Source organism: Tripterygium wilfordii, chromosome 11 (genome assembly GCF_013401445.1).
Source record: "Tripterygium wilfordii isolate XIE 37 chromosome 11, ASM1340144v1, whole genome shotgun sequence".
Classification (NCBI taxonomy): Eukaryota; Viridiplantae; Streptophyta; class Magnoliopsida; order Celastrales; family Celastraceae; genus Tripterygium; species Tripterygium wilfordii.
Window position 1 is genome coordinate 5,212,717 of NC_052242.1, and position 72,089 is coordinate 5,284,805.

The following is a 72,089-nucleotide window of genomic DNA, read 5'->3' on the forward strand; positions in this document are numbered from 1 at the left end:
TTATCCTCCAACAGCCGGGTCATTCACTAAGGTCCGTCCCAAGCCCACCAACCACTGCACCCGACTACCAAGTCCAAGGACAAGACCAAAGGCACCCAGAAGGTGAAGTCCAGTGATATGGTCTCCAATTATCGGTTAATGTCTTGGCGGGTAGTAAGCGGAGGACCCGGCTTGAATTTTTCTGGGTTTTCTGCCACTTGGATGCTGGATCATTTGGCTAGTAGTGATTACATGGATGATGAAGGTTTTGAGGATGGTTTCATAGAGTTGATGAATCAGTAAGTAAGGACCGGTGAGATTCAAGAAAATCTTGATTTTGATTATGATGATGATTTGTGTTCTTGTGATGATGTGGGATTTCTGTTGGAGCAAGTTGAAGGAGACGATGATGGTTGGTGCATTGTGGGAGAACCGTGGTTGTATATTGTATGTCAATGCCAATGATTCCTTCATTCCTTTGCTTGCTTATTTCTTTTCTAAAATAAATAAAAAAAACAATTGGTATTAAAGAAATCTTTGCATTTGGATCTTTTCTTGTTTTCCTGCTATCATTTGCGGAGACCTCTTCGGTCAATATTCGGCTTCTTTTTGAGGACTGGACATATTTTCCTTGCACAGAATCATTTCGTAAACCATAAGTAACTCCTCATAATAGAATTCAGTGGAAAAAATGTTAGTTCAAATGATATGAAGACTCGTAACAAACCAAGTGATTGTATATAATGCTGTCAAGTAGCAAGACCTGAACAACTGTTGGTTACAGATCATAGCTTCCTTTCATGCTCATACAATGATGGCCGCTATGAAGTCTTAAAAGTACATTTTTTTTATTTATCTCATGCCCAATATATACAGTAATGAAATTCCGCTAGTCATTAGCCTGATTCTGCATGATGCAGTTCTGAATTTCGTGGTAGGCATCCATGACTCAGCTACATAGGGCACTTTTGCTGAATATTTGGATGTGTATTCTTATGACAGAACACTATGGGTCATGAAGTCACAGAACGAGTTCTGGTTTGATTATTCTCAAACTTGGGGCATTTGCTTTTGATTGAGGGCTTCTGAAGAAGTTCACAGGTGTTGCCATGTACTCTGCTGAGAGTGAATTGTTTTCCTAGTTTTGGTGACTCAGGACGTGCCAGCAGAACCTACTATGAATAAGGGAAGTAAGAGATATAAATAGTATTCCATGAATCAGGCTAACTAAACAGATCCCTATCTTTATCAGCTATTCCAGCTTCTTCATGATTTTGTGCCGCAATGAACAAACAAAAGAAAAAAACAGATGGCCATCTCAGCGGAAGGAGAAAGACCAGCCACAGCAAGACACTAATTTGATGTTTCTGTACTACCAATTCAATGTGGCTTCACAATGGTACTTGCAGCAGGGCTCCATAGCAATACTAGGAAGATACCTTTTTCATCTGATTCTTTGATGTTCCTCTGTCCTTATAGAAGTCCAGTAGTGGCCCATCCTTAAAGCAAAGGCTTTGACGCAGTCTCCTAAGTTCTGTTTCTGCTTTCTCCTGAACAAATGAAACCAGATTTTCCATCACTTGTTGGTTCGAGTTTTGCATAATGGTTTAGAATTTGAAGCAACTAAAAAGAAAACAGAAGGACGATATTAACCCCCATCATAACAGTTCTAGTAGCAGGAGCTTCACAAAAATTTATGACATAACAAGTTGTCTTTACTGGCTCAGACACTAACCTTCAGTGTTGTTTGCTGCTGCACTCTTTGTGCCTGACTTGCATTGAATTTTGCTTCAAGCTTCTGCAATTGTAGAGGGAAAAATGACCTTAGATAATCATTAGACCAACAAAGTATGATTGAAACACCGTGAATTGTTCTAGAAAAAAAAAAAATTCAACAGAGCTGAGCCGTGCCTTCTTTCTTGTTGCAGCTCTTTCTTCAGTCCTCAAATTGAAAGGTGTGGAGAAACTTGGCGACAGCGATTTGTTTTTGGACGAACTCAGAAACTTTGAACAGCTGATAAGGAAAGAGCAACAATCAGCACAGTTCCAAGTAAGTTGCATATTCAATTTTTTAAGAACATCAAGACAGCCACTATTTTTGGAATAGATGAGAAGGGTAATCTGATTCGACTCGCAAAATCTTTGTAACTTAGACTGCAATGCAACTCAGTCACTTAGTTCTACTAATATTTTGTGTTACTATTGGATAATCGAAACCAATTAACTTTTGACTGATACAGACAGAAGCCCTCGTGTATCACCCTGTATGCATTCCATCTCAATAAGTTATGCAACCTATTTCTTTCTGTTACATTATTTTTATATAAAACCATGAAAAGTTGATAAATAAGAAACATTTGCTATGATATTGGAAAATTTCTTACTCTGTAGGGAGGAAGTTCCACTTTGAGCGAACTGCTTTTCTTCCCGAGGCCAAGGAATCAAGATTTTCTCTTGCCCTGCAGTATTCACTTTGTGATAACAAGTATATATGCATGAGAGATCAACTTAGAAAAGATAGTATTGGTTACCAAATTTGAAACTAGTTTTTTTCGACCAATCGAAAAGTATGTTAAGAGCAAATACCTCCTGTTTTCTGAATGAGATGTGGCTAAAGGATGCTTTGATTCCCTTCTTATAGGTGCCTGCAGTTCAAATACATTTCGTTTTAACATGCCTTAAAAATGCCAAGTTCAGCAATGACGAGTGATGAAAAGAAAATGGTATGTGTAACTATGAGGCTTAAGAGAATGCTATAGATACCTTCGTTGGAGTCTTCAGAGGAGTTGAGCAATCTTTAGATGGTTTAGAGTAAGAGCTAATTTTAGAACCATCTATCTTTTGGATAATCGTTGATGTGAACTTATTAACTTCTTGGACAGTCGTGAAACTGATGGACTTGTGAGTTGATTTAGGAGTGAATCTCTTTTTATCTGTATTGTCTATTGCTGACTTCTTGCTAATTGGAGTAGCAATGTTAGACTTGGCAGGAGAGGATGAGGCCCTGGATGCCTTACTATAATTTGATGACTTTGAGGAAGAAACTGTTGGTTTTCTATCAGAAGCTGACAACAGATCATTCTGGCTATTTTTGAAGTTCTGCACCAAGCCAGCAATTGCATCATAAATCGCTGGTGCAAAGACATCTAAATCAAAAAACAAACATTTTGACGTAAATCAATACAACTATTACCTTTAATAGAGGCTTCTCCATTTGTTTCATTTCACAATGGTTCATTTCTTTAATGTCTTCATTGTTATCAGCAACACCAAGCTGGTCTAGTGATTCATTCTTGGCATCATTCTCCACAGGATCAGTTCCCTCCGATGTCCTGCTCTCCATTTTATCAACCTCAGCATTCAAATTGCAACCATCAACATCCACAGTAGCCTGTTTGTCAAGCAATTTCACTTCTTGTTTTTCATCAACAGCTACTTGAGAATTTAGACTTGTCGTCATGGGAGAATCGTTGGTGGTAATGTCATTGCCTTCTACTTCAGGTTCTTGTTGGGGAACATTGTTTGATGCAGCATTTTCTTGCTCCATCAGGGCTGCCGCTGCCTTTCTTGCTGCAAGGTTCTTGTAATGAGCTTCAAAAAAAGCTTTCTTCTGGGCAACCGATCCCGGGCGTGAGTATCTCTCAGCCTCTTCAACATACCGGTTGTGAGAAAAGGTTGACCATTTCTCCCAAGCCAATGACTCTGACATGTATCTCCCAAAAGAGATTGACTGCCCCAGAGAGTGAATTGGGTTCCCCTGTAACATGAAATCCCTAATAGTTCACATCATACTGTTAACCTTCAAACCCCAATTCTACTGAATCAAGTTGTCTGGTACAGAAAGGCCATGTTTAGAGAAACCCATGAAGTATTTCATTGAAATTACGACCACATTGTTCATACAAGCATAGCATTTCATGTTCTACTGAATCAAACTGTTTTGAAACAGAAAAAAGTATCAAGTTTTGGCCTTTAAAAGACCCATCAACAAGAAAGCATGAAATTTTTTTCAATTTTCCTTTCATTCCCCCAAATCTGGCGGGAAACAAAAGAGGGTTAGATTGGCAGAGAGGACAGTATTTCATTGAATTATTAGTTTTTGGTTCTGACAAACAAACATGGTAAGACAAATATGAGAACCCAAAATCCAAAACGAACTGACTAACCTCATTGGCTTCATGTGGAATGCCAGCAGCATAAGAGAATGGTTGCATAAGACAAGTCGGTTCTCCCATAATTGAGGGCTCGAAAAACCTCAAATAGATCCAAACCCTTTTGAGCACTAGCTATTTGTGTAAAAGTGAAACGTTGGAATTTGAATTTTAAATGAAAAGCAAAGGGTGATCCACCACGCTAGGTAACACAAAAAAAAGCAGGACTAAAACCAGGTAGAGAGAGAGAGAGAGAAAAGGAGCAAACGTGTGAATATTTTTATTAGCCCAAAGTCAAGTGGGGTATGTTGTTGGTATACCCTAAACACGTGTGACATCAATGAAATCCTTTCAACGGTTACATTTTTTGTTTAAAAGTTGAATATGGAGAGATTTTGGTCAGAGATGGTGATAATAGAAATGAAGACAAGAATTAACATGAGATTTGAACTGGTTCTGGAGACACAAATAGCCTTGAAGGGAAGTGGGTGGTGGTTGGATTGTATAGATAATAGATGTATGAGGCAGAACAACCAGTAGCTGATACATCAATGTAATGCAAGTATGTAACAATGGAAGGTATATGTAATGAAATTTAAGTAATATTTAATTGACAAGTAGGTATAAACAATAAGCTTCTCACCACTTGTTTGTATTGTCTACTTTATGCTAGTATTGGCACTATAGTTGATAGCTAGTTAGCTACTACTACCGATTGCAAAATACTATCATACTCTGCATTTTGCAGCTGGGAAAACCAATTATGGGGGTGTGGGAATCAAATGTCATTTCACATGCAAATCGAAAAAATAAAATCACATTTAAGTTGAGAAAATCTAATATTAATATAATTGAATTCAATCATTGGGAGTGTGAGAATACTAATTTTAGGGGTTCAAATACCGTCACCCTTGCAAAATACCATCATACTCTGCATTTTGTAAATCTTCATGTAATATCAGCTCAGTTTCCTGAATAACTACGTGAGTTCTGAGACGAAATGTTATTTGTAAACTGGGTCTCTGACTCTCATTCCAGGAAAACAATTATTAGATGAGTCTATTGCAGTCAGCTTCTGCAATAGCCAAAAGAATGTCATGCAGAGAGGCATAGTCACAAATTACAAAAATCCGGAGAGCAGAAAAATTGACAGCTCTTCTTCTGTACTCTATTTGAAGAGTAACTTACAGAAACTCAAGACTACAGACACAAGGCAAGATGGAGAACTGTCCTGGTGTACTGTCGTCGTCTCGTTGTTTCTGCTATATTTTACAGTCTTCATCTGTTTCTCTCTGTAAGTGGGGTATTAACTTAACCGCATCACCATCAATTCAGACTCAAGGCTCTCTATCGAAATTATCAATGTCAAACCCTATATAAAACGTGTTTTCACCCTTCACGCTTTTTACAAGTTGAGTTATGAAAAGATGTTTCAGCACTGCAGATGTGCCGGTCATGTCCATTCACATCGACAAATTATGAATAAGATGATCTTCTCTTGTTTCGGTAATTTTTACCTTTAGCTCCCTTACCTCTACGGCTTGTAAATATCACCATCATGACTGTCAAGAAACCCATACCAGAGAATGCCCACAAAGCAACAATCCAGATCCTAAAAGAACTGAATAGGCCATCTGTCTCAGCAGGTACAGATGATTTCTGTGAATTTCTAACCGGAACAGGGCTGCTTTTCACAGCAGAAATCTCATCAAACTTGCCGAATTTCCTCGAACTTGTCCTCAGATTCGAAGCAGATAAGGAATTAGGATCAGGGCAGTTCCTCTTTTTATGATGCAAAAGTAATGCTTCATTCAGTGTCTTCGCACATTCTATGCTAAGAAGATCTCTCTGTAGGATGTTCTCATCAGCACGATCTAGTGTTGAAGGATCAGGAGGATCTGGAAACTTAACCCAGCATTTGTTCACCAGATCAACATCTCTCCAATTAGCTTTATCAAAGCTCCAATTCCCAACTTTAAATTCCAACCCATAGTGGAAAACTCTATACTTTACACCACGCTCAGGAATATATCCTGGATAAATTAATATGTCTGGCTTTATGATGTGATCCAATTTCAACTGCATATCGAAACAGAGAAGACATCAGTCCGGTATTCCTGAATGGCAAAGAGACACTATTATGCAATATCAATGAAAGGACCACTAAGATTGAAGCAGTTACATTCTCTCAAGACCAACTGAAAAGAAGGTATAGTTAAGGGATGGATTAATTATTTTCTTGCGTCTTATATCCATCTCCCTTTTTTAAACAAATAAATAGTGATCATGGATCTTTAACAGGAAATTCTAAAAAAAAAAACTTAAAAAGAAGAAGTCTTCCTAGCAAACAATATGCATTTCTCGACGATGCTTTGATACAACATGAGAAAATTCCCAGAATAATTGAAGTAAGTCATCGAAAGTACCTCTGCCGCACCAAATGAGTAACCATACATCTCGCTAATCCACCCAGATTCATATATATCTCCAGTGATATTTGTTGCATAATGAGCTTTGTCGGCTCTGACCTCCTCCGTTTTATGCAACCATAGTAGAGCAAATTTCCGGAGATCATCTATGTGCATGATGATTACGCCCCCAACCTTGTCACAAGCATCAGGGTGGCGAGTATGGAGTTTTGCCAGTTCATTGTCACAGCCAATAAGGTAGCTGATTAGCATCAAAATGAATAGATCAGAAAACAAGTATTGTCCTTTTAAATTCAAACATACAGAAGAAGATCAAAAGCCACACACAATCTTCATTGCTCATGTATGAATTGCACAACTGTAAAAGGCAAGTAAAATCTTTTACTCATAGGGAGTTGAAACCGGCCGGCCACATGCAGCTTTGAACTCCCATGGTGTGATTGGACCTCTTAGAATCATGTCAGCATCAAGAATGACTATGAACTCTGCATCTGTATTTGCATGATTAAGCCAATGAAGGACAGCGGCTGGTTTATTAATTGCAGGATACCTAACATGGAAAAAGCGAAGTTATTACTCTATAGTGTGCTTTCTCCTACATTAAAAAACTCCTTTGAACATGTAGTCATGTAATCTGTTGCTGTTGCAATTACTTAAAATCTTAGTTGAGAGTATATTACTGCAATGTGACAATAAACATTTTGCAACGTAATACGTACAAGTTAAAAAGTCCGTTTACCCACACCTAGTCATGATAAAGAAAATTCTTGGACGGGAAGCCTTTCAAATGATACTTTATAATGTTTTTCCATGGGCTAACACTTTCCAGTTGAAAATACCAAACAATGACCCCCAAAAGTATATATAAGCTTGGCTTTATATTATGATTAACATGAAGAGCATTAGGGAAACATAATAGGGCCACCACAAAAGACACGATTAAGCATGTTTCTAACAAAAAAGTTACGAATCCTAGAGGGAAAAAAATATGGAAGGATGATATGTAGCAGTCGAGAGACCTTGAAAATTGAAATTGAACTGTCCATGTTCACACTTCTAGGTTTCCCCGAGATGCGATGATATGGAGTAATTGACAGTTAAAGAACATAAATCTCTATAAGACATTTACAAAAATTTAGCAGTTCTCACAGCTTAACATATGGATAATAAGGATAAATGAGCTCTCAATGCTTAAGTAGGGAATAAGGTCCAAGATAAAACAAAAGCTAGACAGTGAGGTTGACTTCATTGCAAAAGAACTAAGGTATGTGACAGTTTGTTTAAGACAAAGTTAAAATATATCTTCAATTTAGACTTGGTTATTCACCACAAAAGAGGATCCCGCTAAGCATTCATGGCTAGATGGTTAAAGCACCCAATTCAGAATTAGTGAATTCATATGTTCAATTCCTACTGGATGTATGACGATGGGACCCTCCAATGAGTCACAAGTATAAGATTTTGTAAAAATATTGGTTATGGAAACCAGAGATCAGGTTCACTTGGCAAGAAGCAAATGGACAGATTTTAGTGCTGAAATTGACCTCAAAATAAGTTGTTGCACGGACCATAAGTAGGTATGAAAAACTAGAATTACCAATCGCCGGTTAGTGGATGTCGGCTCATGGAAGGGACATAATGGGTCGGAGCCAGATCATGGCCTGCATATTTCTTCAAGTCTTCATCTGTACAGCTAAGTAGCCTCGTGATATTCCCAGGCTGGCCACTCAAATGGAAACTGTGAACAAGTCCTACCGTCTGCCAATCAAAATAAGGGGTACACTCCGTGGAAAATATGGTGTGAATTTTGGGATTTGATCTTTCAGATTCATCAGTGACATGCTGCACTATTTCATCGGCTTCTGAACTATTTGAAGTTAGTAACTTAGGCCGAGTAAGTTCGGCGAAGGTTTTACTTCTTAAAAAGCTCATGTATTTTGACCACTTTGGTTTTGTACATCCATTTGCCGCATGTTGTAGTAGCAGACCCTCATTTAAAGTGTTTACGCACTCTATATCTAGAAACAGGGCCCGCCTTTTATATGGATCAGATTCCATCAAGTTTACCTGCACAAGGAAAATATCTTCAGTTCCCAGCATACATAGTACAATAATCTTATGCAACATGTCATGCATATGATTTCAGAATGTTCTGAATAAAGCCTTCACATCTGTGAGTTGTATACTTGTATTAGTTCAAATGTGCATTGTTCTATTTGTGTGTAGTTCAATACAAGCATATATTTAACTGTGACCATCAATTGACGGCCTAACACAGGTGGTGGCCTCAACAGGGTCAGGTACTTGATCATATGATACAATCAAGACCCGCTTATGACAAAAAAAGAATAGCATGCCTGTAAGTGATAAATAGTTCATTCTAATGGAACTGCTAATTAAGTTAGTTCTATTCTCGATTCAATTACCTCTTTAGGATAGGGAGGTTCAGGAAAGAGCCGGCCACAGTCATACACAATATCATCTTCGTGGTGACCTAATTTGCTGAAAGACCAATTCCCCACCATAAATGGCAAACCATAATGAAGAAGGATAGGCTCAACACCCTCCCGTGGAATATAGCCTGGATAGATCATCAAATCATCATTAATCTTGTGGTGAAGCCCAACCTGAAAATTCAAAGGACGGAATCAAAAAATAAATAAAGCTAAGATAGTTAAGCAATTTAGAAAGAAATTCCTTCTTGTGAAAGTAAACAGACTTACTTCTGCTGCACCAAATGAGTAACCATACATCTCACTAATCCATCCTTTCCCATAAATGTCTCCAGTTATATTGGTTGCCCAGTGAGCTCTATCGTCACGAACTTCTTCGGTCTTTGAAAGCCACATTGGTGCCAATTTTCGAAGATCATCTATGTGCATGGCTAACAGTCCACCTACCTTGTCACAGAGCTCTGGGTGCTTTGTGTGTAATTTAGCCAGAATATTATCACATCCAACCAAGTAACTGAAGAAACAATTGATCACATAAGTACATAAAGATAGCCACATCCACAACAAAGAGGAAAACATGGGAAAAACACACACACACACACACATATATATAGAGAGAGAGTATATGGAGATTAAAAGGAAGACTAAAAGCCATAGGAAGGGGAAAATATAGAATATTCAGATCTGTCAAATGCGCGTAATTCCTCCAAACCAATGGCCTATTCACCACTTCTGACTTCACTTACCTACCACTAATACCACCTTGAACAAGAAAAGTAGCTCCAGAAATGAAAATAAAGAAAACACAGGCGTAGAGTTTCGGATTTGATGATATTCAGTTTAGATCAGTGAAGTGATTCTGTTTGAACTTATAGTCTTCTAACGCATTCTCTCAAATGAACTTCTAAGATCACTGAAATGACCTGTTTTACTCTGATTTGGAATTATTGACAATTGCATCAACTTAGAATTCCAGAACATGCCCGAGGCATTAAATAAAAATAATTTTTTGTAAGAGTTTATGAACACTCAACACTGGACACTACATGCAAAATATCTTGCATAAAAGATGTGGAGCTTATTTAGCAAGCCTCAATCATCATATGATCAAACTACAAAAGTGTGTTCTTCAATAATATGGACAATCCCTCGTTTCGAAATCAGTTTTGCTATGAATGTCAAGTTGTCAATTGAAAAGTAGAGAGTAAAAGAAAAGGCAAAAGAGCATCTAATCCTCTCATGTTAAACTGACACCTGCTTGTAACAATATTTGGTTATGTGCAACGAGAAATATTTCCAGAAATATTTTCTAGGAAGTGATTGTCTAAACAATTCACAATTCATCAATGGATTGTACAAAGTTCTAACACAGAATAACCCACAAAGTTCACTATAGATACCCATAATATGCTGCAACTGGTCTGCTTTTCTCTGCCCCAAGTTCCCAGGGTATAATTGGACCTCGAATGATCATGTCTGCATCCAAAATCACAACCCAATCAACATTTTCGGCATCCTTACTATTCTTAAGCCAGTGAACAATTCCTGCAGGTTTGTTGATTGCAGGATACCTGCACAACCAAATAAAAATATTTATTTTTTTTTTGATATCTCTGCAAAAAGGAAATAGTGAAAACACTTTAAAGACCAAGAATATCATTTTAAAGCTTCTACATTGCAGAAGCAAATAGGAAAACATATCCAGCATCCTGAATACAAACAATAAGAGAATCCATAACATGCCCTGATGCACTTCTGAAGGGTCCACAAAAGAAAAGGCAAAGATGAGGACAAATTAGGAAAGAGGGAATAAACGTACACTTCATTTATGGGAAGTAAAGGAAATAACTCTGAATTTTCAACACAAGTAAACCAAATCCAATTAGTTATTAATAGATATATTTAGCACTATAATTTCTTTCACCATATTCTATTGGCAACATAATTGAGCAAAACTAGAAAAGTAGTTGACATGCCAATATATATGGAAACCATGGTAGGATCAAATTTAGAACAAGACACAGCAAACCTACTCAGCAATAAGATGAAGTAAACTGTTATGGTCCTCTTGTCACAATAATGTGCTTCAAGACATTGTTAATGTAGGAAAAACTGCAACGATGCTGTGATTTAGGCTTATTTCACATTTTTCCCATTATATAAAACAACTTGTCTTCAATACACCAATGCTATGAGAATTTGAGCAAACAAAAGTGCCCTTTAAAATTATTTTCACAAACCCAGCAAAGTATTGCATCGTGTATATACTTGTCATAACATAACCAAAAATAATAATTTCTACGCCTTGTGTACTGCATGTTAACCCAGTTAAGATCATTCTCTTTCCCATGAAAACATGTTCTAAATCGGCATTGTTGCTCATATTCAAACAAGAATCAGCATAGAAATTACAAATGAAAGGAAATAGAAAACAACCCAGAAACCAAAACCCAATTATGATACAAGCAAAAATAAAATGAAATCAAGGATAAAGGAGCTCAAATATCAGAGAAAAAAATACCAGTCACCAGTTCTTGGGTGTCTGCTCATGGAGGGAACCTCCAGAGTAGGAGCCAAATGCATGCCTTTATAATTCAATTTCTCCTCCTCCGTACAGCTGAGGAGTCGGGTAATGGGACCGGGTTGCCGGGCTTTCTTGAAGCTGTGCATTAGCCCCACCGTCTGCCAATCGAAGTAGTTCTGGCACTCCACAGAGAACAAAGTGTGGATCCTGAACGGGGCTTCCCGGCCCTTTTCCTCACCCGACCCGACACCAATCAACAAGAACAATAACGGAACCACCGCCAAGAAGTTGGCCATTGTAAGCTCGAATTGAAGGCCTGATTCGTAATGGGTTCTCTCTAAAAGATCTAAACACCATGGATCATATGAAGAAAGTTTCAACAAGTCAACGTTGAAATTGTTTTTGCTGGTTCAGTAGATCGGCCGCGTGTGGGTTGGTAGTGGTGACGACCACATGGATTTAATTAAAAGAATCTTTTGATCGCTGGTTGTAATTAATATTTTGTATTACTCATTAAAAGTCAATGATAATATTTTGTAATGCAAGAACTAAAAAATATGTTTGCGGTTGAAATAGAAGCTTCGATACATATACGTTTAACTCAGTCAATCACCATCCAAGCCACCTCTCGTTGATAATAATCCAATAACTCACACAGTCCGTGTCTGAAAATTTACATATACTATGCCTGTACAAAACTCGATCCATACCTGATCCAAATTGAGAACCCAATCAAAATATACCCTTACTCGCAACACAAAAAAATAAATATAGTTATGAAATTATAAATCTGTTCCACAAACAGATTGAATATGGTATATTGTATAAACCAACCCGTTTAATACCCGACCCGACCTCTACTTAACTAAACACATCGTTTTATACATACATTCATCTACACATTCACAATCTCGTGCATAACTGCGTACCCTAGGTCTTCTGATCTTCTCTTAAACTCTCACATCTCATGAGTCAGTCTTACACCACCCACGCTACCCTCAATCATCCCTAACCGTAACCAATACTCATCTTTGCTTACCAATTACCACATAATAGTACTAGGACTGGCACGACATCACCCCATCATCTCATCTTCGGTTGGCATAACTGGATCAACAAATCTATGCCTCAGACTCAGGGTGACGTCATGATCGAAGACACCAGCGCAAGTGCAATCGCTCCTACTTCTTCACAAGGTGGACTGACCGACACCAAAGTGTGTGTGTACTTACCCCAAGTGTAAGGTATCGTCAAGTAATAAACCGGTGAGTCCGGTATCGATCCACGAGGAAGCAATGCAAATTTGAAGTGAATGATATGCAAATGACTAGCTAACACTAATAAACACAATGAATATCAAATAAAAGCAAGTAAAAGAAATGGGCCGAATGACTCGGTAGCATGAGCGATTTTGTAATCAAAGTAAGCACAAATTGGATTTAAAACAATTAATTAAAAACCTAGTCTCTAATCCGTCCCGGTGGTTACTCGGTTCTCATACTCAAGGTATCATTGCAAACACACACAACCATACACAATGCATTGTGCGATACTATCAATCATGCATATGCAAAGAGAATTGGGATATAAGACTTCAATTCATACATGTAGGCCATCGGGTCTCTTAATCTACGATGAACGCAAAGGGATAAGCACCTAATATTATGGATTAATGTTCCCCCTTGGGGCTCGGCTTGGCTAACACCCTAGTTTCACACTCAAAGATCAATTAACCATAACTCTCCCATGCACATTCCTAAATTAACCCAAAACCCCATTATCAATACACATAATTAATAGCTATGCAATGGAAAACTCAATTAATTAAAGAAATCATGCAATGGATTTAACAATTCTCAATCAAACACATTAGATGCAATCCCTAGACTAGACAATCCAAGAATACAATCAAATATGTCATTCTCATATATCCACTCACACAACTATCACGAAATTAAAAGAGAAGAATCGAAGCTACGATTCTTTGAACATACCTTGAGTAATCGAAACCTTGCATCCACCTTTCGGGATTAGAAACTAGAGAAGAGAACTACCCACTCATGATTATTGCAATAAACATCCAATCTATTGTCATCTAAATCAGAGTTTATACAAAATCAAGAGAAAGCACCAAAAACAACAAAGAAAACTTAGAGAGAGAAACTAGATCTCCACTACTCCTATGGTGGCTTCCTCTTGGAGAAGTCAATGAAAAAAAAAATGTGGAAGCCAACCAAATCTTAGGGTTTTCTTCTCTTTTTACAATAGAAAATACCTAACTACCCTTATAAAATCGTTTCCCATTGGTTACATACATGATTTACCCCAAATGCCCTTGAAATTTCGGTGCAGAAAATTGCAGATTCGTCGTAGGTGTCCGGACGGGTGTCCGGACGCTTCATGCCTCCAACTTTGTCCGAACAAGGTCTGATTCCAAGCTCTTGTGATTTCCACCATTGGATCTTTTTCCATCTTCAAATCTCGACCTTCAATTACATATGCAAATCTTGGCCATTGAATGAATAGATCATTAAATCTCAACCTTGCAATATGTAGCCGTTGCACTTGCATTATTTTCCAAGTCTAGCTTTGCAAGATTTGAGTTGTCATGTGCACTTGCAGCCATCTTTGACCATTTGATTAAACTTGCACCAAATCTTGACCTTGGTATCTCCAACAATTTTGTCATCTTTGACCATTTGATCAAACTTGCACCAAATCTTGGCATTGGTATCTCCAACAATTTCCTTTTAAATGTGTAGCAACTTGCAGCCATCTTTGACTCCAAAAATCAAGTAAGATCTTCTTTTAAGTCAAAAATTGCAAGCAAGAATGTTGTCTTATGCACAACCATTGGATTCACCTTTACATGATCATCTTAACCCTTCAAGTCTTGTTGTAATCTAATCCATTCATAATTCAAAACAATTCAATCTCGGCCATAGATTAGTGTACCGTTGGAGCTTGTAGTCTTCAAGAATATCTTCATAATCTAAGTCCCGACACCTCACAGCAAAAAGTGCCCAAAAAGTGCTCCAACTTGCCCAATTCAGTCATTTAAGCCCGATTTCCTGCAGAACCAACGGGAAACATGTATAAGGGTAAAATTACTTTATTTAAACACAAATGAATTACTATAAGCACTAGAACCTCCTAATTAGATAGTATTAGGACCTCAAAATAGAGGTCCGGTCATGGACTCTCTTTTTTAGTTTATGTTCATGGTTTGTTTATGATTTCAAAACCAATAACTAGTAGTAACCATTAACCAATTATTTCAAAACTCTAACCTTGTATTCTTTGTATTATATATTTCAAATTGATTACTCATTTGTTCTATATGACAGTTGTACCAATGGAAGGTGTTGAAAACAACCAAGTTGTTGTTGCTGTGAACATCACAACTAATGTGGCAGATTCTCAAGGACCACCAGAGAAAGTTAATGATGAAATGCAAACAACCCTCCTAAACGAAGTGGCCGCAAGGGTAAGCGTACGTCTTGGGTATGAAATCATTTTGCATACATAGCAGGACCACCTAAAAAAGCCAAATGTGATTATTGTGGTAGTAAATATTTGTGTTCATCAAAGATACATGGCTCTTCAAATCTAAAATTCACTTGTCCAAATGTACAAAATCTCCTCTCAGAAAATTGGACAAAGGTCAAAAAACCCTCATTCTTAAGTTTGTAAAGAAGGATGTGGGTATTTCTTGAGGTATTAAGCTTAAGTCTGTTAGTTTTAATATTGATAAAGCTAGGGATGCGCCAGCGAAGATGGTGATTATTGATGAGTTGTTGTTTAGGTCTGTAGAGGCTAAAGGGCTTAAAAACTTCGTGAAGTCACTCCAACCATTTTTCAAGGTCCTATCTAGGATAATAGTAGCTAGGGATTGTATGAAGATTTATATGAAAGAGAGGGAGAGATTGAAAAAAGTTTTAAAAAATGAAATAGTGTGTATAACTACTAATGCTTTGTCATCAATCCAAAACATCAAGTATATGTGTATTAACATACATTAGATTGATAGTGAATGGAATTTGAATAAAAGACTCATAAGATTTGTTCAAATTCCAAGTCACAAGGGAGAGGTAATTGGGTTGGCCATGGAGTTGTTATTATTAGATCAGGGTATTGAAAAATTATTCACTGTCACCATAGATAATGCAAGTTCCAATGATACAACTATTAGGCAATTGAAGCTTGTTTGTAAGGATTAGAGGGCAGTATGCTAAATATGAGTTTATGCAAATGTGTTGTTATGCGCACATTCTAAATCTCATTGTCAAGGAAGGATTAGATGAGCATGATGAATCCATTCTAAGGATTCACAATGCCATAAGATATGTGAGGTCTTCACCTGCTAGGTTAAGTGTTTTTAGAAAGTGTGTGGAGAAGATGAAGGTAGATTGTAAGCAATCTTTGTGTTTGGATGTTGACACCCAATGGAATTTCACATACTTAATGTTAGAGGTTGCTTTGAAGTATGAAAAATCTTTTAGAGGCTTGGGATGGATGATAGACATTACTGTTAGTATTTTGATCATAGTGAGCTTCGTAAGTGGAGGTAGTGGGAGGAAAGGGAAAGGGCACAAGAACATTGGGTCACCTAGTGAACAATGTTGGAAGGAGGCCAGGGCACTTGTGAAGTTTTTAAAACTTTTCTACCAAATGACTTTGAAGTTCTCTATTTTCCTTAATGTTTCTTCAAATAACACAATTTTTTTGTTGTACGTGGTTGCTGTCTTGGATCCACATTATAAGATGAAATATCTTAAATATTATTTTGGAAAGATATAAGATTCCCTTATGAGAGATGTTATTTTGTAGAAGGTGAAAGAGATTTTGACAAGATTTTATAATCACTACAACAGTGGGGTTAATGAGTAAGAGATAGTTTTACAAAATTTTAGTCACTTTCAACAAACAAGATGGTGGATAATAATGATGATAATTGTGAGACTGTTTGCCTCAAGAATGGCCATGCATATGAAAGCCGATGAGAGTGTGGAGAACATGACAGAACTGGGAAGGTATTTGGATGAATCTTGTGAGACTCTGAAATTTGATGTATTAGCTTGGTAGAAGATCAATGACAACAAATATCCTATTCTTTTCCGTGTGCCTAGAGATATGTTAGTTATTTCGGTGTCTACAATTGCTTCGAAGTCAACCTTCAACACTAGTAGCAGGATTCTAAGACCATATAGGAGCTCATTGTCTCTAAAGACAGTGCAAGCTCTCACATGTGCTCAAAATTGGTTAAGAGCAAAATCAATATCAATTGATATTTAAGGAGAGTTGAAAGATATTGAAGCTATTGAGGAAATTAAGAAATGTATCTACTTCTCTATATTATGTTTTATTTGTGTGTTTTCATTTGAATAACTAGTAAAGAGTTACAAATTTTAATTTTTACAGAAATTGATTTGTCGGAGTTCATTATGATGAGTTTGTCACTCCATAACTTGATCCTACACCTATTAATGCTTGACATCTTTGATATGGATTTAATTGTAAGCGCACAAATCGCACAAGTAATAAAGAGATGAGTAAATTATCGTTTCCACTAGGGATGTGTTGGCAATCAAGATCAATGTCAAACTAGTAACAACTATGCAAATTGGGGAAACATATTCAAGATTGATTTTGTTTTTAAACTAAACTAAAGCAAAAGAACAAAGACAAATCAAACACAAGTATGAAATCAAGGATGGAAAGCACTAGGGTACTTAACGTCACCTCACCTATCCAATTCAATTTCCTTGGTCCCTTAATCCCTAATTCCTCTCTCTATATTGACAATCGATTTTCCAACATATTCAATGTTCTATTCCTAGATACATCAAACATATTTTCAATATAAATCCCTGTTATTCCTAACAATCGGATTAATATATCAAAAATCCATTAAGAACTATGAAAATCATTTAACGATTGCATAAGTCACAAACCTATATTCCTATGGTTCATGCACCCTATGTCATCTATGGCTTGAGGCAAACCCTAGATATCTCCTCCCAGTCTCAATCTAGGCAACAAATCAATTGAATGATGGCCAAATATTCAAAAGCATTAATCACACCCATAGACAATCAATAGAGAGAGAGAAATCAAGAAATAAGGAAACCAAGTTTATTGAATCTTCAAGGTTTGGTTACTTTAAGACCCTAGTAAGAAATCTAGCCACTCATGGAAGCAAAATACATCATTAAACAAAGGAAATCAACCATAGAAACTAGGATAGAAAAGGAGAGAGAAAACCCCCTTGTAGACCCTCTTCTTCTTCAAGCTCCAATGATAGCCTCCAAGCTCTCCAATGGTGATAGAATGAAATCCAGCTCCAAGAACTCCCCCAAAACCCTATTTTATCCCCTTTTATACTTCCCCAAACTCTTATGTCGTTTCCAAAACAAGTTGGGGTCGTTTTGGCTTAAAAACACGTGAATTCGGAACTTTTTTGTGAATAGTACCTCCGATCGATCGGGAATATTTCCGATCGATCGGGAATATTTCCGATCGATCGGAAATGCAATCTGCCTCCATGATTTTTTGGGTATTTTGTCAGGTCCGATCGATCGGGAATGGCTCCGATCGATCGGAAATCAGTTCTGGACTCCAAATCTTCATTTTGCACTTTTTTCCTCCCTTTCTTGCTTTGGCACCTACAATATGCAAATATACTTTTCTTAGGCAATATCAACTCTTAATCAACTCAAAATGGGATGAACTCATGTGAAAAGGATGTGCAAATGTATGTATATATTTGGCACATCAATCTTCTATGTAAGTGATAACTTCTTCTGTTATAATTATCCTTCTGCTATGTAATTGCAATGTGTGATGACTTGATGTTCTAATTCTACTATGTGTATTTTTAAATCTTTTGTAATGATGTTGTAGAGTGATTTTGGTTCCTCCTAGCTGTTGGTATAACTCTTACTACTAGACAATGGATATTGATTGGGAAATGGGAATATGTTAATCTGATCTTGCTATTGGACTGGCTGCTGCAATGCTGCCTAATGAATGGTTGCTTTCAATGCTTTGTTTTGAATACTCATTTGGTATTGTTTGAGACTTGATTTGGATTTTGGTATGTTTGAGTTAATACTCATTTGGTATGTATTAGACTTGATTTGAATTTTAGGATGTCTAAGACTTGTTCATTCTCATTTTGGCTTGTTTGTAATTTGATTTAAGTCTCAATTTGTAATGTTTGGGACTTGATTTGCAATGTCAATTTGTATTTTGTAATGTTTATACAGGTAACCCGTTTTAACTCAACCCTACCCATCTAACTCGAGCAACCTGACCTGACCCTAATCCAAATATGTTCAGAATAAGTGAAGGATTACATAAAGATAACCTATACTAATTTGGGTTGGATGATATCTTTAGACAAATTCGACCCAATCCAACTTGTGTACAGGCCCACGGATGAGTAAAACCAACCATCAACAATTCCTAGATAAATTACGAGCTGGAGCTGATTTCACAAATTTACTTTTTTAATATATTATAATTTGTTCTCATTATTATTTTATATAACCATTTTAACTAAATCTAATAAAGCTTGTATAACAACTAAGTTAGGTGATCATCATAATTACTTATTATAATTATTCTAAGGGTAGCGAATTGGTTATGAATGAATCATTCCAATTAGAGATTCAAATTCACCTCTCAATTTTAACATCCTACCTCATAAAATACACTAGGCGCTAGGGTTATTCCAGTGTAAATATTTAGAGACAGAGAGATAATAGATATTAAAAACACTAAGCAAAATACATCGTGGTGGACTTGCACCGGGTGTAAATTCGTAGTTTTTGTATTTTTAAAAGCATAGATGGAATGCATTTAGTCCAATTATTATTGCAGTCCATTTCACAATATTATAGAGAAACTCATTTGTAGATTAGTGAATTTCTTAACCTCCTATTTTCAAATCCAAAATATTATAATCACAATATTTTCTTGACAAGAACGGGACTTACATTTCCTTCTCAATCACCTTCACCGGAATGAGTGGGTTGAAGAACGTTATGTGACTCCCTTGGTGAAGTAGGTGGAGATGGATTTGCAGTTGGTTCACCTATCGCTATTTTTTTTGTTCTCTTTGTCATGACTATAAGTGGTTGACACGAAAGGTCCCACCAAATGTGTCAAAAATATGCTTGTAATCTTTGTGTTGGACAGGAGATGTCAAGATTTCAACACTTGGGGATAGAAGTGCTTGGATTATGGATAATATATTCATTCTGGTGTGTCAGGACTTATTGTCATCCCAAAGATTTTTTATAAGGGGTTGTACCAAATACAACCTGTTCACCAAACGAGCTAGTGCAGTCTAAGAACACAAGGCTGCTGGTTCGAGGTTGCCTTCGGAGAAAAGGACTTGGAATTTATTTCGTGCCAAACAAGAAAAAACAGGAGACAAAAGACTTACACATTGCTGTAATGAAAGAAATTCTATTGAAATGAAATGAAAAACAACACATTGCAGAAATACATCAGAAATTTAATTAGCTGAGAATACATCCTTGAATATATTGAGGCATGTTTTACGAGCTAAATTAGAAATATAGCCACGAAGGCTTGAAAAGTAAAAGGCTAAGTTAGAAACTAGTTGGCTAGAGCTATGCTAATTGAAAAGATAAGTGACTAGAGTCATTGCCTAAGAAAGTAGTAAAGATTTGCAGACACGGAGTCTGTGTTTGAAGCAAGGTCTTTGTTTGACTTGGGGTGAGTGTAAACTTCTCTTCTTTCTCCTTTTATACTCTTCATGGTGATCATGGTAATTTTCATCTCCTGTTCCCTTGGCACAATCTTGACATGTGCCGACGTGATGTATCATGGAGAATTGTCTTCTTGTTTGTTGCTTGAATTGCTAGGTCAATACTCTTCATAACCTCAACTCCTCCCTAATAAAGGGCATTATGATGAGAGTTCCCTGGTTGTGCTCCTTCTTCAAGGTGCATGTGGAAATACTGGGGGCGTGTTTATTATTCCACCATCATGAATTGTACACCTTATGCTTATGATTAAGGAAAAATGGCTAAACATCGTCATAATGATAATGCTCATGTATGTTTGAATGTGGGAGGACTTCTTCTTCTTCTTCAATGTGCAGGACGAACGTGCTTTCAGGTCTTTGGTTGTCGTACAGCTTCTAGAAATGCGTTCGAGACTTTTTAGGAACGTATATGCCTCAAACTCCGATTTCTTGTGAACCTCTCTTGCGCTTATTTAGCTGAAATCTCGATTTCTATTTAACAAACTATTTTAAATCAGAATTAAAACAATTATGACAACGAATCCATTGTTTGTAACTTCTCATACAAGGTTCTTTAGACATCCATTATTTCCAGCAACTACTTCTCGGATTTTAGCTTAACTAACACAGGATTTCACCACAAAATGAATAAACATTAATCTAAAATCTCCTTTCCCTTGCCACGTGTCCACTGGAGATTGATTCACCATTACTAATTGACAATTGTAGGTCATTCACTACCATGTGTCAACAGGTGATTGAAGATCATTTTGGGTACAAACGATTCTAAGGTAAAAAATATATATGAAAGTATTATCGTAGTTCTTTATTTCTTTATATGCAATGGAAGGAAAAAAAAAAAAGTGTTCATAACTGAAATCTCGGGCATTTGATAAGGAGCTAAGCGCCAAAAACGTTGCGAAATCAACGAAGATGGGACGGGAGGTGGTTCTGCTACTTCTCTACTTTTCGATTTCTCTGCAAGTGAGAAGGCTCTCTTCTTCTTCGATTTCTGCTCCTCTACACTTTCAGGTTTCGATCGCATCCAAAACTGAAACATATTCGACCATATCTATACATACATACACGAATGTGCTTACTGTTTGGGTTTGTTCCATTGATTGCATCCGGCATGGCGTTATTTGTTGTTAATTGTGGATACAGCGTATATCTTATATAAATTGATCAGGTTTGTTTACAACTGCACAAAGAGTTGTGATTAAGTTTTTGCAATGGAATTTGTCTGTTCATGTCAAGCCCTAATGTTGCACTCAACCTTACCGTCTGCGTTGATCTTTTTCACTCTGTTATTTTCTACAGGGCAATAGAGAATCTGCAGCTGCAAGGTAATGTGGCTTTCAGTATTTTCTAGGAAATTTTGACTAGATTCAGTGAATCTCGCTTCATGTATCCTGCCATTGTTGAGTGGGCTCTCTAATTCAGTACTTGATGTTGTGTTTCATGATCATATTGTGTTTCATGACCAATGGCTGCAATTTGATGATCCTATTGCTGAAAAACACTATCGATAACTGATGTTTGCACATTTGAATTAGAAATGTAAACCTGGAGCCGGAGGATGCTCACCAAACACATTGCTCTAGAGAAAGGAGTAGGGCAGCATGGGAATTAATTGAGGAGGTATTGAAAAAGCACAATTGTATAGTTTTCTGCTTTGTGTCCATTTGACAGACTTCATGGGCTTCCTTACTGAAATCACCATCACTTGATATTTGGTGCAGTATTTGATGCCCTTTGTGGAGAAGGAACGATATCAGATATCTACTAGATGTAGGCTTCACCCTGATAACGATCTGTACAGAGATCAGGAAAGGCACAAGTTCCATGTACAACTTAATGAGTGGCAATGTGGGTACTGTAAGAAGACCTTTTATGAAGAGAAGTATCTTGATAAGCATTTTGAAAGCAGACATTATGATTTACTGAATGCGGTATGTGCCTTCGAGTTTTCCTAGCACTATTAATTGACAAAATCTGAGTAGTTGATTCCATGTCAAATAAAAAAAGAAGTTTGGAAAAACATCATGATGGAAGTTTCACTGCAAAGGATTTACTACTATTTTAATTTTGAGATTCAGATTCCTGTTGTAACTAGGTGTTTCATATTGTGTTTTCAACTTTTCATGGAATTTTGGCTTTTGATTACTACTCTGGCCCACCTTCTCCTTTTGGAGCTGTCCTGTGAAATTTGGTTTCAAAAAAGAAGTTAGGAATTAACAAGTTTGTACTAGTTCTTACAACATTTAGCACCGCTATTACAAATTGTAACAACCATGAGGAAACTTTAGAAACCTCATTGCATGTCCTTTACCTTCTCCTAATCTGTAGAAAAGTCTTGAATATATAGAAAGCCAACTTTATGGCTCACTACACTTTCTATGTCACCTAGAGCAAACCCAATCCTTGCTATTTTATTTCTCTAGCTGGTTTCCAATATCACTTTCTCATGAAAATTGCTACCTGCCTCCGTACTTCTATTATTTTTCCTCCTTAAAAATAACACTGAGCGATTGGCTGAAATTCATTTTCTTATGCAATGGCCAATTGTGATTGACTGTAGATCAACTCTTTTTATTAATTTTCTCTTTTCTTATGCTGCTTCACAACATCCAGAGCTCTATCTGCATATGTGTTAGAATTTACTAATTTAGATGTAGAGTCAAACTCTTAGATTCTTTAGTTGCCAAATATTACTTTTTTGATCTGTTCAATATTTCTTATTAAATTCTCCTAGTAGAGTTTAGTTTTCAATGTAAAGAGGCACTCTTAATATATATAGTTTACTTGTTTTAGAATTCTCCGTCACGGTAGCAAGATATAGAGTCTTAAAAGTCTATTACATTTTTGAACCAGACTCGCAGCAGGTGCTTGGCAGACCTATGTGGTGCATTGCACTGTGACCTTGTTATGGGTTCCCAGCCACGGAAGACTAAATGTAATCCTGCTGCTGTGGCAAGGAATAAGCATCTTTGCGAGGTGGGCTATGAACAATGTTTACCCATTTTTTTTACCACATTGTTGCTTGTATTTTAACATGATATTTTTATGCAGAGTCTAGCTGATGGCTGTTTCGCAGTTAACGAGGGTCCCTCAGCTAGCCGTCTTCACGGTATTTATATAGTTTTATGTTTCTAATAGGAAAGTTTGGCCTTTTTGATATTTCTTTTTGCTCATTAGTTTGATTCCTTTTGTATTCAATGGCAGAATTCTTTTTACGCCAGTTCTGTGATTCCCATACTTGTGCTGGAGGTCAGAAACCCTTCTCTAAAGGACGCAAGGTGAAACATTCAATAATTTTCTTTGTTTCATGAATTATTATCTTCTTCTATGGTACTTTTAACGGGTCTGATTGCTGAATCAGGCGGGAAATTCTACTTTTCATTTGTGCATCTAAATGCTCTGACTTTTGGTCAGGGTGACTGAATTCTTAAAATCAGAAAACCAATAATATGGGTTCATGCACACGTACCGACTTGTTGCATTAGGAAGGCAACGTAGAGGGTCCTTCTAATGTGGTGGTCATTATTCATTTATTATGATCCTTTTTTGAGGTGTGCAGAAGAAGAGAAGTACACTCTATATTGCTTTTGCAATATTGCTTTTGATGCTGCTGCCACTGTTCTACACTTTCATTTACTTGTACCAGAGGTAGCAGTCCTATAATTCTTTTGTTCCCCATTTATTTATGCTATTTAAGCAACTTCACAATGCGTCCTTGTTTATTTTGCAGGGGAATTAAAAGGGGCACCCAAGGGCTGAAACGCATCTCGGAAATCATACAGAAGAGAAAGCATCCATGATGGGTTTAGTTTGATACTCGTTTATAACATTGGGTTTCTCTTTGGCTTGGATTTTACAGTAGAAGAGATGCAGAGATGAGGGAAAAACATCCTTCCACACCTGGAAGTTATATACTGTTAGAATTTTTACTTCTGACGATCATCAATGTAAGAAGCTACAAGAAATTCTCTGAGCATCTGAACTCGACTTGACTATTATATCCTGCAAGTTTTTGGATGTCCACATTCTTTGAAGTATGTCTCTACTGTACATCAATTTCTATGATATTGCTAATGGTGCTAGCTTTTGGAATAGTTATATACAAGACGCCATCTTTAACCTCTGCTTTGATCTTCTCAAATTCTATGTTCTCTGACAAGGCAATCCGGCTACTGTACTTTCCAAAGCTTGTGGCTGGCCATTCTTCGTCATCAGTGGTGAGTCGACCCACTTGTCTCTTCTTGATCTTTTTTGCCTTAACCACAATCATGTTCTCTTCAACCCATACCCTTCACATCACCTTTGGTCATCCCAGGCATATCGAATCTCATCTTATAGTCTTTCTCTCTTTCGTTTATTGCCCAAGGCATCCTTCCCCTACCATATCCCTACCTCTCTCTTCCAGCAAGAGAAGGCCAGCTGCCACTGTAAGCAAAAGGATCTTCCATCGTCCTCTCCATTGTGTCCATCATCTGTTGCACAGTCCTTGTAGTTGGAAACCTGTCCCATAACCCTGAAGGTAAGTCATGGTTAGAACAGTTTAGTTGTAGAAGTGAGCGAAAGCGTAGGAATGATCTCAAAGTGTGTTTGGAGAAGAAAATTTTGCTTCTGAAAATGTGGGTTGGAGATGCCTTTTCTTACCTATCACTTCTGTTTCTTACCTGTTGGTGGTGCAACTGAGGCTACTCTATTTGATTGTTTTTGTTTTTGGTCTGGGATGTTGTGGATTGTGAACTCTTTTTTAAATTCAATGTTCTAGACAACTCTACACAGTGTTACAGAAGCCATGCCCAGTTGCCTTCTTCCACATTAGATGGTCTGAGAACTCAATTAGATATAAATCAAGCAATTCAGGCAATGAAGAACGCTTATACTTCTACATGTCTAAGGATTTAATGTTACTTTTGACATGGATAATAATTTGCCAACAGAAGAAATGAACCTCAAAATGCAAATTGTAAATCCAGAGAATGGCATAGGGCAAAATTAACAAGGATAGAAAAATAGGTGTTCAATAAGTGAGAGATAGAAATGGAGTATTTTTAATTCAACAATGCAAGAAAACATTTTCTACATATAACCCACGAATAATTGGCCTCTCAAAACCAGCTCACACAAACAATGTGAGTGCACCATCTCTGTTTACCAATAAGCTCTTAAAAGACAAAAACCAGTTTCTTGAGCAAGGAAGTTGTACTGATGTCAACAACACTACTATTCCCGTGCACTCGCATTCTTTTGCATTATGACGATGGAATCATTCACATCGGACTCCCATCCTTTTAGTCACCATGCTTCTCCAGCACTTGAAGAATGAATCTGATTTGAAATGAACAACCCAGACAAATGTATTTAACTCCCAATCAATTTCTTCTGCTTGGATCCCGGCTGAGTCCATGCTTCTTTAGTGTCTTGATATAATTCCTCATGAGGGAAAACTTGTTGCTTCCAAGATGATAGAAATAATCCCAGGTATAAATACCAGTTTTATGCAAATCGTCAAATATTATCCTGAATTGTCATCCTCAAATTAGTCATTACCATAAAGCAGAAGCATATGTCCTAGAGGCGGTGACAAGGCAGTGACGAGGAGGAAACTAAAATTAAGCAAGAAGTACCTTACCCCATAGTTTCCTACAGGTTCTGCGGACATGATCCCCACATGGCGTCTCCCAAATATCACCTAGTTCAGAAATGTCGAGAATTTAAGTAGGTCTGCTGGTGAATAAAAGGTAAATAACAATGATGATTAACTTGTTTTCACAATCATTCAAAATCATCAAAGGGGATGAAAAACCATAAGGGTCAGTATCATATAAAAGAAAGATAGCCATATGTTGGTGTCTTTTCAGAAGAAGTGAATGAGTTGTGCTTTACCAATTTAAGATCAATAGGAAATGTAATTCTGTTTACACACTCAACTAGAAGAGTAAGAACTAAATCAAGCAAAAAACATTGACAAAAGAAGTAAAGAACTTATAAAGTAGGATTAGTGTGACATTACGAAAACTGGATGGATGCAATTCGCTTATGTAATGAAGAATAAAACCTAATTAATAATGTGAAAAAAAAAAATCATCAGAATAAGTGAATAACCATCGAGATGATTATAGAAAAGAAAATCAACAAAAGCAGGACTGTGAAGCAAAATTTCTGCCGATTACCTTTTCACCCCCAAATGATCTAATCTTGGCATCAGCAGCTGGGCTGTATACTCTCAAAAATTCAGCTGACAAACTATATTTACTACCATTAGCAAATTCTACCTCTACCTGAAACGAAAATTTCAACAAAATGACAATGAAACTTATTGCGAAAAAAAAAAAAACTTACGCAAAAAATAAGCAATAGCTGTGAATGGGATTCAAATTGTGTTACTAGAGTTGAACATGCAGAAAAAATTGATTGAGTAATAAGTTTGTTTAATGCCAGATACATGAGCATATATGAGAGCCCAATAATAATTCCATCCTACCCAGAAAACAACCAAGTTTAAATTATTAATAAAAATGGAGAAAACCACCAAATGCCATTCTCTGTGTATACTAAACCTTAAAAATCAAGTTTGCTACAGGAATTAAGTCGTCATCCGTCAGCAGATAACTGCGAGAGAAACTAAACTACTAAGTATGCCCTTCAGGTCCATTATCCATCATTGGACAAGGCCAACTACATTTTGAAGAACTTGAAATCAAACCTAAGTAGATGAAAGATGCAATTTGCTCATAATGAGTCGTAACAATAATTATAACTTTGAGCAAAAACTTTGTTGCTGAATTATATACATTCCTAAGCATATCATACAAGTGTTGACGTTCTTCTGACAATCAAATACACAAATATAAAATTCAGTAATCATTTGGCCAGATTTGCATTGTGAAAGGAAATGCAAACGGTCTAGATTCTCTGCTTTGAGTCCTTCAAAAAACAAGAATCAAGTAACTCTTTTTAGCTCAAAACCCACAAAAATCCACATAAAGAAAGACAAGGGAACAAAAGGAATCAACTTAAAAGGGAAAGGAAGCTTAGCTTACACATTTTGGTCGCTGGAGAGCAAATCTGGTGAGGCGTGTAGCATCTACGGCCGTGTTTATATTCCTGATTGCTTTCTGTACTGTAAACATTGTTATCCTGCGTCAGAAAGTCACTTTCTTCAATTCTCAATTTTGTTGTCAAATTACGGACCTGGATACCAGATACGTATCGCGAACTCTTGATTTCGTGCGCATCGTGTAGGTGTGTCGTGAAAAATGTAAGAATTGTACGATAACATTCTGATTTCGGAGAGAGAACTGAATCGTTCGATACTAACAAAGCGTAGGACACAAATCGCCCGAAATTGAAGACGAAGATAACGTACCTGTGCTGTACTTGAGACTGGAGTTTAGCTGTTCTTCGGGATAGGTGGAATTAGGGTTAGAATTGGCGTGATGTTGGATGCTTGGGAAGAGGAAAAGGAAGAGGAATTCTCAGAGAAGGAGAAAGCGGGACGGAGGAGGATCAAGTATAACAGCTTTGGAAACGACAGCGTTTTTGTTAAAGTTTTCCAAAAATATAGAACGAAAATTTTCAAATCATTTTAAAGAGAGATAATTTAATGGAATTTAACTACACAAAATAAATATATTATTCTAAATTTATGGTTATCGATTTAAATAATATTTTTCTTTGAAGTTTGGTATTTTAAAATAACAATGTTAATTTTGAAATACATTAATAAAATTAATAATTAATGAAGAAAAATGACATTAATTTTGAGACAACTCAAACTAAAAGATGAACAAGTAAAATGAGACGGAGGGTTTTACATAAAAAACTAAAAATAATTTTTTTTAATGATTCAGCCAGTGGTCCGTGAGCCCGGACAACGAATTGTTCTAGGCCTGGCCTATCTATATACTTCACAAGTTGGGATGGGGTTCGAGTCCACTATGCCTATCATATGAAGCGATCTCGAAACGGGCCAATCCACCATAGATCTGTTGGCACCCCAAGGTATATAATGGCTAGTTTTGGGGGTAATTTTGTCATTTTCATTAAAATATCAATTAAGAGACCAAAATGTCCAATTCAACATCTATAAACGGCTAGTTTTTGAGCCATTATGGTCAACATGACATTTATAAATAATACATTCAACTACATTATTTCTTACCACAAACTCAGCAATCTATTAACACTCTCTAATTTCTCTCTATCATCGTTATATCTTCAACAAAGTTGATCGAATTCGGTGTCCATTATACGGTGCAACCACATTTCTTACAAGTGTATAGGAGTAGCTCGATCTGCTTAGCTGGGTTGGATTTCTTGAAATACGAATAACGAACCGTTACAATCTTCATCTTTAGATTCGTGATGGTTCGCTTGTAGATTTGGAGGATGTGATCAGTAATGAATATAGTAATGTGAGATTTCGAACCACTAAATTATAGCGATTCAAAACTCAGTTTATTACTCGTAAGTTCACGAATCAATGGAAGTATAGCTTAGTAAATACAAGTGTCGAATCCACGAGGACTGAATATTAGTCTATCATAATTCTAAAATTCACTACAAATATTACCGAATAAGAAGACAAAAATTATCGATGGTTTATTATGAGAAAGAAAGAAAAAAATTATGAGAAGATTTGCAAAGAACAAATCAGAGAGTTGTATGGAAGATCAAATTGACGAAAATACTAGGGTTCCGATTTCACCATCTTTATTGTACTTAAATCTTTTAGTTGTCAATTATCAATTCCTTCGTATATGTCAAAAACCAAGTCCCCTAATTCATGTAGTAGTCATGGAGTCTAACTTACTACGTCTATTCTTAATTTGCAACTATCCATGACGTCTAAAGTAGTTTAACAAACAAGAACGCGATTAGATCTATGTCAACTTATGTTGTGATCACATGAATCCTAACATATGGCGTCTGTGTCTAGACAATCATGGTGTTAAATTACAAGATGCTATTCCCAATCCGAGCATGACATCTACTACGAATTGCATCACAACAATCAAACCTAGATGGTAGCTAAGCATCATAGTTCAATTATCAATTAAGCATGGCAATCAACACTTGACATAACATAAAGAAATAAAAAAATTGATCAAACCAATATCATTAAGCACAATCAAAGAGGCTATATCATCCCCTAGCAAAAGGTTTCGTTCCTCATGCTAGATTCACACAAGAAAATAAAAATAATAGAGTCCATAGAAATCTAGGAAAGAAAACACAAGAATGGTGGAACCCGGTTGCCGAAATCCCTTCTTTTTCTTTCTCTTCGTCCACTTCCAAAAAGATCCTCCAAGCCCATCTTTTTGGCTTGTGATGAGGTATTTATATATGTGCAAAACTCTCCTCAACCTCCTAGGTTTTCCTTCAATAATAATAAAGCATGTAAACCTTAAAGGAAACTCCTAAAAGAAGTCAAACTTCTAATTGTTGTATTTCCTATTTTGTCGAGCAGCTGTTGAACGCCTGTTGAGCATCTATCGAGTGCTAATTGCTGGTCAATCTTATGACATCTATGCTCGAGCGTGGGTTGAGCAGCTGTTGAGCGTAAGGAGCTGAAAAGCACAAAAGATAAAATTTATGTAAAATCCGATCTTATTTTGATAAACAAAACACCAACTCAAACCAAAAACACAAACATGAAGGTGTATAATAATATGCACATCATATAGCTTACACTATTTCGCTTAAGGCTCTCCCGTGATGAAACTGTGCTTGAAGAGCTTATTGTCTCGAAATTGATATTAATACTTGTTGGTTATGAAGATCAATTTTTATGTTTTGCGGAAGCGTTTTAGGAACGTCTTAGCATAGGTGCAAATCAAAATTTTAACTAACAATGCACAACCGTACATGTTATTCGGCCAACCTATGTTTGTTGTCTAGCACGAGTCTAAAAATTTATTTGGTTACAAAGAATATTTTAACATATCAAACAAATATACAAGATCAAGTTTTAATTTTTGTAAATAATCCTAATATGCTTCTAGATTTATTTCTATAAAAAATTAAATCTAGATCATACAAATAGATAGCATGGCGTAAAGAAAGTTTAGAAAACTACCAACCTCTTTAATATCGAGGTCCCTCGTTTTCTTCTTTCTTAAACGCACGAACCACCAAGAAATGCTTACATCTTTTGCTTGGTATTACCCTTAAACTAACTACAAAAGGCAAATAAAAATCTCCTAGGGAGTAAGCCTAATCATACAAGCAAGCTCTCTTTTTCCTCTCGAGAAATCTTCTATTTTTCAACTCCTTGAAATTTTGGAATAATGTAGATTTTTAGAAGAGAAAGAATTTATATTAAAAACTAGGAGTAGGTTTTTAGGAATCATGTCACAATTAGAATTAGTAATATAATAGGGTTAGAAAAAGGAGAAGGGGAAGGGAAGTGGGAGAAGGGTTGTCGTGCAGCCCATTTTGTGCACGTCCATCAGCTAGCGCCCAGCTGCACATGTTGGGCCATGGCTTAGCATTGGGTGATAGCCTTGGGCATTCACCTTGAAAACCTCCCACTCTTAGGATTTTCAATGTCACTGCTCCTATGTTGAGGAACATGTCGAACGACTAAGGGTTTGATCTCCTTTGTCAGCAAATCCCCGAGAAAAAATTACACCGAGGACTTAGGGTGCCATAGTTTTCTAACTTTTGCAATGACTTTCTACACAAAGTGGTATTTATGAGATTTTTTCAATCCATTTACTAAAGATTTCCTTTTCGATCTTAGTGGATGCAATTGGGATGATTCAACCCTAATGGTGGAAGACTCTATTTCCTTGAAAGAAGGGGACCAACACCCTACACTTTGAATAAGTAAGGACTTTGTTCCTTCAAATCATCTCTCTATCAAGGATTGACTACATTTCTCACCCAATACTAGTACATCCTCCGTCGAATTCTTTGTAAGTGTCAATCCTTAACATGAGAGTCAACACAGTCTACTTTATTTATGTCCTCAAACTCATCCACTTGCCTAGACACATTAAAAATATTCATCTATAAGGTCTTGTTCCCAAAAGAAAGTTGCATCACCTTATTCCTACAATTTATCAAATCGTTAGAAGTTACTAAGAAGGATTTACCTAGGATTACCTAATAGATGTACTTAAGATAGAGAGAGGCTAACTATCCAAAGCAATGAAATTTATCAAAAAGTAGAACTTGTCCACTTGAACCAAAACGTTCTCAACATTGCCTCTAGGAACCTTAATTGATCTATCGGTTAGTTGCAAAGTGATCCTCGTGGGTTTTAATTCACCCAAACATCTTCAACAATGCTTGCTCTATCCTATGGTTTCCTACGACACAAGAAATGGTAGGGCAATCAGGGTCCTTATACTTAGGAGGATTCTTGTTTGGATAATTGAGCTTGCTTGGTCCACTAGAAATGTTTTTTCCTTCACATTAAACATTATTATCACCGAATACAATTCTTTAAGAAACTTGACATAGGAATGTATTTGCTTAATGACATCTAAGATAGGTATGTTGATCTTGACTTGTTTAGATAGCTCAAACATCTTCAAATTCAATGACTCATTTGTATTCTTTCCTAGCCTTTGTAGAAAAGGTGGCTTTGGGACATACTCATCTTCCTTTCTCTCTTTCTTTCTCTCATCACTTTTTTTCCCTTTTTCTCTCTTCTTCTCACTTTGCACTAGACTTTTCTTAGTTGTAACACTACTGTCCAAATAGCCAACTTCTCCTGTTTGGACGTGGATCACTCTGTCAAAATGATCTAAATGCTCATATTTCCTATATTGTCTCCCAATTTCTCCAATGTTTCTTTCTTCCCACTTTCTTTAGGAGCTATGATTTTCTCTACTACTTAGCCACCTCTCAAGGTAGAGATGGATTGTACTTTCTCATGCCCAATTTGAAGTTTCACAAACATTTATGTGCGATCCGGCTAGATGAGGTTGGGATGTGCACTTGTACATGTCATTACAACACATACAAGCGCGTGTGAAGTCGTCACAAATTGATAATTATAGATGCAATTGGACATTTGAAAATTAAAGCATGGTCCATATGCATACCATAGATTCAGAGGAGTTCGGAGGTCTAATTATGTGTGGGGAAGGTGTTAAGCACGCCACATCATTCGTTCAAATGGAACGATAACCATCTGAGATCTAGGGGATTCTGAGTGCTGCAGCTGCTACAAGAGATAATATATATACATAATAAAAATTCATGGATAAAAGGGAGTTGGGAGTTGTTTGGATCAATGTTCCACTTGCAGCATGTGTGACTTTATGAACAGAGTGCACATGACTTTTAAGCGATGGCACTAGGCCTTTGCTATCGAGAGAATTATGGTATCTAATGAGATGAAATGTATGCATGATAAGGATGATGATAAGGGATGAATAATGAATTGGATGGTAGAAGAACCACGGGAGAATGCTGGTCTTGTGAAATGCTGCCCATACCCGAATGGCTGAATAAGGGACACGAACATATGGGTTGCTTGTCAGGTGCCTGTCTACCATGATGTTAGGATATGTATAGGAATATGAATATGTGATGAATATAAGAATGATAGAAAAATCGTATGAGAGTGCTAATCTCGTGAAATGTTGTTTATACCCGAGTGAATGAATAGAAGGACATGAGTGTCTGCGATGCTCCTTTGATGACATCCATCGTGATGTGAATATGCACATGTGATGTGAGTGGGTTATGAATGTATGGTTCGGAGACATGAACGATAACGAAAACATGAACGGATGTCAGATGTGAAACACGATCTGTTTTTGAGTGGATGAACAGGGGACACAGGCATATGCAATTCATGTGAATTGTCAACCATGGTGTGAAAGCATATGTGATATGAATGGGTAATGAATGCGAGATGTGAGACAAAAATGTAAGATACCGCCTGAATTCCACCTTCATGATGAATCCAGTGGTCATCAAAGCACTTCCACCTACCTTCTTTCTAATGCTCTATGCTCCCTCCTTATCTCTTTTTTCTTTTCCCGTCTTTTTCAGGATCTTTTCCCCCTCTTTTTTCTCTCCGTCTATTGAGCTTGCTTTTACCTGGGCCATATCTAGGATTTGATTAATGATGGATAAGGCCTGATATTTGGGTCTAAAATGAGTTGAAGCCAGTGGAAAAGTCAAAGGCACTTAAGGGTTTCACCCTTTTCAAGACGTGAAGGAAGCAAAGTTGAGTGCCAAACTACACGTCTCTGGTTCCTAGGCACTGATGACGCCGCCTCGTTCTTCAAAACGTATTGACTGCCTCTTTGCCCATAAATAGAAGGAGTCCGGGCTCTAGGTCACTCAACGAACTTTCCACCTCCAGGGAGAATGAAGAAGTCCAGAATGCAATTGAAGATGTTTTCATTTTTTCGAAGGCACTGTCAAGATTTGAGAGGGAGAGATATCAGATTTCTCCAAGGGATGAAGCTTTTAGGTGGCGGAGTGGGCAAGCCTTGGCCATGTGGTATCATCGGAGTCCTCATGATACCTTTTTGGCAATGATCTGGTCCTGCTAACTTTACCTGGACAATGCTCCGGCACTGCTAGTGTAGAGTCAGAGTCAAGACACCCTGATTGGGCTAGTTACTCAATTTGCTAGGATGAACTTATGCCAAGGCAGCCAACCAACCCTTCCCATGCCTTCTGCATAGGAAGGGATGTTAACAGTCCTATAATCAATTTCACATAAAGTTCTGTAATCGTAACTTTGTTCAATAAAATTACAATTTCTTATTTCATTCCTTTTTTATTCTACGATACTGATCTAGACATAAACTGTTATCTCCGTGATCATTGATGGTACGACTCTACTCATGCAAAACCAAGACCATGGGGCCTCCATGGAGTATGCGCATAGAATTTTATGTTACCTATTAAACACATACATAAATAAGCAAATGTTATACAAAAAGAAGTCTAGTTTCAACCCATTAGATTACAGTCCATTTAGCTAGCAACAATAGTCCATTTAGCTACTATATTGTGCCATAATGTGATTCCCGTACATACTGTGATACCCTGTATCAGTGGGTTGGGCCATAAATCCCTTCAAGGGTTGGATAGTGGCTGGTGCTGTGGAAGTCACGACTTGAATACCACATCGCTTGTGGATAAGAGTGAAAGTGCAAAATATAATAGGCTAAACTCTCAAACTAGTAACAACTGATTTTCCTTGGAGTGGTTGCACCAAATCCCATAAAGACTCCGCAATTAAATGTGCTGCTACGAGAGAAATATTGGGATGAGTTACCTCCTTGGAAGACAAAGCCATGAGGGCCAGTTGGGCCCAAAGCGGACAAAGTGTTACTGGTATTGAAGGTGCGGGCTGTTACACATACCATATTCGAATAGCATCCATTAAATAACATAATTATTTATACTCTAAACATAAGTAGTTAGGTGTAAACTAAGCATTTCCAATCACTTTGTGTGATCCCCGGAGAATGACCACTTGCAAGCGCTCGGGATTTCTACAAATGAAAAAACAATATTAGAATAATAATTTTAAATTTCTTGTACAAGCATAAATGAAATTGAGAAGGAGAAATTACTGCATGTGGCGATGTTAACCACAAAAGGCATTATGACTCCCAATAGTGCAACCACAACCAGCAAGAACCAACCGACATCCTAGTGTGATAGTAGAATGTTGTCACATGCAACCTCGCATGTTTGATTTGGAGAATGATCGAGTCAACCTTCTCGATCAAATGTCCAATAAGCATAAGATCTCCTATCCTCACCCTCTAGTCATCCACCCTCCTCTCCATATCACCATATCTTATCCTCAACCTATCAAAACTCACGTGCATCCTCTCCCACCTCACAAACATACCCGAGGCTTTAGGGTGCGCACGTACAACCTAACACAAGTATCGTAATAATGTATGGGAGGGAGCGGAAAATAGAAGACACTACACCTACACATATCAAGAAGAAAGCAATTCAAACCACCAAGTTACTTATAATTGACTCCCCATCATTCTCTATCATACTATGATCTTTTCTAAGATCTTGAAAATCCTTTTCAAACATGATTGACAACACATTATTTAATATATATATAGACAGTATGTAGGGAATTTAAATCACAATAAAATGGATTAAGAATTAAGTAAACAAAATTTCATTATTATAAGTGGACTTGGATTAACTGGGAGGAGCCAAAAATAAAAGGCACGAAATGGTAATCATCAAGCCCCTAAACACCGTAAGAACTCATTTGTAGGAGATTCAATCTAATTACTATGCTGAAACACCAAGATAAACCTTACATTTTTCTTTCAAGAAAAAAAATCTAAGCAACAAATTTACATTACCAAGAGAATTCACAGTAAGTCCACTATCATTCTGGATGATTGAGAATTTTTATATTGTAGAAAGATAGGGTGATTCTTTTGACTAGACAAAAATGGGATACTACAATTTTGTTGTTTAGATGGATTGGAAAATGGTTGAGATGGGAATTTGCCCTTTTCTGTATAATTAAGTTCTTGGTGATTTGTCTCCTTATGTCTTCCATGGCTCTATTCATTTGATCTTGGAATTTTTGTGCATTTTGCTTCTCACCTAATTGTGCTTGCATGAAAATTTGTAGAGTATCCTGAATGGATCTCTTTTGGGGTGGAATATATTATTGATGGGTTGGTAGAGCTACATGTTGGGAAGAATGTTGTTGTTGGCGAGGATTGGAGAATTGTTGGGATTGAGAGTTCCCATCATTCCTCCACTCGAAGTTTGGATGATTCTTACATTTGAGATTGCAACCCTCATTGTAAGGATTATTTCCTTGATTGTTGGTAGGATAGGACTTCCCAATTTTTTTTTCATTTATACCTTGCCCAAAAAGTACTTCCTTAAAGTCGAAAGAGCTTGGCAATCATCGGTCCTATGTTCCCTACTTATCACAAAGAGTGCATGATAAATCCTCACTACCACCACATTAACCGGAGCCTTAGGTGTCTCAAGGGACTCTAACTTTTTAGGGAATAATGTTAATTTGTCTTTCAAGTCATCATGCTCATTCAAAGTGAATTTACCACTAGATACGGGCATGTGATCATATATAGATAGCGGAAGAGGTTCCCAAGAGCAAGACTCCTCCGCTAGACTATCAAAAAACACAAAAGCCTCATTGGCATTCCATTGTAAAAATCCCTTGTGACATAGTATACACCAATCTTTTCAAGAAAGAAGTTAAATTTGCATGAAAAAAATTCGCCAATTGATACTTTTCAAATCCGTGACGTGGACACGTGAAAAAGTATTTTCAAATCTTTTCCAAGCTTAAAAAATATGTTTTTTACATGCAAAATTCATGATTTGTTTTTAAAAAGTTATGGTGCAATGAGTTGGGAAGAATTTCTTGAGAAATTCTTCTTGCATTACCCTCCACGTCACAATTGACTAGGGGCACAAAGTCTCAAACCATCGTTTTGCATGATGTTTTAATGGGAAATGAAAGAGTTTAAGTTTCAAAACTTTTTATGAACATGTCACATCACTAAAGGTAATACAAACCGACTCAAAATCATTCACATGCGAGTAAGGATTTTTATATTGCATATCGTGATATTTGAGAATCATTTGGAACATCTTGGGCTTCAAACTCACATTTTGTTGATTTAAAGGCAATATGATGCATGATGGTTGGACTTGTCTAAAAGGATGAGTCAATTGTGGTAAGGTGTGGTTCTCATGAGCTTGAACATATTAAAAGAGATGAATATTCAACTTATTACCAAAATTACCATGATGATGCAGATTGAGGGGATTAAACACATTAACATTTGGAATGACATTACCAACTCGCTTTTGTAAATCTTGTAAATTAAAATCTTGTGCAATTGTAGCAAGGCTTTTACATCAATATAACCCCTTGCACACTACTATTATCCTCATTGACACTAGAAGCACCTCTAGGCAATTACATGGTATCACAAGTGACAAGTGATCAAAATAAAGATGTCAAAGAATGAGATCCAACAAGATTAAAGTAAAGCAAAACAAGAAATGAGGTAGAAAAAAATAGATCCCAAAACAAAATAGCACCAAGTATGAATGACTAGCAAGTGGAAATTGAAATTTCACAAGTCTCTCTCAAACAACGTTTTCACTACCAATCAAACAAAAAAAACAGTGTCCATCGACCACAAGAGTCTAAGTTTTCACTTTTTATTTTATTTTATTTTCTCACCTTTTCAACTACACTAAACTAACAAACTACAAAAGAAAACTCAAATATGTAACGAAGTTACCCTAGTCGAGTGACCAACTCCTCTTTTATTTGATGGCAAATAGCGTCTACATGCCACCCTTGAACTCGAACAATGCTTATTTAGCAACGGTGCCAAAAACTTGATCGGCACCCCATTGTGCAGTTAACTTACCCTAAGTGAAGAGCGATCGTCAAGTAATAAATTCGGTAAGTCTAGAATCGAACCACAAGGAAGCAATACAAGTTTTAAGTGAATAAAATGCAAGAAACTAGAAATAGAGTGAAACACAAAGAACAAAGAATATAGTGAAAAAAATAAAACATCTAAATGATCGATAATCATGCAAGTTCATACCAAATCAAAAATAAATTGAGAAAACTATTTATTAGAAGGCCTAATCCCTAATCCTTCTCGGCAGACGTTTCATTTTCATGTTAAAAGTAAACAACCATGCAAACATACAAGTGCAATGGAAGTTGTGACTTTTAGACTTCTATACAAATATGGCAAGACATCGAGTTCATTATTTTATGCTGAAATCATAAGGGTAGCTCATCTAATCTTATGAATTAATGTTCGGACGGCTCGACTTTGCTAGCACAAGTTCTGCACTAAAAAATCAAATCACCATAGCATTACCATAACTATTTCGTAAACACCAAACAAAACCCAATTTATCAACTCAAACAATTGACAATCATGCAATTAATGAAATTAAGAATTGGATTTTGAGAACTTTTATACAAACATGCTAAGACATTGGATCGCAAGACTATCGATGAAAGCTTAGAATACAACACACCAAATATTATGAATTAATGTTCCAATCAAGGCTTGACTTAGTTGTCAAACTAGTTTCACACTCTAAATCTCTTAATCATAATATTAGCATGCTCATTTATATTTACCCAATTAAAACTATCAATCAATCACATGAAAAAATCCATATTTTTGGGACCAAGAAATTTACCTTGAACAATCAAACATCGCAACTACCGTTTACAGATTAGATATTAGAAAAGAAACATAACCACTTATGATCTTTGTGATAAATATCAAATTTATTAACCTAAACTAATGTTTACACAAGATATGATGAATAACACTAAGAAAACTAGAGACAGAAACTATGGAAAACTTTGATAAGAACTATCAAAAAGTGTATGAATGATGAGAGAAAATCCTATTTAGGATTTTAAAACTCTCTCTTACTATCCAAAAGTCCTAACTACCCTTACAAAAATGAGTCTCATTGGTTATAATATTTATTTACCAAAAATCCTTTTTAAAACTTTTGTTTAAATAAAAAAAAGAAGATGATGTCAGCATGACATCACAGAGTAAAATAAAGGAAACACATAGTAACATCTAGGGGTAAAATTGTCTTTTAATTTGTATTTCATGTAATTTTGCACTTAATAGAGTATCAATGGTTAACTTAAGGATTTATTGATATAATACTTTTGATGAAGTCTTTATTGGTCTATAAACCTTATATGAGGGATTTATTGATAATTAATTCCTAATTGTATATCACTATAATTGTAGTGATGAGGGGCAGTCACTCCCACTTGTGTGTTTCCATATTGTTTAATTGATTAAAACAAAATAATTAATGGACCTTAAAATTATTCACCAACTTGACGTTGTTTTAATTAAAATGTGATTCTGTCACATTCACATACTAAGGAGCGACCCACAACTTGATTGATTCTATATTAATTTAATATGTTTTAAAGTTGTACTTCATTTATGTTAATGAAAAGTTTGAGTAGATCTAGACGTCTAGTCAAGTGGGAGACAAAGCAACTTCATCATTTAGGTGCTTTAGTTGTGTTTTTGCATGCTCTTGGGATGAGTATTCATAATAGTCCTAAAATTTTTTTAGTCATGTTAAAACATCACTTTGCAACCAAATTTCTTCTCACGATAGTCCTAAAAAATTCTAGCTAATCATTTTGAATGGTACCACAAAGGTGGTGCCTTGTTTGACAAACAGTTAACGGTGTTCCCTTGTGAATTCTAAACAAATTTTTTAAATATCGGTCGGTTTAACCGTGTATCAAACTCCTATCCGATAAATAAAAAATTTAACTAATACTTGAAGTCTTCAAAAGAAATTTTGAAGTGGATTTTTTTAATAATGGCTTTTATGAGAAACTACAACTTTCTTTATAAAATTTATGGTTGTAAAACTCTTTCAATTTTTCAAAGTAGGATGTTTGTTGTGTGAGTCAAAAAAAATATGTTAAAACTAACATTAGTGAGAATTGAACTTGAACACTCAAGTAGGAAATCCTAAGTTTTAACTACCAAAACAATTGTTACTCTTATCCTCTAGAGTATATATATATATATATATATATATATATAAACTCTTTGTACCACTCAATCTATTGAACCCGTTCACTCAATCTATTGAACCCGTTATATCGCATACTAATTGTCTAATTGGTACTTAAAACACTACTTTTAAGTATTTTCAGTAAGTAAATTTGTAGATTGAAGATAATGGGGATCCATGCATTATGATTCAAATAGTACGTGCGTAAGATACTAATATACTGATAGAGCATTTGATTGACATTTAGATGGTAGAATAAGGGTGACAATCACCCATTCTCTTGGTTTGGTTGGCTTTTTTTGACAAGATGAAATCTCAAACTTATTCTACCATTTATTCTCCTCCAACGAAAATGCGTTTAACATGCAAAAGATTATTATACCCTTATCACAAATAATGATAAACCTTAGATTAAACTTGCAATCATTGTTGAAAAAAGAATACTATTAAAATTGTCACACATAATCACTCTTTATTTTCTACCAAATATGATAACATTTACCTCATACTTATTGTCATACTAACCTCACGCTCACGCTCGCACGCATTCCATTATTGAACCATATGCCGAATGACTGCCTAGCATGACTTAATACCAATATATTCTCGTCAAACAAATAAAAAAAACAAATTAAAGAATCAATTGAAGAGTTTTGTTTCCATATAGTATTGTAGATGGTCCTACCGAAATTGATAAGCTAGTAGAATATATTACTAATATATATGTGGCAGAAAAGATTGGGGGAGGCATAAACTAGGAACATTCAATTTGAATCCCAATACGGCCTTCTATATTACTGCAAAATCAAGCACTTTGAACTAAAGCTATGCCTGCCATTTTCAAGACAAGAAAAATGAAAACATTCATGATATGATTATTATAGTTACAAAAGGGAGACAATAGAAAGTACCCGGCCTTATCAACAATGAAAACACATAATAATACAAAGCAAAAAGAAAAAAAATAATCATAATCACCAGAAGAGCTTTAATTCTTAATACAGAATCAATGAATGTTGCCTTGAGTGAGATTATGAAACTAATTAATATTCATTCCATGAGAGAAAATAATCAAAACTCTCACACCACTGCCTTAGGGAATCATCTTGTTTTGTCGTCGATGATTCGCCATTAATCCAGAGATTAACCTTGTTGTTTGATTCTTGATCAAGAGACAATGAAGAAGTAGTATTTGAACAAGTATTATTAGGGCTTTCTAGGTTCAACATTAGTGCTTCCAAGTCCAACCCACCACATAACATTTCATAATTGCTCAGAAGCTCACTTGTTTCTTCCACATCCAATTGATCATTCTTCTTCTGATGATCATCATCTTCTTCTTCATCCTTCACGGCATCATCTTCTTGTTCCTTCGTCGTCGTCGATGAATTAGGCTCCGGTACACTGATTGTCTGATAATTAGCAGTACTATTTTCTGTTTGCTCAACAGGTTTATGAGTCACTGGGTCCAATCCAAGGAGGTTTAACTTCTTCTTAATCCTAGTATTCCAGTGATTCTTGATCTCATTGTCGGTTCGTCCCGGAAAATGTGAAGCAATCTTAGACCACCTTCAAAATGTTCAATCAATTAATTGTTATGAACAACTATTTTTTCCCCTAATTAACCACATTGCTTCATAATTAGCTGCTGATAGTTACCTGTTACCAAGTCTCGAATGAAGCTGTATAATTTGATTTTCTTCAGCTTCCGTAAAATTTCCTCGCTTAAGATCCGGCCGGAGATAGTTTATCCATCTTAATCTACAACTTTTCCCACACCTTAGCAAACCTGTGCCATGACCAAAAACCTTGTGAGATGATCACCTAAACTCATTCAAATTTCATTAGCGAAGAAGCTTATGTAGTACCTGCAAGTTTCGGGACGGCTCGCCAGCAATGGATGCCATTGTTGAGGATGAAATTGACGAGCTTGTGATCTTCCTCAATTGTCCATGGACCTCTCTTCAATCCAACCTTATCACAACAAGGTTGCCTTCCCATTTTTTTTTTCTTCTTTCAAAACAAGTTGTGATAATTATTATCCCTCAAGAGTGCTTCTTCAAGGCCTAAAAGGAACTCTTATAATCCAAGCAAAGATGCTGCCACTTCATTCCCACCATTAAAAAACAAAAAAAGCTGTTCATATACTACATGATTGAATGAATGGACAAAAGCATATTGGTTGTGCTAATTAAGACAATAATTAATGTTGAATCCTGTTTTGACCATACGTTAATGCGTGTAAGAATTAAGAACCAGACGTGGGTCGTCTTCATTGACAAATTTTTGGACAAAAATAACATGTACTCTATCAGTTTGGTAGCCCATGGAAGCCCAACATATTTATTCTATTAATTTAATCAGTGGAATAGTTTTATTTTTACTCTTTTATCCCATAATTTATTATCAAAAATTTATTGTTTTAATATAGATTTTATTGTTTTTTAAAGAAAAGTTTAAAATTCATTATTTTAATTCTAAATTAATTTGTTTTTGAAATTCCATTAAAAAAACAACGGAATTAAGAAATTCCATTGAAAAAAACAATGACATTAAAATTTATCCGATAAAACTCATAGACAATGGATTTTCTTAGAAAGCGTTTTATGCGCTGATTCTGAATATGTAATTTTTTAAAAAATTTAACATGTATTTTGAGAGTTAAAACATTTTAAAATTTCGTTTAAAAGATTTGGGCTCTCATGGGCTACCACTATATAGATTATTTAGCACTATTAATTTTTAAATTCTAAAAGTTTATAAAATTTTCTTCTATTGGTTTTAACAAGTCCAGTTCCCACGAGATGCGTGGGTTATTTCCATAAAACAAATATATCATTGAGAAAAACAAAATTACAACCACACACAGGGAGTCGAATAGTTTCTTTAAAAAATTACTCTTCTGTGTCATTTCTAGTTTATAAAGTTCTCTTCTATTAATTTTAATAAAAATATACGTATTATTATATTTAATTCGCAGGCCAGTTTTGTCGTTGGAGCCACCTCTTGTTATTGCGTTTGATGCCTACTTTGTTTACTTATAGATTCACTTGACTTGGAACCTCTAACAAGACTTGGTAAACTTGAAACACAACATAATTTTAAATTGAGTCAATGATTAATTACTAGTCAAATAATTAAAACAGGGATAGAATCTTTGGTCTTCTTTACAAGTATATAAATCCATTTAGTGGTTTTCATGTCTATCATTACATGACAAACATTGAAGAATCAAGAGATCATTAGTGCAAGAAACTTATTAGTATTTTAATTTTGAGCACTAAAGTTCATGAACAAAAGCAAAATGTGGAGTGAGTCCTAAAAAATATGGAAAAAAATTAAGTACTTTTTTAATCAACAACATCCACTAAAAATAAAAAAAAATTAATAGAAGTACTTGGTGGTCCAAATCATGCAAGGCATCTTAGAAACTTGCTTTGCATATACACACACACACCAGTTGAAGAAGATATAATTATGTTTATCAATGCAAGAAATTGCATTGAATCAACTAACAACATGAAATAATATGGTTTGTTAGGGAACCCTCCTTGATGTGTTCTCTAGCATAGAATAAAATTAATAATCAATAATATTTTTTTTTTTGATAAAAATGTTACTTTCCAAACTTTGCAATAAATCGAACAAAACGATTGTGAAAGATGAAGGTTCTGTTTTTGAATTCTTGTGGTTAAGCAGTTTCTCTTTTGAAACTTGAGGATTGAAATTCATTGTTATAACCATTTATCAATTGTTAATTGATAGAAACTCCCATATCGGAAAGATAGGGGAGTTAAGTGCTGTTTATAAGGAGGGCAATGACCACTCCTTCACAAGAGCCCATGAAACATTGGTATTGTGGAGGCCCATTGGACTACACCCATGGATGCGGGCTGGGCCTATTGGACTGTTAGGGTGGGGTTTGGGCCTGGACTCTCCAGAGCCCATGAAACACTGGTATGGAGGGGTCTTTATCATTAATTCATTCGCACTTTAGAGCTATTATATTCAAATGTTTGAACAAGTCTAACTGACAATACCAAAATCACCATCCACTAGAGTGACAACACGTGTTACCAAGATGTCGAGCAGACATATTGATCGAGATACGATATAGGCTCACCACAAGATGCAGATCAAGGCCGAGCCGAGGTGATAAGGAACAAACAGTACCTTAGCTGTGTGGATGAATTGATAAAACATCTCGGTACTAAACCGAACAATATCACCTCAAACACCTTGGGTGATCGAACACCAAGGGAACATATAATTTTGAAGGAGACCAACTCCAATTACAAAAAAAAAAAGAACAGTATCATATTCACCCTCCTCAAAATCCGCCAAAGAATCAGGAAGGAAGAAATCTATTCCTACCATAATTAAAACTGCCAAACTCATAAAAAGGGGCCTCCACCGCCAGGTAAAATATCTTGAAACCTATACTTTTGATTGATGACAATACCAAAATCACCATCCACTAGAGTGACAACACCTGTTACCAAGATGTCGAGCAGACATATTGATCGAGATACGATATAGGCTCACCACAAGATGCCGATCAAGGCCGAGCCGAGGTGATAAGGAACAAATAGTACCTTAGCTGTGTGGATGAATTGATAAAACATCTCGGTACTAAACCGAACAATATCACCTCAAACACCCTGGGTGATCGAACACCAAGGGAACATATAATTTTGAAGGAGACCAACTCCAATTACAAAAAAAAAAAAAAAAACAGTATCAGATTCACCCTCCTCAAAATCCGCCAAAGAATCAGGAAGGAAGAAATCTATTCCTACCATAATTAGAACTGCCAAACTCATAAAAAGGGGCCTCCAGCGCCAGGTAAAATATCTTGAAACCTATACTTTTGATTGATAGACTTGAGAGAGAGCTCCGAGAACCGATCACCTTTGTCGAAAAGCATCTCGAACTGACTTGAACGTTAGAGAGGTCCCCCCTAAGAACAAACTGGGGGCTCCTAGAAGGTTAAGGATAGATGAACAACCACCTCTGACAGCTATTTTGATAATTTGATACATCACCAAGACCGAGCTAGTTTTAGACGCCATCAGTATAGCATTGTCTATGACAATGACTAATTTCTTGAAATAAAAATGGTATGGACTAGAGGTCAGAGAACTAGCAACAACAACTTGAGGACAAGTGACCCTAGGGGAACAACCCTCAACAGCAAAATGCTCCGGTCACTCAGTAGTATTTCGAGTAACTACTACTTTAGGTGCAAGCCCTAGCTCAACTGGTGAATGCACCTTGGTAGCTTCCAGTCAATGATACAACTTCTTATCTTTTTCCCCTAATGAAGATGTGGATCAACAGTCTCTCACATAGGATCGAAAGATCACAGCCTTGAAGGAGCTAGCACTCTTGGATAAAGTATCGGACAACTCACTGACACCACTATCACCCAGGTTGCTCATGTCGAGATGCCAAGAAACTTTAAGGTTCCAACCTTGAAAAACTATGAGGGGGAAGGGTGACCCTTTCAACCAAGTCATGGGTTTCGAGACCATGATGGAAGTCCAAGGAGCAACCAAGATAGCTCTCTGCAAGATGCTCATGGCCTCACTAACAATAGCAACGAGGACATGGTTCTTAAACCTCCCTCATCACAATATCATCAGTTTCAAAGATCTATCCCAGAAGTTTATTACTCACTTTGTCGGTGCAAGGAAGCCAAGGAACATGAACCTCAGCTTGATGAACATCCAATAGGGAAAGAAGAAATACTACGAAAAGAATATGAGAAATTGTGTTGTATATTCATATTGTGAGACTGCACATTATATAGTTACATTGAGAACCCTAAATTAAGGAAACCGAATCAATCAAATCAACCTAATTCTAGAAAACTAAATCAAAGGGAATATTTACAACCCATAATTACAGGAAATGTAATATTCTCTCCTAATTTCAACACTCCCCCTCAAGCTGGTACGAAGAGATTGACGAGACCTAACTTGACTGGAGATGTCTTAAGTAAAGAAGGACCTATTGGTTTAGTAAACATGTCCGCAGTCTGAGCTGATGAAGGAACAAAGCTAGGAGTGGTAATGCCCGCTCGAACTTTTTCCCGAATGAAATGGATGTCAACTTCTATATATATGCTTAGTTCTTTCGTGGAGAACTGAGTCGGATGACAGCATGATGGGAGACTTGTTATCACAGAATAAAGTAGACGAGCCTGTTATAGAAATACCTAGTTCAGTGAGGAGAGAACGAAGCCACATGATTTCGCATATACCATGAGCCATGGCACGATATTCAGATTCAACTGATGATTGAGAAACAACTGCTTGCTTCTTACTTTTCCATGATATAAGATGATTACCCCGAAAAGTACAAAAGCTAAAGATAGAACGTCTATCACTTAAGGAACCCGCATAATCAGCATCAATGTAGCCCGAGAGATCAGACGATATATAGCATGCGAGACTAGATGGTGGACATGACATCTTTCCAGAAGTATAGAACAATTCGAGACCAGGACAAAATTTGAGATAACTGAGAATGTGATAAACAACATCCAAATGTGAAGTACGTGGAGAGTGCATGTATTGACTAACAATACTAACAGCAAATGTAATATCCGGTCTCGTGTTTGTCAGGTAAATAAGGCGTCCCACAAGACGCTGATACACAGATGGATCTAGCAAACAAGCTCCTGAGTCTGGTGACCACTTGAGGTTAGGAATCATAGGAGTAGAGGCAGGTTTACAACCAAGCATACCAATATCCTATAGAAGACCAAGAACATATTTTCTCTAGGATAAAGATATACCACGACGAGAACGAGCAACCTCAATACCAAGAAAATACCGGAGAGGACCTAAATCCTTAATGTCAAAGGATTTTCTGAGGTCTTCCTTTACCTGAACAATACCTTGGGAGTCGTTTCCAGTAATAAGGATGTTATCAACATAAACTGAGATGATAATACATTTGCCCTGAGATAGGCGACGAATGAAACATGTATGATCATAGTGACACCGATCAAACCCCATAGTAAGCACAACTTCATTGAAACCGGAACTAGACTAACCTGTGAGGAGGGAATAGGAGAAAGAAAAGGGTGAGCGAAAGGCCCAATAGCGAGTAATAAAGAGTAAGTGAACAACATAAGGCTGAAATATTAAAGAAAGGCACAAATGCAACAATATGATAACTAACATCATGTACACCAAACACAAGTAGATAATCACGCCATACGAGATCCTAACTTGGCTCACCGACATCCCTATACATATCGGGACCCTGAACAGCCCAACGGCATCATCATATGGTATTTCAAACCCATATGGAATCCTGACTCTGCCCACCAGCATTCCTGTACTCATAGGAACCCTAAACGGCCCAACGACATTCCACATTTCATATTAAACACAACTAGGAGATATACGGGTCCATACCCGACATCTACTATACAATTACAATGCATGTTCAACATGGTTATGCAATAGGGTATACATACAACCTACATATATATATATATACTACATGATGCATGTTCAAGAATCATTCATGCTCAATGGAAGATTGAACAGTAGGGTATGCAATATAACTCAAATTATACCACGAAGAAATCACAAAGTGGAGTTGTTCTCCCTTAGGTATAATTAAGGCAAGAACGAATTATAATGAACAATGAGAAAGATAAACGTTCTTAATGGAAAGACATATTCAAAGAGAATAGCAAAGGGTGGAATTTCCCTACCTCGCACTCCAAAAATTAGCTATGTAAATCAATACTCAACCTTGACTTTTCCCGGCCTCAACCAACCTATTATTCGGTAACCCATCCTCCAATCAATATATAAACAACTTCAATTTCACATATCTAGCACAAATTAATCCAATAAATCAATAACCCATTACCTTCTCTTACAAAACTTTCCAAGTTCTTGAACTTCACCTACTCAAGCTTGCTACTCCAATCAACCATAGAATCTAGCAATACAACCATAAAAAAGTCTAAATCAACCTATTAAATCACTAATTTCATCTAATTTAAAGATTTTCCCCCAAATCTACAAAACCCATAAAACCCTAGAATCCCAATTCACCCAATCTCTAAATACTACCTTTTAGGTTTAAGAAAACTTACCAAGGTTGTAGAAACAAGTAGAAGGAAGAGATTCAAGCTTCCTTTAGGTCTCAAATGATGTAGAAACTCATGGATTTGAGTTTGGGTTCAAACCTTGAAAGATTAGAATAATGAGAGGAATTTAAAAATATGTAAACTAGAGAGAGAAGTTATGAATCCAACTTGAAACAACTTTAAAGAGGATAATCTTACCTTGGTTGATGATCTTAGATTGATGGGAGGGAGGAAATTTGAGAGAAAATGAGGTTTAGGGTTTGTTTAGGTCGGGTATTTTGAAAGAAATCAGGAAAATGAGTGTTTTAAACAATTCTCGGGTGCAAATTTTAAAGAGGTGTCTGAACACTTCTATAGGTGTCCGGACACCTACGCCTGGAACACTTTGTTTTGAGTTCCTCTATGGCTGTCCGGACGGCTTTTAAAAGCTGTCCGGACGGTTACCTCTGTAGTAAAAAATTTCAGTTTTAAAACCACTCGTACACCCCCAAATCACTCGGTATTAATTTCTAACGATTTTATATATATATATATATATACATACTCAGCACATGTTGGTCATACCTAATTTCTAAAAGAAAAGAAGTTCGGTGTATTACAGTTGTCAGCCTCCCACTCATCAAAAGTAAGATCAGAGGCATTCGGTCTTGGATTTTTATCAAATAGCCATTTCGACTTCCGTTTTCCACCGAGATAAAGCCGGAGATACCGAGCCCAAGCATGAAAATTCTTACCATTCAAGAGAGCACTAGTGACCCATTGAGCATGGTGTGATGGATTGAGGGATAAATCAGGACGAGAGGTCGGAGGGATTGCCATGACTAGGTCCACATCTTTGTCCTTATCCAAAGATGCCATGTGGAGATTGAAGCAAGCAGAACGTCACTGGACAGAAACATGCGCTCAGATAGACAGCAACCGTGTACAGTGACGATGAACTGTGCCGTGAATAGTGATGATGAACAATACCATGAATAGTGCCATGAACAGTGATGATAAAGAAAACCCTAAGGGCTCCAATACAAAAAAGAATATGAGAAATTGTGTTGTATATTCATATTGTGAGAATGCACATTATATAGTTACATTGAGAATCCTTAATTAAGGAAACCGAATCAATCAAATCAACCTAATTCTAGGAAACTAAATCAAAGAGAATATTTACAACTCATAATTACATGAAACATAATATTCTCTCCTAATTTCAACACTACGGGCATTCATCACTCGGTTTAACCAAAAATGCCTTAATGTGCCCATATAACTGATTCGAATAATGCATCATGAGAGATTGAGAAGCTCTCCCTAAAAATCCTATTCAGGACTAAGGAAATTTCTTACCAGGTTGGCACAAGTAATAAAGAGAAGAGTAAATTATCGTTCCCACGAGGATGTGTTGACAATCAAAATCAATGTCAAAACAAGCAACAACTATGAAAATTGGGGAAAAGGATTCGTGATTGGTTTTTGTTTTTAAACTAGTCTAAAACAAAGAACAAAAGAGCAATTAAGTAATCACAAATCTAATCAAAGATGGGAAGCACTACGATACTTAATTTCACCTTACCTATCCAATTCAACTCCTTTGGTCCCGTAATCCTTAATTCCTCTCTCAATAATGACAATCGGTCTCCCTATCCTATCCAATGCTCTATGTCTAGTCACACCGGAAGTATCTCTATCCCTAACCTCTGTTATTCCTAACAATCGAGTTTAAGAGACAAAAACCCATGAAGATTTGTGGATTAACCGTGTAGCGATTGCATAGGTCATGCCCCTATATTCCTACGGTTCATGCAACATATGTCGTCTATGGCAAGAGGAAAATCCTAGATATCTCCGTCCGGTCTCAATCTAGGCAACGAATCAATTGAATAATGGCCAAACATCCAAAAGCATTAAGCACACCCATAAACAATCAACAAGAGAGAGAAAAAACCAAGTTTATTGAATCTTCAAGGTTTGGTTACATTAAGACCCTAGTAAAGAAATCTAGTCACTCATAGAGTCAAGAAACATCATCAAGCAATGGAAATCAACCATAAAAACTAAGATAAAAGAGGAGAGAGAAAACCCCCTTGTGAACCCTCTTCTTCTCCAAGCTCCAATGGTGACCTCCAAGGTAGAGAATGAATCTCAGCTCCAAGAACACCCCCAAAACCCTATTTTATGCACTTTTATACTTCCTCAAACTCTTATGTCGTTTCCCAAACAAGTTGGCATCATTTTGGCTCAAAAACACATAAATTCGGAACTTTTTCTTGAAACTGCTCGTGCTGTGAATAGTAACTCCGATCGATCGGATATTATTCCGATCGATGGGAAATGCAATTTGTCTCCATGAGTTTTTGGGTATTTTGGCAGGTCCGATCGATCGAAAATTGCTTTTGGAGTCCAAATCTTCATTTTGCACTCATTTCCACCCTTTCTTGCCTTAGTACCGATAATACGCAAATATAGCTTTCTTAGGCAATATCAACTCTTAATCAACTAAAAATGGGATGAATTATGTGTAAAAGATGCATGAATGTATGTATATATGTGGCATATCAAACACTCTCACACTTAACCCTTGCTCGTCATCGAGCAAATTGAGAATGAATAAAAGAGGGAAATAGTATTTTCCTGTTAAGCTCAAATGAAAAATAAAACAACGAAGACCAACTCTAAATAAGAAACTAATCTATGCCACTTTCGTAGGGCTCACGATGACACTTAGCATGTGCCACAAGCCTTTAAACCCCTAGATGTCCCTAGTAGGAGGAGTTGTATTCTCCTGAGGGTTTACCAGAATGATACCCACAAACATTAAACAACTTCAATGCCAAAATTCATGTCATCAACAAGAGTATAAAATGGATTCTCAATTGCAACCTTATCCACACTAACAAATCAAGCATTAGGGCAATCAAATCAATAAAAACATTCCTTCAAGAATGTTATCTCATCCACTTTGCTTATAAATTCAAGAAATGATGCGCGTAATGGATTTCACTTGATATTTGGCTTCAAAGTGACATAAACAATGACCATGTAGTATTCCAAGAACAATAAGAATCAAAGAGCAAATACAATGAGCATTTATTCAAACTTCATTCTTATTCATATTTTTTTTCCTTTTCCTTTTCTCTTTTCTTTTCAAAGGTGACTTGTGCAATGTTCAACCTCCTTAAACTTTCTAAATGACCCATGTAACGAGCTTCCGACCAATGACTCCCAATCCAGTTGGCTTAGGGAAATAGGTGTTACGACACCTCAACGGATCTAATTACCCCAGTCAAAAAGGCTACAAGGTTGAACTAGTCACTAAGGTACTCTAACATTCATTTCCTACCTTTTTACGCGAAACTCATTGCTTGCTAGGCAAGAGGCCCGGTTACTCAGCAGAAAACTTATGAAAGAAACCATTTATTTATAAACATGATTTTTTTCTTTTCTATATATTTTTTTTCTTTTTCATTGCCCAAGTAGTGCTACTTAGAATCAAACTGATCTCAAACAACCACAAATGTCAAAGTCAAGTCATATTTCATACCCCACAATCAGGTGTTCCATATCACAAAAGCACAATGGACAAAACAATGCTTCAAAGATCACAAAATTCATCCAAATACACTCAAGAATGACATGGCATAAGGCATTTGAAGTCAAAAATTTTTATTTCAAGCAAAAACTGGGAAAACCTAAATTCCCACCCTCACACTTAAAATATGCAATGTCCTTAATGCATGAAATAGGCGAAAATAGAAATAAAGAGATAGAGATGGAGCAATAAAACCTGGGTTGCCTCCCAAAAGTGCTTGGTTTAAAGTCTTCAGCTTGACTTCCCTTTGTGAATTCAACAGGGATCCTTGAGGGTTGTGGTGTAGACTCCCCTTGATGGCTTCTTAGGATTAACATTGGATTGCTTAGGTGCCATGCAAGGAGCACAAGCCTTCATCACCACCTCTTCCTTGGGATAGACATTTGTCTTCATTTTCTTGGTCTTCCTCTTCTTCTTTTTCTCTCTTCTTTTTCTTCTCCTTGGGATATTCAACTTGAGACTTTTGAACTTTAATTTCATCTTGGGAGGCTGCCTTAGGAACTTCATGCTCAACCTTGAGATTTTCGCATAGGAAAATTCCACCGGAATATATGGAGCTTCATTCTCAAGAGTGTCAAGGATGACCATGTCAATATGCTCCACTTAGAGGCATTGTTGAGAAACCTCCTCTTGCCTTCTATTGCCAAATACTTTAAAAATGATTTGGTCACCTCCCGCACCTCTCAAAGTAAGCTTCCCTTTTTCAACATCTATCAAAGCTCTTCCGGTGCTCAATAATGGCCTTCTCAAGATTATGGGAGTAGTAGGGTTGGCCTCCATATCCTAGTTAAGAAAATCCACCGGGAACATGAGCTCACCCACCTTCACTAAGACATCCTCTACTATGCCAAGCGGGTATTTGATTGATCTATCCGTCATTTGCAAGGACACTGTGGTTGGACTAATCTCTTTCACTCTAATTTGCTTCACAACCGACAATGGCATCAAATTGATACTAGCTCCAAGATCACACAAGGATCTCTCCATCAAGGTGTTACCTATAGTGCAGGGGATTGTGAAACTTCCTGGATCTTCTTGTTTAATTGAGAGCTTCCTTTGCACAATGGCACTACACTATTTGGTTAGTTGTATCTTTTTATGATCCTTCAATCTCCTCTTTTTGGATAAGATCCTTCATGAATTTGGCATAGCAAAGAATTTTCTCTAAGGCCTCGACAAAGGGGATGTTCACTTGAAGCTTTTTGAATACCTCCAAAAACTTAGAGAATTGATCATCATTTTTCTTGTTGCTCTTTAGCCTTTGAGAAAATGGAATTGGAGGCACATAAGCCTTGACTGGAGGTGCAGGAAGAGAACTATCGAGCCAATCCAGCTCCACAGTATACCGAGTCTGCACATCTTTCTCATTTCTGCATTTTTCATCATGTAATGTAGCTGACCGATCGATCGGAAATGGCCCCTGGACAGTTTTCGGCTTGGTTGTGCTCTGTTTTGCTACACTCCTTTTCCTGCAAAATTTTCACCTTTTCGGCATCTAGATCAACAACATTTTTAACCATCTTACTAGTCCGAAGAGTGATTGTCATGCATTGCTCCTTATCCTTCCCTTTTGGATTCACCTCCGATTTGCTTGGCAATGTACCTCTTTCTCTATATGACAAGTGTTAGCTATTTGCCCCATTTGTACCTTAAGATTCCGGATGGAAGCTCTATAATTTTGCATCAAATTTGCTTGAGCTTGTAGGGTGGCATCGGTTTTGTTCATGTATTGTTCCATCCTTGTCATAAATTGGGAGGTATGAGTTGTAGGTGTATCTAGGCCTCCGGCTAGCTTTGAAACATTTAATCAATATCCCTCTTCTTCTCTTAGGGCTGCACTAGATGTTGAGGATTTTACACATTTTGAGTATTGCTCCAAGAGAAGTTGGGGTGATTCCTAAATCCCGGATTATGGAAGTTTGAATAAGGATCATTGTGGGGATGATTGAAGTTGCCTCCCCCAATGGCATTCACTTGCTCACTAGAGTTAGAAGAAAAAACAATAAGACACTCCCCCGTAGGATGGCGTCCACAACAATAATCACAAGAAATATAGAAATGTGTGCTTTGCATAGCAAGCACTCCTTGAGCTTGATTTAGCATCAATGCCTCAATCTTCTTTGTCATAATAATCAAGGTAGACATAACTTCATCACTCTACAACTTCCCCCTTGCTTTGGATTCCCCCTCACCGAGGACCAAGAGTTAGTGGTTTTGGCAATTTTATCAAGTAATTCCCGAGCCTCCTCTTGATTCTTAGTCATGAATGAACCTCCCGCGGCTGCATCAATAGTCTCCTTCGTATGCATGCTCAACCCATTATAGAAAGCTTGGTACACCACGCATTCCGGAAGACCATGATTTGGGCAACTTCTAATAATGCCTTTAAAGTGCTCCCAAGCCTCATAAAATGATTCAAGATCCTTTTGAGATCCTTTTGAGCAAAAGACATGATATTCGTCCTAATTTGCACCGCCTTGGCCGGAGGAAAAAATTTCACCAAGAATTGCTCCGCCATCTCATCCCAAGTGGTGATAGAATTGGGAGGCAAGGACATCAACCACCCCTTAGCCTTGTCCCTCAAAGAAAATGGGAATAACCTCAACAAGATAGCATCCTTAGAAGCTATGTTAATCCCAAAAGTAGTGCACACATGCAAGAAAGAGCGAAGATGGACATTGGGCTCTTCATTAGGAAGACCATATAAATTCACCGAGTTAGAGATAATGTTGATGATAGCTGACTTGATCTCAAAATTAGTAGCATTGATAGGAGGATAGCAGATTCTTGAAGGAGATGTATCCCAAGTAAGGACTAGCACAATCCTCAAGAGAGTGAGGATCAAATTGCCTAGGAGGGTTTTCAACCTCTTCACCCCCATTTCTTCCATTAGCACCTCTACTATTACCATTGCCAACATTAGCATTTAAACCTCCACCGGACTCATCAACATTTCTCCTTGCTTGATTGTCTCTCATACCTTCCATGATATTATTAATAAGCTCTCGCTTAAGATTGTGAAGTGTCATCTCAATTTTCAAATCAATATCAATCAATTTCGAATTAAGGGTACGCCTTCCCAAGCTTATACAAGAGAAAGAATTTCTACAGAAAAAAAAACCAATTAGCACAATTGAAAACCTAATTTGACACAAAATACAATTGCCTCAATCCCTGGCAACAGCGCCAAAAACTTGATATGAATTTAATTGCAAGCGCACAAATCGCACAAGTAATAAAGAAATGAGTAAATTATCGATCCCGTGAGGATATGTTGACAATCAAAATCAATGTCAAAACAAGCAACAACTATGAAAATTGGGGAAAATGATTCGTGATTGGTTTTTGTTTTTAAACTAAACTAAAGCAACGAACAAAAGAGCAATTAAGTAATCAGAAATCTAATCAAAGATGTGAAGCACTAGGGTACTTAATTTCACATCACCTATCCAATTCAAATCCCTTGGTCCCTTAATCCCTAATTCCTCTCTCAATAATGAAAATCGATCTTCCTATCCTATCCAATGCTCTATGTTTAGTCATACCGGAAGTATCTCTATCCCTAACCCCTGTTATTCCTAACAATCGGGTTCAAGAGACAAAAACCCATTAAGTTTTATGATTAACCGTGTAGCGATTTGCATAGGTTATGCCCCTATATTCCTATAGTTCATGCAACCTATGTTGTCTATGGAAAGAGGCAAATCCTAGATATCTCCTTCCGGTCTCAATCTAGGCAACGAATCAATTAAATAATGGCCAAACATCCAAAAGCAATAAGTACACCCATAAACAATCAACAAAAGAGATAAATCAAGAAATAAGGAAATAAAATTTATTGAATCTTCAAGGTTTGGTTACATGAAGACCCTAGTAAAGAAATCTAGCCACTCATAGGGTCAAGATATATCATCAAGCAATGGAAATCAACCATAAAAACTAAGATAAAAGAGGAGAGAAAAAACCATCTTGTGAACCCTCTTCTTCTCCAAGCTCCAATGGTGGCCTCCAAGGTAGAGAATGAATCTCAGCTCCAAGAACACCCCCAAAACCCTATTTTATGCCATTTTATACTTTCCCAAACTTTTACGTCGTTTCCCAAGCAAGTTGGGATCATGTTGGCTCAAAAACACGTGAATTCGGAACCTATTCGCCAATCTACACGTGCTGTGAATAGTAACTCCGATCGATAGGATACTGTTCCGATCGATTAGAAATGCAATCTGTTTCCATGAGTTTTTGGGTATTTTGGCATGTCCAATCGATCGGTAATGACCTCCGATCGATCGAAAATTGCTTCTGAAGTCCAAGTCTTCATTTTGCACTCTTTTCCTCCATTTCTTGTCTTGGCACCTACAATATGCAAATATAGCTTTCTTAGGCAATATCAACTCCTAATCAACTCAAAATGGGATGAACTTATGTGTAAATGATGCACAAATATATGTATATATTTGGCACATCAAAGGCCAATGCGCCATACCATTTCCGAATAGGATGACGACCTCGGATGAAATAATTTGATCAAGCAATAACAACCTTAGGAAGTGACCTTTCCTCAAACGGGAGGAAAATTCTAAATTCGATATAATTGCTCGGCTGACCTCTACTAGTGCAACAGAGGTCACAACCTTTGTTCACAAAGAGATACTTCCACAGCTGAGCATCACACCCAAGCGATGGATTACCGAGATAGACTCACAAGAAACTTGGATAGATTCGACTAAGGAATATCTCTCAGTGGGAAAAAAAACTTATCCTGATCGAACCTTGCCGAGTAACAATACTCACATAATGAGATTAGGAGAACAATGAGTCATCAAGCGAAGACTACAAAGGCAAATATTGAGCAATCTCAAGCTTGTTAACCTCCCAAAGATAAATATTGAGCAATAGAAAGCTTGGTAGCCTTTAAAAAAAAGCCCTCTCGATCAAGCCTTGGATAATCCACATAATGAGATCAGCAGGAAGATCTCTGATCAAACCTTGCCGAGCAAAATTCTTCCCATAACAAGATTAGGAGAAAGGAGAGAAGATCTCCGGGTCATGATAAGAAACAAAGCTCCACAACAAAAGGAGGAGAAGAATTCTTCTAATCAAATTATTAATGCTTAGGAAAATTATTAGTAAAAATCCCTAGCAATGAAACTCGGTGAAACACTTCGAGAAATTCTAAGTGAAAATGGGTGAGAATCAAATGTTGCACAATGAGATCAGAAGTCATCCTCGACAAACACTTAATTACTTGGAAAAATTATGAGTTAAAATGCTGAGTAATGAAGCTCAGAATAACACTTAAAAAAATTCTAAGTAAAAACCTGAGTTTCGGGGGGGGCACCGAGAATAAACTCATGGCCCCTATAGCTCACGTTTTCTCCTGTGTAGAAAGTCATAGCAAAACAGCCAGCTCTAACAGTTAGCCTGGCCACTTGATAATTCATCAAGACAAGATAGTTTTTGATGTCATCACTAACAATAAATGGGACAAATTATTGAAAATTAAATTTGATAATATTCATCCTATATATATATTTTTTTGAGGGATGAGGATACGAAACTTATAACTTATGCTAATTTGAAGGTAACATATCTGATATCACAACTAGACTCACGTACATACGTGAAAAAAAATTAATCACGAATATTCCCATACGAAATCTCTCAGAGTAATCAAAAAAATAACTGGGGGGTTTTGGTCGTGATTTGCACATTAATTCATAATAAGGTCATACATCAGTTATAGGATATATCCTCTACAATTATTTTTCTCTCTTATTTATTTCCCACTTTTTTCTATTTACTGATTGTTGAAAGTGCAAGGTTTGACTTCTTTCTTACAAAATGATAATATAATTCTATAATTTATTAAAAAAAGAAAAAACATGATTCATTGTCAGGCTTTTTAATTAGGTCTTGCATCCATGCCGCCATGTATATATTTTTATGGCACAATTTTGTGAGAGAAGTCAATACCGAAGAAGGCATACATATATATATATATATATATATATATATATATCAACTCCTCCCTTTGTATTGGTGCTATCTAGATAGGTTGCTAACAACTTGTAACCCTTTTTTTTTTTTTTTTTTTTTTCCTTCTCTATCTGTTCGTAGTTGTTATACTTATATATTTAAATGGGGTTGGTTCATTTTAGCATAGTAAGCTCATTTTGACAACTTGTAATTTGTTTTTTTTTCCTGTGCGTAGTTGCATATAAAGATCTTAATATGCTAAAATGAACCAACCCCATTTAAATATAGAAGTATACAACAACTACGCGCAGAAAAAAACAAATGACTAGTTGTTAGCAACCTATCTAGATAGCACCAATACAAGGGAGGAGTTGCTAAAGAGAATTGCAAATGCACCACTTATTAATTAATTCTGTTATTCTTTTTATTTTGTTCTTTACTTTTGAGTAATCCACCATGCACATATATAAGATTGAAGAATCTTGGAACATTAATTATTAATGTGGGAAGGTTAGCAACAAACCCTTTTATATTGTTTCTTGATGACATAATTAACTACAATTAGATATTTTCCATTTATGTAATCATGAAACAAATTAGGGTTTGGTACATAAATGTCAAGAATAATGATATTTAAACAATACTATAATATCGACTTGGTGATGTACTTGTTTCAATCACTACTACAACTACCTAGCTAGCCAACTTAAATGGTTAAAATAGAATGTAGATAATAGCTACCAGTTTCTTTCATTTTCCACTTAATTTGACTAAATTAGAGAATTATCAACCATAGGAGTGCAAGCTTAACCTTAAGTGTTATTTAATTGTCTTAGGAACGGTGGATTGGCTCAATTGTGGCATACCCACATTTGAGGTTGTTGACCCATGTTTGATTCTTACCTCCTGATTGATTGGACGTCTAAATTGAGGTCCCAATCAAGAGTGTATTTACCCTTTATTTTAGTTAGGATGTTCTTGCCTCTGTCTAGTTTTTAAATTTTCTCTCATTCTATCTCTAGATTTCCTTGTGTATTCTCTTGATTTGGTGTAAAATCTTATTTTAATCAATAAAATTATATGTTTCTCATCAAGATCATGAGTGGCTAGTTCGTTTTTTGAGTCTTCTTCCATACGCGGTTTACCTTACAATTAGTCAATCGATTTGTTAGGGTTCATAGAGGTATTGTTGAGGATGTATTAATGCAAGTGGATAAATTCTATTTTTCCGTGGATTTTATTGTATTAAACAATCAACCACTCACTAGTTTCATCACTTCCATTTTGGTCATCTTTGGTCGACCATTCCTAACAACTTCCAATGCCCTAATCAATAGTAGGAATGGGATTATGCAACTTTTGTTTGAGAATATGACCGTAGAAATGAATATGTTTAATGTGGCTAAGCAAGTGGGTGAGTGTGAGGACACAAGGGAAGTTGATTTGATCCACACACGTGTTGAGGACAAGTTGGAATAAACACTTGCAAAGGATTCGGTTGAGGGTATTGTGTCAGCCATCCTTTGTTTGAGAAAAATGATACGGAGGAATTAGAACCTTCTACACTTGGAATTGAATCATTCTAATTGCATCCATGTGGATCGAAAAGAAAATCATAGATAGGCAAAGTGAAAAAGTCTCCTAACTGCCACTTTGCACGTAAAGTCATGGAAAGAACTAGAAAGGTGTGGCGCCCCAACCCCGAGGTGCAATTTATTTCGAGAGATTTTGTAGATCAAGGAAACTTGACCTTTAGAGGTCTGTCATGTTCCTCAACATGGGAGCAGTGATTTTGAAGACGCTAGTGGAGAGAAAGTATTTAAGAAGAACAACCAAAGACGTTGCAAGTATTCGAAATGAGGGAGGGTATGCGAGGGTTTGGAGGCCGAAAGCATTTTGAGTTATTTATTGTCATTTGTTAAAATTTAATACAGTCAATATTACTCGGTCTGCAAGGTTATAGTCATTTTAATGATTAATGAGTAATGCTTCTCATGAATTAATGAGTAATATTTTTCCAATTAAATATGTGGCCAATAACTTTTTTTTCCATGATGCATAATAGATGAATAAAATGTTACAAAGAATTAAAAATAAATAAAATAAACAAGAAAATGTTGTAAATGGAGAAAAAAATAGGCAAACAAAAAAAAAAGAAAGACGCCGTAAATAAAGGAAAAAAAAGGCAAATAAAGAAAAAAAAATCTATGTTGAATGTAGCCCGCTAGAATCGACTCGGGGCCTTAAGATTAAGTCACAAGCACTTGTACAATCAAACCAACAAGCTTTTTGAAACAAATACATAAACCAACATGTATATTTACAAATGTGAGTACATGCCCCCCGATCCCTCTGTACCTCCATCCCTGAGAATGACCATTGCTTGATACCATTCATGGAGAACTTTGATGTATTGATTGCTTCCCGGGATCTAAAGGATCCCACCCTTGTACCATAGCATGTTAGTGATTAGTATAGTATCATTTTGTGTGTGTTTTGTGTACTCACAACCCATTTCACAATTCTTTTTCTCCGCATGCATTTACTTATAGGCATTGAGGACAATGCCTCATTCAAGTTAGGGGGTGAGGATTGTGTTATGTCGTGTTTTCTTACCCTTATTTTGGTGTATTTTGTGGAAAAAATGTACACATTTTGAAAAATTTTATGTCATACTATGCTTGGATACTTGTGGCTAGTATCATTTTTTCATGATATACTTAATTTTCATGATTCCAATCACTTTTGAAGAATATAGTATGACTTTCTACTCTCTATCCTATTGTTTTGTGCTTCATTGCATATATGCTAGTTGGACTGTAGGAAGAGAAGGGTAGATGCTAAGGGTTCACTACCAACTTGAACTTTGATTTCTCATTCTTGTTTGAATATGCAAGTGTAGAGTAAATTCTTTGATTTCTTTTGCGAATTGATGAATGCAAACGAGTTAGATGATTTTGATTGATTTCTCTTGGGATGATTGAGTCATAGTTTGATATCGCATGTGTAGTTGAACAAGCATCTTAGCATTGAAGCATTTGTGTAAATTGCGTCATGGATTATTGTACTTGAAAATCACCTTTTACCCTTCTCATTCTTTTGAACAATTCTTTATTGATATATTTTGGGATTTGGGTGATCTTGAGGGATGGAAGTTCGATTTTTCCGTTCAGTTTGGAACCGAAAATCGTCAAACCAAAAATTTTTGGTTTCATATTTTGGCAAACTGGACCACACCGTTTTACATGTACAACTCATATTAAACTGAACCAAAAGGTTTGGTTTCTATTTTCGATTTTTCGATTCAAACCGTTAAAAGTGCATATTGGCATACTACACTTTTCACTTTCTAGTGCTCTGTGCTCATGTTGAACCTATTAGCTGTCACCTACAAGTCAAACATATAACATTCGCATTTATTAAACATCAAACATTCCATCATCAATTCCCAAATTAAAACACCCCTAAACATTAAAACATGCAACTAACAAGAAACTGATAAACACTTAAACCTGCCTATTGTTCTATCAGTTCATCAATTCTTCAAGCACAAATTAAATTACATTCCATCATATTCCATGATTCCAAAATGGCAAAGTTAACTGAAGTGTCCAAAGTATACTCATTAAGTTCTATTACAGTCATCCTTCACTCCTTGTTAATCAAAAACAACAATCACGTAAAATTGAAAACACTAACAATCCATACTCGATAGACAACAATCGCACACATTCAAACATTCTTTATCTTTCTTTTCAAAATCCAACTCCAGTTACTCCATTGCTCTTGTGTACTTGATAGAGGCATGGGTACCACTGCCTAATTATAAATTTGAAACACAAATTAGTATACATAAGAATAAAAGTATTAAACAAATAAACAACATAAAAGAAAATCAACTCTCTCTGTTAGTGTATTAAAGTCAAAAATAACTTTTTATAGGTAAGGTATGTGAAACTCGTTAGGATTTATAGGATAAGCTGTATGCAAGGATTGCGGCTATTCCACCGCCGTGTGATAGTGTTGGAGCGAACCGTATGTTTTGAAGCAGCGACACTTCTGGAAGATATACTTGTCAATATGGATATAAGTTGCTAACTAAGACCAATTTTGACATTCATGAACATGTTTGGGATAAAATTTGGCAGTGGGATGGTCCTCAATCGATTCATAGTTTTCTCTGGCTGGTAGCCCAAGAAAGCTTACTCATTAATAGTATGAGACAAATGCGAGGTATGATGTGGATGGTGATCGCTTTCGGTGTGTTAATCAAATTGAAACTTGTATGCTTGTTCTTCAAGACAGCTATTGGGCTAGATCTATTTGGAACAAGATTGGGGTGCAACATATTGATGATTTTTTCATTATTAACAACACAAAGGATTGTGTTTGCATTAATCTTTCATCATAGATTATTACTCCTCATGGGTTCCCTTGGGCTATGCTTTTTGGTGTGTCTGTTTGGTTAATGTGGAGTTGGAGAAACAAATGTATTTTTGAAGAAGGCTTTATTGCTCCTACAAATCCACTGTATATTATTTTGCATTTTGCATAAGGTTGAGAGCTTTATGTATATAGATGAGAGTTTAGGTAGATTGGCAGGTAGAAGTGTTTTGAAGATCGAGAAATTGGTAAGGTGGATTCCTCCGAATGATGGATGGATTAAATTAAATACAGATGGTGTTGTTCGGGGTAATATCAAACGAGCAATTGCTGGAGGTATAATCCATGATAAATCTGGAATTTGGTTAGCTAGTTTTGCTATGAATATAGGCTTATGTTCTATGCCCTGTGCTGAGTTGCGGGGTGTCTTTATTGGATTGAAGCAAGTTTGGGATTTGGGTTACAAAAGGGTAGTTATTGAGGTGGATTCCAGGGTGGTGGTTGAAAAATAAAGTCCATAGACGATAATCAGATAATTATAAGTAAGTGCTCCAACAATCATAAAAAAATAAAGTGTAATTTATTTTACCTTGCTCAAAGGCCTCTTATTCTGCCAAATCATCCACCACCATTAATGTTTGAAGAAGTAAACCTCCAAGACAATCATCCACACAATTAGTGCTTCAACAATTTTAGGGGTGAGGGACTCCTGAATGAATCGAGAACTTGTCCACCCATGCTAAAAGTCGATTTAGATACCACTGTAGAAATGAGAAGAAGATAGGAAACCTATCAGAATTAATCTTCCATTAATTCAACACATTAAAATCCTCACCATCCGTTGCAATTTCATTTCCTTCTCCTAGATATTTATCTAATTCGGTTAGGCTTTCTCCACCTCCAACCTCAGTTTGCAACCTTTTGAATCTAGCTCTTACTATATTTTCAGCCGTTTGCTTATTATCTTTAATGCTAGCTACTAAAGCAGACTCCATTCGACTTGAAATTTGCAATGACTGCTCATTTTTATATTCATTAAACAACTTGAATATGGTGGACTTAAGCTTCTCAGCCACTTCCATTGTAATTTGTTTTGCATACATCTCTTTCAAAGCTAGAGTTACATATTACAATTTGTACCTCGGATCAAACACAAGCTCCACAAAGATCAAAATTTTAGTTTATTTGATCCTCTTCCCAAATATTTCTCACACTTTCCAATCATCTTATTAGCCATCGAGCTCATCTGAGGATCATCCGAAGACTTCATCTCTTGTAATACACTAAAAAATATACTCAACTCATGGGAAAAGTTATTCAAAGTAACATAATAAGTCTCAAAAACCTTCTGAGTAAACTGATAAAAATATTGAAGAAAAGAAACCAACTTTTCACATTTCCCCAATCTTCTTGGTTAGGCATGCCACCTTCCACCGCAACCTCACTTGCAATATGTGGCTCTAACTCCATGAATCTTTCAAATGCAAATTCAAACTTCATAGCAGCATCTAGCATCAAATAAGTCGAGTTCTATCTCGGTCCCACATCTAAGCACAATGAAGTCTTGCTTTGAATTCTTTCCATCTCCACATATTCTTTGAATTTTTTAATCCTAGTAGGAGAAGCTCTGATAAACTTAATTGTTGCGCGAACTCGATCATGTATGTACAATGTACATTAAATGGTCCTACTAAATTTGGACAATAAAACTCTCATACATAGAAATTAGTCTGGTCTCATATGCATAATTTTATTTTTTTTGAAAGGAAAAACTTGATTACCATCACCGAGGGGGTGTACCCCAATAATAGCCGAAATGGCTAGGCTCATATGACTTTAACATAATCAAAAAAATTAGAGCAAGTAGCATTTAAGCAGAGCTTAAGAGCAGAAAGCCACCTATTCAAAAATACCCCAATTGAGCTCTTTTTATCGTAAAAAATTATAGCATTTCTCTCCTTCTAGATAAGCCAACATTTGTTTGGGGCAAGGAGTTACCAAGCCTCAAACTCAGACAACAATTTATCACAAGGAACCCAATTCACACTTATTAAAGTCCAAACCGCATTCCAAACCTTCAACGTCCAGGAGCAATGTAACACAAGATAGGGGGATTGTTTCTTCCTTCTCCTTACAAAGGACACATTTATTGGGCAGGAGGAAACCTCTTCTTTTTAGATTGTCAATAGTAAGGATTCTTCCCCAACAAGCATCTCAAAATAAGAAAGAGACCTTCACTAGGAAAGGGGTATGCCACACTTAATTCCAAGACGGGGAAGGAAGCTCCACTACTCAATTGTCCGAAAGGAGACAAGAGTAGTAGGACTTGACCGAGAATAAAGAATCATTGGAGGACATCCAACACAACTTGTCCTCCTCAATAATATTGATTAGTAAATTTTCATAAATGGTCTTCCAGAAGGTCGTGAAAAGATCAATCTCCTAATCTTAGGCTTCCCTAGAGAAGCACAAAGATCAAGAGACCCCATTGGTTAGATCACTAACCCAAGCCTTTATGCTACAAGCCAACCTATAGGGGATAGGGAATTGAACTTTCAATGGGACAATTTTGATCCATTTGTCATGCCAAAATCTAATCCTGGAACCATTCCCCACCTTACAAGACACATGTTAAAGCCAGGAATGCCACCCCTTCTAAATATGAACCCAGAGACTGCTACCATGGGCCTCTCTAGGAAGCTTGGAAGTAGGGCTCGACATCCTGGGCCAACCCGGAAATATGAGGCCCTAGCCTGGGCCCTTAAGGCTTGGGCTCGGGTCAGGGCTTGGGCCGGGCCCTAGTTTTTGATTATATAATATTTATATATGTATTTTTTTGATGAAAATGTATTATATATATGCATATATGTAATATATATGTATTATGTATACATATATATATACACAAACATTGCAGTAATATATATATATATATATATATAGATATGTATATATTATATATATAATATACGTATGTATATATATAATATATGTAAATATGTACATATTATATATATATATATAAATAAATAATGTATGTTGTCTAGTCGGGTTTGGGTCTGGGTCTGGGTCGGCTCGGGCTCGGGCCGGGCCAAAATTGGCCCGAGGTGTCAGGCTTCTGGCTGGGTCCGGTTCCAAAAATGGAGCCCAAGGTGTCGGGCTGGGCTGCCCAGGCCAGATCTAATTTCGGGCCGGGACGGGCCAGGCCTAGGCGCATGGGCCAAATGGTGACCCCTACTTGGAAGTCCATCCACTCTTGTCCAAGCCATACTTGGTAACGACAATTTTTCCCCAAAAAAGCTTCCTATCGCTGGCATATCTCCATGTCATTTCACAGGGAGGAACTTGTTGAAAAGACTAAGGGAGATAATACCCAAACCCCCTTGATCCTTGAATAGCTTAACAGAATCATAGTTCACTAAATGAAACTTTTTTCGACATCACCGTCACCCTATAAAAAGTTCCATTGAATCATCGCCAGCTTGTGAGCAATGGAGGCAGACATTGGAAACAAGGACATGTAGTACACTGGGAGATTCGATAAAGAACTTTTTAAAAGGGTTAACCTGCTTGCCTTTGAAAGGTGGTTTCTCCTCCAACCAAAGAGCTTTTGTTCGAACGTGTCCACCATAAAATTCCAAATGGTAGTTTGCTTGTTGGCTCCAAGAACCATACCTAGATATTGCATTGTGAAGCTATCAATGCTACATTTCAGAAAACTAGATAACCCCCTCGTATTCATAGGGGGACCCATGACATCAATATGAATTTTCTCTAAATTCACTTTAAACCCTGAAATAGCCTCTAAGCCAAGCAAAAAAGCCCTTAAGTTAAGATCTAGTCCACTTTAGCCCTAAAAAAACCAAAGTGTTATCAGTATAAAGGGGATTGGAAATGGAGACATGATTCTCCTCCCTACCAACATAGGAACCTTGCAAAAACCCATAAGGAACCGCTTTATCACCAAACAAGCTAAGGATATCCATGCAAAGGATGAAAAGAAAGGGCGGCAAGGGGTGCCCTTACCTCACACCCTTAGAGGAGGTGAAGAAATTCGAGGTGTATCCATTTATCAGGATCGCAAAGGAGGATATGAAAATGCACTCAGAGATCCACTTTGGGCCGAATCCCTTTTTCCTGAAAACCTTGAGAAGAAAATCCCATATTAGATTATCAAAGGCATTCTCCATGCCCTGTAACGCCCCGACCCAGAATGCATTACTTTTGATACCATCTTAATCAAACTACTAATTAATTCAATCATCAAACCACCGAAAATTTTGACAGCACCTTCCCGTATTACGGAAGATGCCAAACCTGGAGTAAACACGCAGCAATATCACAAATATATTCACAACCTAGGCAGAGCCTCAGGCCATCTAACAATTCATATCATAGATAAGTTCTCAAGTCTAAGCAGGGCCTCAGGCTACCTAACAATCACATGTAAATTCTCGACACACAATAACATATATAGTCAAACAACCAATGCAAGAAGCAATCCTACATGCATAATCAATCGTCAGGACACGAAGTCCACAACCCAGTCCGGGAGTCCCGGTCACACGAAACAACCTTCCAACCATCCATCCAACCATCGAATTGAGGTATCACACGACATGTCTTAACCATCTAGTCCTAGACTCACCTGTGATGAGGGAATAAGGAAAAGAAAAGGGTGAGCGAAAGGCCTAGTAGGGAATAATAAAGAATGAATGAATAATGTAAAGCTGAAATATTAAGGAAAAGCATAAATGCAACAATATGATAACTAACATCACGTACACCACAAACACAAGTAGATAACAACACCATACGGGATCCAAACTTGGCCCACCAGCATCCCTATATTCATCGGGACCCTGAACATCCCAACGGCATCACCGCATAGTGCCTCAAGTACATGTGAAATCCTGACTCGGCCCACTGGCGTTCCCATACTCATAGGAACCCTAAACAGCCCACCGACATTCCACATTTCACATCAATCAAACCTAGGAGATGTACAGGTCCACACCCAACATCTATCGTGTAACTACAATGCATGTCCAACATGGGTATGCAATGAAGTATACAAACAACCTACATATATACTACTACATGATGCATGTTCAAGAATAATTCATGCTCAATAAAATATTGAACATGTAGGGTATGCAATCTAACACAAGTCATACAACAAAGTAATTACAATTGGGTTGTTCTCCCTTAGGGACAATTAAAGCGAGAACGAAATCATAATGAACAATGAGAAAAGATAAACGTTCTTAATATGAGGACATATTCAAAGAAAATAGCAAAGGGGTGAAATTTCCCTACCTCGCACTCCCAAAAATTAGCTATGTAAACCAATACTCAACCTTGAATTCTTCGGCCTCAATCAACCTATTATTCGGTAAGTCCATCCTCCAATCAATATACAAACAATTTTAATTTCACATATCTAACACAAATTAACCCAATATATCAAGAAACCATTACCTTCTTTTACCCAAAACTTTCCAAGTCCTTGAACTTCACCCACTCAAGCTTGCTACTCCAATCAACAATAGAATCTAGAAATACAACCATAAACAAGTCTAAATCAACCTATTAAATCACTAATTTCATCTAATTTAAAGATTTTCCCCCAAATCTACAAAACCCATAAAACCTTAGAATCCCAAATCACCCAATTTCTAGATACTAGCTTTTAGGTTTAAGAAAACTTACCAAGGTTGTAGAGAAAAGTAGAAAGAAGGGATTCAAGCTTCCTTTAGGCCTCAAATGATGTAGGAACTCATGGATTTGAGTTTGGATTCAAACCTTGAAAGATTAGGACAAAGGGAGAAATTTAGGAATATGTAATCTAGAGAGAGAGAATTCTTAATCCATCTTGAATCAACTTGAAAGAGGACAATCTTACCTTGGTTGATGATCCTAGATTGATGGAAGGGAGGAAATTTCAAAGAAAATTGAGTTTAGAGTTTGTTTAGGTCGGGTATTTGAGGAAAAATCACGAAATGGGTGTTTTAAAACAATTCACGCATGCTGTTTTTTTAAGAAGTGTCTGAACACCCTAGATGGTTGTTCGGACACCTCTGCCTAGTTTGGCAGATCTGTACCCATTTTTCTATGGCTATCCAAGCTGTCCGAACAGTTACACCTGCAAACCAAATTTTAGTTTTTAAACCACTTGTACACTCTCAACTCACTCGGTATAAATTTCTAATGATTTTTACTCTTAAATTTGACTTCAAACATGGCTTCCCGACTCAAATGGATATATACTCGACACATGTCATTTGTACTGGAACTCTAAAGGTATGGCGTATTACATGTTCAACTTACATAGAGAATCATCAAGGACGGATTTAACTTCCTTCTCCAAGAAAGGAATTTCTAACTCCATAGCCTCTTTCTAATTGTTGGAGTTCATAGGTAAACCATCGAAGGCAAGTCTCCAAATTTCAGTCTTTGTGAAGAGACTTTTATAATAATCAACGATTCCTTTCTTCACCTCCAAGGCCTTAGATAAGAGGGGTCATTAATAGAGATGTTGCTAATACAATTCCTATCTCTATGCGAGGAGGCCATTGAATGAAATAATTGTGTGTTATGATCCCCTATTTTAAGCCATTCGATTTTAGAATTTTTCCTCCAATTTTCCTCCTCCACCATAAGAAGATTGGAGAGCTCGGCTTTGTAGTTATTCCTGTCCACCCAATCCTCACTACTCAGATTGCCATGTTCAACCTCCATCTTATCCAACCTAGTGATATGTTGATTAAGAGAATAGATCTTAATTTACATATTGCAATACACCTCCTTGGCCTAGATAGTCAATTTCTTTTTAGGTATTTGAGCTTTTCCATAAGGACAAAGCTAGCATGCTCATGACACTGAAAAAATTCATAGCACCCAACCCTAACTAACTCTTCAAGCTGATCATTCTCTAGCCAAGAGTTCTGAAATCTTAAAGGTGATGGACCCCAATCCCTAGAACCACCTTCAAGAAGAATTAGATGATGATCTGAAGTGGATCTGGGCAATAGAAATTACTGAACATTGAGGAAGTGGAAATCCCACTCAACTGAGATTAATAACCTATCCAGCTTGAAAAATGAAGCAACCTCTCTCATGCTAGACCAAGTAAAATCTCCATTCAAAAAAGGGAGATCCCTAAGCATGTGCTTTGAGATAAAGTCTCATAATCTCATCATATTGCTACAATACCGAGAATGCCCCAATCTTTCATGTGAAAAAAGGATATTATGAAAATCTCCATCGATAACCCACACACCCGACCACTATTGTCTGAAAACTAAGTGCTCCACCCACAGCTTGTAGTTGATGTCATACACACTCGGATTACGAATCCTAGAGAAGGCCCACAAAAAGTTATCACTTCTACTATTAAAGATCACATTAATAGAGTGTGAGCCTACCATGGGATCCTTATACTCAAGCTTATTATGATCTCATAGGATAGTATGCCCCCTGATGAATTCATAGCAGGTAGAGATAACCAATTCCCTACCTTGGTACCCCAAACCTTCCTGAAGATGGAAGACAAAAAGTCCTCTAGTTTAGTCCCTTGAAGACAAATGACATCGGCCTTCCACTTCCTAAGAACATTTTTAACTACCACCCTAGTATTGAGGTTGTTAAGCCCTCTAACGTTACAAGAGAGGAGTTTAATTGTCATGGTTACTAGTTTGTCCCCTATTGTTGCCACCAATTTTCATGTTGAACCCTTGTCATAATTGACACCAAATTGTAGTCTTTTCAGCTCCCTACCACTGTCCTTAGACCTCCTAGGAGTTTCCCCATTTTTATTCAAATTCACTAATTGATTATGATTTCTTTGTTCCTCAATCCTCTTAAGAAGAGCAATTGTGGTTTCCTCCAAGTCCTTATCTTCAATACAGAGAGGTCGTTTGATCTTTTTGAACCTCTCAATCACCCATCTAGAACTGCTCTCAAAGTGTTGGAACTGGGACGGGTGAGGAAAAACAACTCATGGAAGTATCTGTTACTAGGGGTACTAGGAATTGACAAAAAGGTTCCACTATAACTAATAGTTCCCTACAAATCCCATTAGTATCACCACCATTCAAGTGGGACCACTCAACTAGAGATTGATTATCAAGCATGCTCCTTAGGCTACTAGGCTTATTATACTCCACCATACTAGCCAAATCATTCACCTCACTCCTGGAAAAATCATTCGCCTCGCTCCCCTCCAAGAAACCCAAATCTCTTAGACACCCATTTCATTCTTCATGGGAATCTCCACAAATACTTGACAATTCCCTTTCAAGCCTAAGGAGTTCTTATCCTAACTGAACCTCTTTAGAGTTGAGACTAGTGCTAATATCTCTAGGGCTTGACCTGCTAGGCTCACCAACATAAAAGTATCCTCTTGTCACACCTACATTTGGGGAAACCGAGCTCTTTGGAGCTCTTTTTTCAGGCCTATCTTTACTCTTAGTTTTGGACCTCCACTCTTTACTAGACATCTTCTTTTTGCCTTTGTCTATATTATGATAAACCTCCCCAACATCTGATTACATATTAACTCTATCATGAATCTTCTCAATACCACCCCCGTAAGACCGAGATACACCATAACTTTTTCTTAGCTTAGGCCAAACTTTGTTTGAACTCTAATGGTGCCCGCAATTAGGATAAGAGAACCTTAAACCAGAATTAGAGTGAGAAATAGAGGGTTGTCTCGAAATCTCCGTAATGGCAGTAGTTAGCTCGTTCTAGGGATGGCAACGGGGCTGGGAAAGGGTACGCCTTGTCCCTGTCCTGCCTCGCAAGTTGGGGTGATATTTATGCCCCATCCCCACCCCGCTCTATCCCCACCCCGATTCAACATCTATTGAGGTTTAGGTTTTAAGATTTAGAGTTTAGGGGTTTAATTAGGGTTTAGGCTCTTAAGATTTTTCAACATTTTTAGGGTTTAGGGGTTTAATTGGGGTTTAGGGTCTTAAGTTTTTATCAATATTTATTCAATTGAATTAGAGATTAGAGGGTCATATTATGTTTAGGGTTTTAGGATTTAGACTTGCTAACAAATTTTAGGGTCTAGACATATTTCTTTTCAATCAATTAAACTTTGTTACTTGATTTTAAATATAATAATAATATATGCATATATATATATATATATATATATATCGGGTTTAGGTATTTAGGTATATAATATATATTTTATATATACATTGTGGGGCAGGTTGTGGGGCAGATTACGGAGCGGGTTAGGAGACAGACCCATCCCCGCCCGACTCTGCATGTTGGTTGGACTTCTTTGTCCCTGCCCCTTCAAAGGCTCGGGTTGGAAAAAAATCCACTCGGATCTGGTATAAATTTTTATCCCTAGCTCCTTCCAACTATTTCCCCTAAGGCCTTCAAGGATAAGGATGGTCTAATAGCTCTTCCCAACCATTTTAGTGAGGGACCACATTCTCCTTAGGTTGTTTGATTGCAACAAAAGGACCCATTTTTTGGTTTTAAACCTGTGGTTCCTATATCACCTCCATCCATTTTTTTACCTTGAGAGATATTAGGAGCATGTGAAGTTAGTGGTTGTTGAGCAAGACTTGGGATTTGGAGGTCTTGACGGGTGGTCAGAAAGGTTGGTTTCAGGTGTCGATTGTTTCTGAAAGTGAGAAGGGGGCTAAAGTGAATGAATTTGAGAATCTGATTTTGGGTACAGGGGGTATGAGGTGTTGGTTGTAGGTATCGGGTGAGTTTGAAAGTGTGGAAGGGGCTAAGTTGGGTTGATGTGGAGATCTGGTTGTGGGTAAAGGTGAGGATGTTGTTGGTAAGGTGGGTTAGGCCATGGAGCATGGTAGAGAGGGGGTTGAGTGATATTGTGTCGAAGAAGAGCGGGAAAGTGATCGGAAGATGAGGGAGTTGCAGATCAGTGATTTGTGCAGGGGTGGGTTGCGTGTATGTAGGTAGAGACGTTGATGAGGTGGGCAAGGCCATGCGGCATGGTAGAGAGGGGGTGGTGTGGTGTTCTGGAGAGAGAGAGGTGGGTGGGTATGCAGATCGATGGTGGTGGGTCGCGAATACGGAGGCTGGCAGAGGCGAAGGTGGGAGGGGAGAATATGGTTGCTTTGGGTAGTAGAAGAGG

General features: G+C 36.9%; 5 protein-coding genes and 1 pseudogene across 7 annotated transcripts; 1 reads left to right on the plus strand and 5 right to left on the minus strand.

Annotated features, from left to right (window-relative positions):
• Positions 1 to 698: 698 nt before the first annotated feature.
• On the minus strand, positions 699 to 4,987 carry LOC120009234 (protein WVD2-like 7). Of its 2 annotated transcripts, none has more exons than XM_038859724.1 (9): positions 4,146 to 4,987; positions 3,173 to 3,736; positions 2,743 to 3,078; positions 2,566 to 2,624; positions 2,364 to 2,438; positions 1,891 to 1,993; positions 1,715 to 1,777; positions 1,419 to 1,529; positions 699 to 1,151 (listed from the first exon to the last, which is right to left on the minus strand). In XM_038859724.1, the coding sequence occupies exons 1-9, from the start codon at positions 4,212 to 4,214 to the stop codon at positions 993 to 995; spliced, it is 1,539 nt and encodes a 512-aa protein (XP_038715652.1). In that variant the 5' UTR covers positions 4,215 to 4,987; the 3' UTR covers positions 699 to 992. The 2 variants fall into 2 exon arrangements, with proteins under 2 accessions (XP_038715652.1, XP_038715651.1); XM_038859723.1 differs by having other exon boundaries at positions 2,364 to 2,450.
• Positions 4,988 to 5,136: 149 nt separating this feature from the next.
• LOC120009233 (peptidyl serine alpha-galactosyltransferase) lies at positions 5,137 to 11,998 on the minus strand. The gene is made up of 8 exons (XM_038859722.1): positions 11,534 to 11,998; positions 10,413 to 10,583; positions 9,283 to 9,526; positions 8,986 to 9,186; positions 8,157 to 8,626; positions 6,945 to 7,109; positions 6,557 to 6,800; positions 5,137 to 6,209 (listed from the first exon to the last, which is right to left on the minus strand). Exons 1-8 carry the CDS (start codon positions 11,830 to 11,832, stop codon positions 5,607 to 5,609), a joined length of 2,397 nt encoding a protein of 798 aa, XP_038715650.1. The 5' UTR covers positions 11,833 to 11,998; the 3' UTR covers positions 5,137 to 5,606.
• A 9,175-nt stretch (positions 11,999 to 21,173) lies between these two features.
• On the plus strand, positions 21,174 to 24,373 carry LOC120008424. Its single transcript, XM_038858735.1, has 9 exons — positions 21,174 to 21,347; positions 21,636 to 21,661; positions 21,872 to 21,956; positions 22,058 to 22,267; positions 23,190 to 23,312; positions 23,388 to 23,445; positions 23,541 to 23,614; positions 23,896 to 23,984; positions 24,067 to 24,373. The coding sequence occupies exons 1-9, from the start codon at positions 21,249 to 21,251 to the stop codon at positions 24,134 to 24,136; spliced, it is 834 nt and encodes a 277-aa protein (XP_038714663.1). The 5' UTR covers positions 21,174 to 21,248; the 3' UTR covers positions 24,137 to 24,373.
• On the minus strand, positions 24,351 to 25,570 carry LOC120008716 (annotated as a pseudogene).
• Positions 25,361 to 27,855, minus strand: LOC120008425. Of its 2 annotated transcripts, none has more exons than XM_038858736.1 (5): positions 27,697 to 27,855; positions 27,371 to 27,467; positions 26,501 to 26,608; positions 25,955 to 26,019; positions 25,361 to 25,847 (listed from the first exon to the last, which is right to left on the minus strand). In XM_038858736.1, the coding sequence occupies exons 2-5, from the start codon at positions 27,458 to 27,460 to the stop codon at positions 25,700 to 25,702; spliced, it is 411 nt and encodes a 136-aa protein (XP_038714664.1). In that variant the 5' UTR covers positions 27,461 to 27,467; positions 27,697 to 27,855; the 3' UTR covers positions 25,361 to 25,699. The 2 variants fall into 2 exon arrangements, with proteins under 2 accessions (XP_038714664.1, XP_038714665.1); XM_038858737.1 differs by having other exon boundaries at positions 25,827 to 25,847; positions 25,960 to 26,019.
• Positions 27,856 to 40,809: 12,954 nt separating this feature from the next.
• LOC120009964 (myb-related protein 315-like) lies at positions 40,810 to 41,988 on the minus strand. The gene is made up of 3 exons (XM_038860701.1): positions 41,768 to 41,988; positions 41,559 to 41,688; positions 40,810 to 41,468 (listed from the first exon to the last, which is right to left on the minus strand). The coding sequence occupies exons 1-3, from the start codon at positions 41,898 to 41,900 to the stop codon at positions 40,943 to 40,945; spliced, it is 789 nt and encodes a 262-aa protein (XP_038716629.1). The 5' UTR covers positions 41,901 to 41,988; the 3' UTR covers positions 40,810 to 40,942.
• Between the last annotated feature and the right edge of the window lie 30,101 nt (positions 41,989 to 72,089).

Bases quoted from the DNA above. Each gene is read 5' to 3' on its own strand.
- LOC120009234 (XM_038859723.1), bottom strand. From the start codon at position 4,214: ATGGGAGAACCGACTTGTCTTATGCAACCATTCTCTTATGCTGCTGGC. The intron at 2,625-2,742 runs GTATCTATAGCA...TTTGAACTGCAG, and splicing joins CTCTGAAGACTCCAACGAAG to GCACCTATAAGAAGGGAATC. The intron at 1,530-1,714 runs GTTAGTGTCTGA...TCATTTGTTCAG, and splicing joins AGCAGCAAACAACACTGAAG to GAGAAAGCAGAAACAGAACT.
- LOC120009233 (XM_038859722.1), bottom strand. From the start codon at position 11,832: ATGGCCAACTTCTTGGCGGTGGTTCCGTTATTGTTCTTGTTGATTGGT. The intron at 8,627-8,985 runs GTAATTGAATCG...TTCCTTGTGCAG, and splicing joins AACCTCCCTATCCTAAAGAG to GTAAACTTGATGGAATCTGA. The intron at 6,210-6,556 runs GTACTTTCGATG...TTCGATATGCAG, and splicing joins ACTCATTTGGTGCGGCAGAG to TTGAAATTGGATCACATCAT.
- LOC120008424 (XM_038858735.1), top strand. From the start codon at position 21,249: ATGGGACGGGAGGTGGTTCTGCTACTTCTCTACTTTTCGATTTCTCTG. The intron at 21,957-22,057 runs GTATTGAAAAAG...TATTTGGTGCAG, and splicing joins CATGGGAATTAATTGAGGAG to TATTTGATGCCCTTTGTGGA. The intron at 23,446-23,540 runs GTATTTATATAG...ATTCAATGGCAG, and splicing joins CTCAGCTAGCCGTCTTCACG to AATTCTTTTTACGCCAGTTC.
- LOC120008425 (XM_038858736.1), bottom strand. From the start codon at position 27,460: ATGTTTACAGTACAGAAAGCAATCAGGAATATAAACACGGCCGTAGAT. The intron at 26,609-27,370 runs GTAAGCTAAGCT...TTTTCGTTTCAG, and splicing joins CTCTCCAGCGACCAAAATGT to GTAGAGGTAGAATTTGCTAA. The intron at 25,848-25,954 runs GTACTTCTTGCT...ATGACAATTCAG, and splicing joins GTAGGAAACTATGGGGTAAG to GATAATATTTGACGATTTGC.
- LOC120009964 (XM_038860701.1), bottom strand. From the start codon at position 41,900: ATGGGAAGGCAACCTTGTTGTGATAAGGTTGGATTGAAGAGAGGTCCA. The intron at 41,689-41,767 runs GTACTACATAAG...GTCATGGCACAG, and splicing joins AGCCGTCCCGAAACTTGCAG to GTTTGCTAAGGTGTGGGAAA. The intron at 41,469-41,558 runs GTAACTATCAGC...AACATTTTGAAG, and splicing joins CATTCGAGACTTGGTAACAG to GTGGTCTAAGATTGCTTCAC.